This window comes from Aristolochia californica, unplaced genomic scaffold (assembly GCF_029961685.1).
Source record: "Aristolochia californica isolate CCGP_79_NKW_82.1479 unplaced genomic scaffold, dmAriCali1.0.hap1 SCAF_15, whole genome shotgun sequence".
Taxonomy (NCBI): domain Eukaryota; kingdom Viridiplantae; phylum Streptophyta; class Magnoliopsida; order Piperales; family Aristolochiaceae; genus Aristolochia; species Aristolochia californica.
In genome coordinates this window covers 21,996,712-22,053,463 of record NW_027181826.1, presented here as the reverse complement: position 1 = coordinate 22,053,463, position 56,752 = coordinate 21,996,712, and the positions used below count along the sequence as shown (strand labels likewise).

Genomic DNA, 56,752 nt, shown 5'->3' with positions numbered 1-56,752 from the left:
GTGTTGACCGATTGACACTCCTATAGATTCAAATGTGAAGAAATGTGTTGGAAGTGAGAATGATGTGGATGTGAAAAATTTTCAACGTGTGGTCAATAAGTTCATTTATGTTACTGTAACTAGGTATGGTATTTTCTTTATCACGAGTGTAGTAAAAGCCAATTTATGCATCAATCCCAACTCTCACTTTTGCAAGTCATAGAAAGGATCCTTCAGTTTCAAGGACTACTATGTAAATTCAATGAGCATATTAATATAGAAGGATATGTAGATGTAGATTAGGTTGGTTCACCAGATGATCAAAAATCAACTTCTAGTTTCTGTAGGAGGCACCTTATCACTTGTGAGAAGAAGCAACTGAGTGTTGTAGCAACATCAAGTGCTGATGAAGAATATCAAGCTATGATAAATGCAATGAGCGTGGTGTTATAGTTGAAGCCATTGCTAACTGAACTTGGTTTTTGTTACAATTGATATGCAACTACATTTTGACATTCTAAAAGCCATTTATAAGCATCCAATCTAATTTTCATGAAATAACAGAATATATTGAGGTCGACTATCACTTTGTTTGAGAGAACCTAGAGGTGGTCTCATTAGCATGCACCATATACTTTTCATGAATCAACTTGCAGACATACTCTCTAAAGAAGTTGCAACCGACAATCATCATAATGCATGTTTCAAGTTGGATTTTTTTTTTTTTTTTATGATATGCACTAGCATGAAGGGGGGGGGGGGGGGGGGGGGGGAGGGGGGTGGAGGGGGAGTGTTAAAGATTAAGAAGTATTGTACTTAAGTTAGAATTCTCTCCTCCTTCAGATATACATGTCACCCTAAGGGCGTATTGGTCTATGCTTGTAATTTTTTACTTTTGGCTATGAATAAAGAAGAGGAACAAAGCCTATCCTCACTCAGAGAGCCTCTCTTCCTTTAGGGTTGCTTTTACTCTTCTCAAGATCTTCCTTCTTCTTTCTTCTCTATCTCTCTACTTTGTCTCTTCCCTTCTTCTTCCTGCTTTACGTCTTCTTCTTCTCCAATTGGTTTTTTAAGAAACTTAGAGTGAAAAGGTCCTAGAATTTGACACATTGATTACCTGATAATTGGAGCATAGTCTCTCATTAGCAATTTCTGAAAAATGAGTTTTATCCTTTTAGTGTTAGAAGCTAGAGGGAACAAGAGGAAGGGAAAACACCTTGTAGATAAAAAATAAACACAAATAACGTCTTCTATCTTTTCTTGAAACAGGAGTATCCTTTTTCAAATGTAAATTTTTTTGGAGATAAATTTAAATGAGGGAGCATGGAAGATAGAATAGAAGAGAGGAGAAGAAACTTGAGGGAGAAAAGAGAGAACAAGGAGAGGCGCATTGGTATTGATTAAGAGAAGAATGAGAGAGACATATTGATCAGTTACATTATGCCATTTTATAATGGAATACAACTTGATTCTTACTAAAAATTTTTTTTTTTTCCAAAAGTCTCCAATTACACCCCAAGAATATTCACTAAATCTAATCACAAATAAGTTAATAAGGACAAGAAAACTAAGAGAATAAGAGAAAATCTTCCTCTTTTTATTCAACTTTTTCTTTAAGCTTGCTTCTCTTGTAAAACTTGTCTTGCATGAGATTCACCATAAACTCAATGAAGCTTGTGAAATATGTTTTTCATGAGACTCATCTTAAACTCATTGATATAGCTTCTTCAACAGGTGGAAAAAAGGAAAGAACAAGAACATAGCTTCTTTTCTTGTGTTGAAAAGGTTGAAAATCCGACATATTTTAATTATGAGAGGGACTGATGTGTTGAACCTCTAGTACTCAGCTTTCCCGAAAATAAGAGTTTAGTTGGCTCATGTAAGTCGAGAGTCGAGTTGGACCATGCTTGAGTTCTACCCGTTTCTATTAACAACCTTGGAGCAAGACTCGACCTTCAGCTAAAGCTAAGATAAAAAAAAAAAAAAAAAAAAAAAAACACACTAAATGAATCGAACATACATAGAGCCAAAGCCCAAACACTTCATAACTTTGGGTTGCTACCACCCCTACTTATCATCAATCCCCTTACATGGAATGAACCAACAAGTGATCAATAGGATGTAATCTTAGCTCAAAGGGGGATAATAAGGAGTGAATATGGTGTCCATTTAGAGGTTTGCCAAGGTATTAGTTTTATTTTTCTCATTCAAACAAGCTAAAAGAATAGCAATGAAAAGGATCAATAGATGATAGTGAAGAAAAAATAGAAAAAGGACGAGAGCTTTTAAGACCAGTCACATGGAGATGGGTCCGATGGCGCAGTTATGTCAAAACCAGCCCATAGTAGAGGCATCCAATCATTGCCCCGTTTTCTCTCTTGCAGGTATAATGTCTGAATCTCCTTGCCCTCCGAATTGAAAACTGACACAGCATTGGAATCTCCTTCCCCTCTCCTCTTTCTCTTTCTTATCTCAATGGTCTTTTCAATACTTCCAAAAACAGAAATTGATTTCATTTAAAGAAAGGGGAGGAAACATCAAAGTTGGGTGGTTTCATGATGCAATCTGTCTAAATTAACGAGTGACAAGAAATGATAGTTTAATGTTTAATTGAACTAATCATTTTGGATTTTTTTATGAACAAATGCAATTAGAGGATCAGAGTGGTGAAAAGCTCAACTTTATCTTTCACAGCGACTGCAACCTTGCATCTACCTACGATTTCATGAATTTTTTCCATCCAGATTTGCCCTGCCCATACTCTACCCAATTTATAATTAATTAAACATAATAAAAAATTCATTTAGAACTAAAATTTAAGTTTTTTACAAAATCATGAAAATGTTTTCTTGATTATTTTGTGATTTTCACTGTTATGAATGGCGGGAGCACGGAATCTCTCTCTGCTCCGTTTTCAAAAGTTAAAACCGAGAAGAAGAAGGATCAATTCCCTGGCATTGTTCTTTATTTTTGTCTCCTTTCCTTTTCGGATGTCGGAATACAGTAGCATTAATATATGTAAAACGATATTAAATTTGATTGTCTTCTTCAAACTGCAATTTCTGAGACGCCGTTAGACTTGCAGAAACTTGTCTGCTGCTTTTCTTACCCCTTGATTGCTGTTTACTTTGTGGTTTTACACCTTTCCTGCACCCAGTCGGACCTACCCTTCGTCTCGCTTTGCGTTTAAAAATCTGGTCCCGTAAAGCAGAAACACTTTTCTTACCATTTGTCGATCCCCTTGCTCCGTTTTCGAGCTAAAAAGTCTTTGTCTCATTTCTTTTCTTCTTTTTTTCAGATTGTTTCTTTGTGGGTTGATTCTCGAATTCTGTTTTGTTGCTTGGGTTTGGTTGTCATGGCGTCTGTTGGTCATCCAATTCTACTTCCGAGTGTTGGCTCTCGATTGTCTTCACTTTTTCTCTCTCCGGTTAGGCCTTCGCCTGTTTTTCGTTTTCAGAAAGTCAGCCCGATCGCGACACGGACCTCTAGCCTGGCCTTCTCTCCGCTGCCGGAAAGAGAAAATCGAACTGGTTTCTCTAACAAGGTTTTGAGACTTTACAGTTTTAGTTCTGTTTCGAGGAGGAACCGGAAGACAGAATTTCCAATCGTATCTGCTGCTGCCGCAGCTGATGCTGATGGTGGCGACATATCTGCAGCAAAAGGGTTAGAAATTACCCCTTTTTTTCTGTTTTGGCGTGGTTCTTTCGTTGTACGAGCCTTGTAGGCAGTTTGGGAGAAGATTTTTTTTTTCCAAATGTTTTACTAATTATTTTATTTGGTTGCAGGCTTTCCAAGCCTTCGAAGAGCTTTTCGGAGAAGTACTCAGCTCTTATTACTGGAGCATTTTTCTTTTTGTGGTAATATGCACTAGTGCAGCTCATATATTCGAAAATTAATGAAGTTTAGATTTATGAACTTATGCATGTTACACAGGCTTGTCTGAAAGATGTACCTTGGATGGTTCATTAGCACATATCACTTACTTATCTCTATGGTTCTTCGGCTATCTTTTCCTTCAACCTATACAGTTCTTCTACAATGTGATCTCTCTTTTCCTGCAGCTGGATGTGTACAGTTCTGTTTCTATATCTTTTGCAGGAAACTAGTTCCAGTTTGAAAACTGTTATTACAAAGTTGGATATGCCAAATTGCATTCTATTTTGCTGTTGTACTGCAATCAGTTTCCTGTGTTGGTGTTGGAACTTGACCTTTTATTCTTTTTGGTTTTTGGAATGGTATCAGGATTTCAAATTCATTGAACAGAGAAAGAGATAGCTTGTATCAGTTTCCCATGGCAAGCTAGTGTAGTGCCTGCATGATATAGCTGAAACATGAGAATCTTTTGTGGAAGTAGAACAACCCAGTCAGTGGATGGAAATGAATGGTTCATAAAAATTAATAACAGACCAAATTCAACTATAGCATTGGATTATTGATAATTGTCATGGTGTGACCTCAGGCATATCAACTGCAAGACTCCAGACTCATGATTCAGTGTGTACAAGTACTCCAATCACATCAAACATTCCTTTCCTATTAGGGAGACATTGTTTTTCTCGTTTAACTTCCTCTGCTTAAGTATGTATTATTCATTTTATTATAATACTAATCTCATCCACTTTGAAAAGAGAAAAATGTAAATGATGAAAAATATGAAGACTAAAATATTAAGAAAAATGTAGAAGAGGTAAAAAATATGAAGACTACAATATGAGTATTCTAATTTTTGTATGTTTGCATGTTTATTTTTGTGTTATTCTGGGTGTATATCTCAATTATATATGCACCCGTTCCCAGATGAGTAGGACGTGGAGTTTAGACTCAAAATGGAAATCATGCAATATGATGAAGCCGACCTTCCAATTTATAAACTTCTTTTAATATCTCTACTTAAACATTTGTCCCTATTTTTCATTTTTCGTATTCTCGTTATGGACATAACTAATGGTCTGCTTTTCTGCAGGTATTTCTTGAATGTTATTTTCAATATAATCAACAAGAAGGTTTATAATTATTTCCCATATCCATAGTAAGTCCTGTGATTGCTTGATTCCTTTCAGTAACTTCCTTAGTGGTGCTGTCTAGTTTGCTTCCTTTCAGTAACTATTTCCTATACATGTTTTTTATTTGAACAGTTTTGTTTCACTAGTACATCTACTTGTTGGAGTTGCCTACTGTCTAGTTAGTTGGGCTATTGGTCTACCAAAACGTGCTGTAAGTTGTCCCCTCAAAACTCTTTTGATTTGTGCCTTCTAAATAAGACTCAAAGAGTTATTTTGTCTTTAATTTGGTCTTATTGTGATTAGCCAATCAACAAGGATCTGTTGTTACTCCTCACTCCCGTGGCACTATGTCATGCACTTGGACATGTCATGTCAAATGTCTCATTTGCTGCCGTTGCAGTGTCTTTCACACACACAGTTAAAGGTATATGAGTCTCTGCTGGTGTCTTGTACCCAAGCTCTACTCTCTGAAACATTTGGCTACTACTATATCACATAAATATGTTCAATCTATCAGAAATCAATGAGACTCAGCAGGGAAGGAATATCTAGATCTATCTATATTATTTCGAATATTTGTTTAAACGTGTAACTTTTGTCAAGAAGGCCCTGATTTTATTCACTTTGAGGCCTGTTTATCACTTCTTATATTGTAAATATTCATGTTTATTAGGTGCAGAAGCTTCTCTTAATGAAAAGGTAAAATGAAGCCTTTCTGTTTACTAAGCTAAGTGTTTAAAGCACTGGTTTTTAATGAAATATTCTCAATATCTGTAGTATAAGCAATTCTAATCACTAGCTGTGCTAAACTTCGTATCCTGTAGTCTAATCGTTGTCCTGATCCCTGTATACAGCTCTGGAGCCTTTCTTCAATGCTGCTGCTTCTCAGTTTGTTTTGGGTCACCAAATTCCTTTATCTCTGTGGTTATCTTTAGCACCAGTTGTTATTGGTATGTTTTCTTTTTTCTTTTTTTCTTTTGAGAGTTTTTTATCTGCCATTGTAGTAGCTGTACTTCTCTTTTTTCCCCCAAATTATAGATTGTGAAATCCCCTCATATACATGGGGATGAGTGCCATGTACTCATGTTGCCATTTCTTACTATGGATTGTAGGTGTATCTATGGCTTCACTAACTGAACTTTCATTCAATTGGACTGGCTTCATCAGTGCCATGATCTCAAACATTGCTTTTACATACCGAAGCATTTATTCAAAGAAAGCCATGGTATAACTGGTGCAGCCATTCAAACTTGATTTACTCTTTATTAGTTCAGGTTAGTGTGCTTATTCTTCAATTTGTTTTTTTCATAAATGCTCTGACAGACTGACATGGATAGCACAAATGTCTATGCCTATATTTCAATAATTGCTCTTCTGGTCTGCATCCCACCTGCAGTAATAGTAAGTGTCCTTACCATCCCCAGTTATTGTTGATCCAACATTTTTCTTAGCTGAATTCGTTTCTTGGGAACATTGCCTGATGGTTATTTCAGATTGAGGGACCCAAGTTGATGCAGCATGGTTTTGCTGATGCAATTGCTAAAGTGGGTCTTCAAAAGTTTATTTCAGATCTGTTTTGGGTTGGAATGTTTTATCATCTCTACAATCAGGTGATGATTGGCAAAGCTTCAATTCTTATCCTATATGATGTTCATATCTCATCCTGTTTCTTTTAATTATTAGATCAGTAGCTGGGGATTATAAGTTGTGTTTTGTAGATTTATAAGTTGACCCGTCGATGCTGATTAAAATTATATTGTCACAGATTGCTACTAACACTCTAGAAAGAGTTGCACCCCTTACCCATGCAGTTGGAAATGTATTAAAGCGTGTGTTTGTCATTGGGTTCTCTATTGTCGTGTTCGGTAAGTATTTGTCTCCCTTTTTTGGTGTTTCTTTTCGGAAGAAACTTTGCCACATGTAGTTGTATAAATCACATTTTGTTTTAATTGAAATGTTTAAAATAATAGAGGTATCTTATATGACATGATTTTTATGTGGTTTGCATTTCTAATATGAGTTTATAAAATTGGAACAGGCAACAGGATCTCCACACAGACAGGTATTGGTACAGCTATTGCTATTGCTGGAGTTGCAATGTATTCCTTGATCAAGGCAAACATAGAGGAGCAAAAAAGGGTAAGACTATCTTAGAAGTGGGTTTATCATGTATGATTTATTTTCACTTTTAAAATTTACTAAAAACATATGAGTCAATTACATTAAGTTTTAATCTATCTCAATCATTCTCACTTTAGCAATAAAAAAAATGGAATAAAAACTGTCAAAATGAGTACCTAAGACCTGTTTTTTAAGATAAAACTCTTAACTCCTGTCCTTTTGTTTAGTTCTTTTTTTACACCATTTTCTTACTTTTTTTTACAATTTTTTTTCTCTTGCAGAAGGCTGCTGCAACTGCTGCCTCATAACTGACTCTAAATTCCATTTGAAGGTAATAACAAGATAAGAACCTGCAAATTTGTGTTCACTTCATCGTTGCTTTGTTTGGAATTCCAATCCCTGACCTGGTTCATCCAAGCAGTTCTCGATTGAAGTATAAAAGGGCTAAAAGAACAAGAGGAAATAGACAGATTAATTTCCCTGTAGTTGCATTGAGACCAAGCTTCCTGGGCATAATATTCAATTTTCTTTCTGTAACTGTTACAGTCAACTTTATTTTTTTCTTAATTATAAAAGCCGCACAAATCTGATGTAGGAGAATAAATCATGATGGCATGGATCTGTATTTCTCTTGATTATGGGCAATTAGCTAAAAACGTATACTTCTTTTCGTGATAGTAGGATCTGCTATCTCATCAACTTTTTCATCCCGACTCCAGTATATTCACTAAGGTATTCTATACAATCAAACTAAAATGTAGATCCTATGATTCCACGTTCCAGTTCTTGAAGCAAGTAAAATTTGCCATTAAAAGCACTTTTATTCATTGGAATTGCCCTTAATAATCAGGTAATGGTTGCATAAAATCAATCAATCAATTTCAGTTGCTCTATATGATCTCTGCACCTACAGAACCATCTCAAATTCTTTACTTTTCCCTTTACCATTGTTACTCTAAATTTGAGTTCCGTTGCTTCTCACCCCTGTTTCATATACATCTCAGTTATCTGATCTCTGCATATACGGTTCAAAATAGATCAACAAACATCCAGCGTTTTCACCACACCATCTTTTGCAGTCTCAATTAGACCCAACGTTACTGCACTTAACGATAATGGCCTCATGAATCTGCAAGAACTGGTCAATGATCACAATGAATTAAATGACATCCATGCTCAGTAAGCATTTCGGTAACATATATTTTTGCAAAATAGAATAATAACACTACCTCAAGCATTATTAGATAAAGAAAATAGTGGGCAACAATTCGATTTTGGACATCATTCGATATGAGTCCAATATTTTTTATCTGCATCCTACTAAGACACTCATGACTCATTTCCCGGGTAAGCATTTCAGAATCCTCGCTTCATTTTGATGAAAGAAGATACCAACTTGAAAGGTAAGGAAAATCTAAAGCTACAATAAGGTAAAAAGAAAAGGTAAAAAGAAAAGGAAAAAGAACTCTAAATTTCCCACCTAAACACATTCTAAAATTGAGTATAATTATGTAAAAATTTACAAGCATTGATGATGCTAGAGAAGACTCATATGGGAAGAGTTGCTTGCTTTGAGGGAACAATATGCAGCCCAGAGATTCGGTAACAAATAAAAATGGCCCCCATTAGTAAAACGACCAGATGGTACCCTGCAATTGAGATCAATCTGCTGTCAAATGGCCAACAGAGGCAGTTATTACAAGCAAACAAATTAAGCAATGATCCATCCTGAATTAATGAAAAAGTGTTCATTGCTGAATGCCCTAAATCCAGTAGTACACATTGTGAGTTCATTAATGCCCCCAAAGAATCTGCAAGGCCTAGCAAAGGTAAGCATGAATGCAAAAAGTTGAGAAATATTCAAGTTGTTAACGACAGGACAACTGATATAATACCCATGTAGCACAAGTCATTCAAGCACTTCAGGCTGCCAGTGTAGGAAAAACTGCTAGAAAGATCATTTTCTCTAGAAAATTGGACAAAAAAATAAACTCTGAAGAGAAAGTGAAAAACACATTCATTTCACTAAGTTTCTCTCTTTTAAGCCTATCAGAGAATGGGATAGCTCACCAAAAGGTTGTGATTTCACTTCTTGGGATGATATTGCTCCCAATCTCCACCTTAGTTCAGGATAAAAGAGCAAGTGAAAACACACTTTTCGTATGCTTAAAACTAATATAAAATTGCACATTCTATAGAAAAAGGATCTCCAAAAAGAACTTTCACTCTCTTTCACTAGGTTATGCACTTTCTTAACCTTAATCAATCTTCATATTTGCAATAAAAATCAAATCAAACTCAATTATCCAAGTAAATCGGTGGATGATATACAAACAAAAAAGCAGTATCATGTAACATAGCATGGGAGAAAGAAAGAGAAAGTGACCCAGCAACTGTGTTTCAGAGATTCCATCTCGTGAGAAATCGAATGACATCCAAAAGTCATCCTATTATTTTATTTTAATTTCAGATAATTTGTTAGAACCACTGCTATACCAGGCTGGACTGGCTGATTGAATTCGGTTCAACCAGACCCAATCCTTCCATCGGGTAAGAACACTACATGACCCAAAAATGGGCCAAAACTCGGTTGATTAGGTTTGTCAATTCAAATGGTGAAGCAGTGGCTGACATGATTGATTTAGGCACTTCCAAAGGTGCACAGGGGAATTCTCTTCCCCATGACAAAGTAACAGTGGAGGGAACGACCCCTACACTGATGGTGCAATAAAAAGGGGAGGACCAGGGCAGGGGCCTCTCCCCCACCTACAGAAAGAAGGGAGATGGCTAGGGTTTTGTTTCCCTCCCTAATGCAAATTTCCAATTGTGTTTTTTTCATTGTTTTTAGAATAATTATACTATTTGATAACATCAAAGCCAATTCAATCGGTGGCCTTACCGGGTAGGTGACCAAATCGGGTTCAACAACTAGGGCTAGAACATCCTTCACTTCCAAATAAGAGAGAGATGACTACAGGATAATTTCATTTTTAAATTCCAACCTTGTCTTTAGGCTAAACTTGGGTCAATATGTTTCATATCTTCTCTAACCTGGATGTTATGCAGACAATCTGCACTTCAATTAATGAAGCACTCATGCACATTAGACCGTCTTGCAGGCTGTTGTCACAGCAGATCTGTCTTCTTCTTTATTTTATACATGCAGATCAATACAGCTGGAGTCCATAATTGATTTGATTTGTGACCAATAAGATTAAGAATACCTCTAAGGATAAGCAGTGCTGTACTGAAGCTGGAAAAGCATTTCTCTGCGTTTTTCACCTCCCATTCGCAGGTTGAACTGGCCAGCTAAGGACTGCAACCGTTTATCACTGTCACCATCACTTTCTCGGGCACATCGCCTCCTAACCTTCTTTAGGGTTTCTTTAGAGGGAGTCAATCCAGCTTGTACCTGTCCAAAAAACACAAGGGCCAAAATTGAATAACATAGTCCTCATAGAAATGGTGGTCAAAAGAGCTCCTATACCATGTTATCAATCACTGATAGAGCAGCCTTTGCATCCTTGTCGGCAAGGTGTGCTTCAACAAGTAGTGAATATGACATTGCATTTGGTTTTACACCCAAGCTCATCATATGCTCGAAAACCCTTGAAGCTTCAAAAGTCTGTCAAGGCAATTCAACCATATAAGTAGAAAAGCACAAAAGGAAAATCTTATAATTTGCTTCAAGAATTAGCCACATTCACCTTTTTGAGCTTCCCAAATGCCTTCATAAGGGCATTGTATGAATGAAGATTAGGGGTCAGCCCAAAAGAGTTGCTTATAGCCTCAAAAGTTTGGTAGGCACGGTCAAGATCCCATATGTTTGTGCAACCTAATATTACACAATTAAGAGCAGCAACAGATTTATAAGGCGGATCTGCGCGACTCAAATTCTCCAACTGGTAATAAACCTGAGTAAGGTTTTCAGAAAAATGCTAATAATTAATGGGAAGAAAGAAATCGTTCAGCAAGCCTCAAGAAAATACATGCAAGCACAATCATCCTTATATAGAAAATAACATAGTACTACATAAAGGCCCTATATCATGAACCTAGAGGAAACTGATAATGAGAGTTCTTCTTGCTCTGATATTGGTACAAGATTTTTCTATTCATTTTTTTTTTTTTTTTTGCTGTGATTATATTTTTCATTTTTGTTCTTGTTGTGATTATATGGGTGAGGGACTGGAGATCAAGGGATATAGGAGGAATAAATATGCATCTCAGTATTTCAGCTTTGAAGAGACCAATTAACTGATATGTTTTCATGTCAAACCTTATTGAGAGAGAAACACACTCTCTCTATAAATCTGTGCATACTGTTCAATGATTCTGATATTAACCAAACTTGTACACTGATTTTCTCTTTGAGTAAATTAATACAGAGTGACGGTCCACTGACAAGGATCAAAGTTGTTTCAAAAGAAAATTGAAGTGTTACTCAAAAAAAAAATAACAATAATAATAACAAAGTGAGTTACTCACTGCTAGGCTACAAATGTCAACTGTGATAAAATTTAAAAAATTCAAGCTTGTAAAATCCATCTAAAACTGTACATTGTTAGACACTTGTTTCCACTTTAAGAGGGTTGCAAACTCTTTATCTAACACTCTATAATCCTACATCAGCCCCCAATCTCCATTTAACCAACAATATTCAGTGCCTTTGCTAGGTTGGCTTTCTTCAATTTTTCATTCTGTAAAGTTGCTAGGTACCCAGCATTTAACATGGTAGTTGGAGGTGAAAGAGCCTTTGATTTGATGCCCGCATGAGAAAATCACTAGTGGTCTTGAGTTCAAGTGTCGCTAAAGTTTGCTATACAGTACGTGTTTTTAAGTAATCAACATTCAACCAAAAAGATGTGCTTTGTTGCTCTTAAATTCTTATAATACTTGTTATTTATATATTATTTATCACTATTTTTCCCCTGTTAAAATGTTTGAGCATGTTAAATTTAATTCTCAATTTATGCAGCTATAAAATCTCAATTTAAATATTACCCATATAATGCATTTTAGCAACTTCGATAAGTGCACTCATTATTTCATTGACATTTCAAAATTATAACATAACTTATTTTATCCCTTTTTGAAGATTATTCACCTATCTTGTAGACTTGAAGACCAGGAACTTAGAGATGGTACAGAAGAATGAATGAGCAACCATGAAGCAGATCACAACATGGCCTGGAAAATGCCATGAAAGATTATTTTTTTTTCTCATATTTTAAGAAACAATTAAAAATATTTAATGTTTAACCTACCTAAGTTATATTAACATCATGTTTCAAAAACAAATATTAACGTCATTTCATTTACATTTACACTTTTTTGAATGGTGATAAACAAAAACTTTTGTAACCTGAGCCTCTGGCTCAGTAGTTACGAGAGGGGGTTTTACGTGTGAGGTCTTGAGTTCAACAGGGTTAAAGAGAGTGTGTATAATCAACATTCAAAAAAAAAAAAAAAAAAGTTTTGTATTAATATCCTCTTTTGTTCCTAAAGAGTTTTCATCAATAAGCTTCAGTTACCAAGGAATCAGAAATAGCACATCTCAAGAAACAAGATAACTGGGAAAGGCTAAGAAATAGGAAAATTATAAAACAGCCAATAGAACAAAGCGTGCTTCAAAGAGTTCAGGATGCAAGCACAGAAAGTAAGTCTGGGTGAATATCTCCTACTAGATAGTGGAAACTATGTTATCATGACCATGATTTTCTGACTTGCCAGGTCGACCCATGACTTGGCTGGACTGACTCAAATTCAGGAGGGGGCGGGTTGGTTCGGTGGTCGAGCTTGACCCTTCTATTCATCCGGCTAATGGACTCACAGGTCCTGAGCTAGGCGAACTGACCCAGGATTTCAGGTGCCCAAGTCAGTTCCCCAAGTCCAGGTTGGAAAACCTTGATCTCGACAAAACAACCAATCACAGTGATCAGGGAAAAGAATGCATCCCAAAATCTAATACAAAACATCCACATGCAATAAGCATCTAATTTCAAAAATTATATTCAAACTGGTCAGAAATTTGAAAGCTAACTAAGCAGGTCAAGTACCAGGTCTACTCAGCCCATTACACAATGCAGGCAATACTCACGAACTAGTCTAATACCAACAGACTAACTATCTGACATCTGCCTAGGGGGACAAATGCATATAAAAAACAATAGCTAAAAAGGCATACCGAATCCAATGTTGTGAAGCCGTCCTTGGTGCAAGCAACAACTAAAGGGTACAGAGAAGTGAAGGGAGAAAACAACTGCTCATCCTTTTCAGCCATATTCCCATATGCAGTATCAAAGTCATGCAGAGTACTGAAAGCCTTTTGCAAGTTCCCCAATGATGCATAGGAGCATATCTTTCCCAAATATGATTCAGGGTTTGGCACCCTCTTTTGACGCAATGAACGCTGAAGAATTGCCCACGAAGCATCAACAAGTTTGTTGTCGTAGGTCCTAGCAGCAGTCCCAAATGCTGACACAACCAAACCCTCATCTACCGAGAGAAGAACAGGTGGTCTAGCATTCTCACCACGAGCTATCCACCTAGCAAGAAACTCCAAGGCATAGAAAGCTAATTTGCTATGATCAGCTAGGAGTGCCACATCAGCAATGTAGTTGCACAAATTCCAGCTTGGGCACAAGGCTTTGTTTTGATCCATTGCCTGCAGGGGGAGAGAACGGTGCAAAAGGCTTAGACTATGGTCACTTTTAAGAACATAACTTGGCATGAGCCAACTACTTTGAAGATTTATTACCTTGCATCTCTCTATGATTGAGGCCAAGGTATCCAACCTCCCGGCATTTACACAAGTTCGAACACAGTCTAAGAAGACCCTCATGGAGACCATATAACCTGATTTCAGGGTGAGATCTAAGTATTTCAGGGCAGAATCTATGTCATTTGTTTTAAAAAGCAAGCCGATAACCAAGTCATACGATTCATCATCTGGCAAGGAATCCTTTCCTGTCTGCAGCATCCTGATGTCAATCAATGAAAGATTCACCACAAAGGGAAAATGGCATATCCTTGCATAAAGTATCTTGATAAATTAGAAGGAGAGGAACTGACTTCTGAACTCAAAAGGTTTATAACAGATTCAAGTTTTCAAATTAAAATTAAGGAAACTGATCCAAAGACAACAAAAAATTAAACTAACAACTATCCGAGAATGAAAAGAAAACCCATCAGTTACTTTAGGAGTCATCAGAAAGATGCCAGTCATTATTTACTTTTGTATTTTACATGAAATACGGTTATTCAAGTATGAAATGACTAACAAAAACAAGAAAAAGGAATACTTTAGGAATCTTCAGAACGATGCCAGCCATTATTTACTTCTGCCTTTTACACGAAATACGGTGATTCAAGTATAAAATGACTAAAAAAAACAAGAAAAAGGAACTCCTGACAGTGGCGTTGCGTGAAGAGACCAAATTTAAGTCCATTCTATTTTAGTTTAGCAAATCAATGTCACAGTTGGGAGAGGAAATAATCCGGGTATACCTTGTACAATGAACACTAACGCAATATCATCTTCTTACCTGTCTAGTAATTTCTGAGCAGCTCCACTCTCGTCAGCTAGATACATGGCCTTCAGAACCAAATTATATGACGCGGTATTTGGAGAAATCTCGTAGTCCTCCATCTGGGCAACCAAATCCAGCAACTCGCCCGCTGTGGCGCCCATCATCAAAGTCGCCCTCAGGTAATGATTGTACAAATTAACGTCCGGCTTGTTAGGCTTTCCGTTCTTGTCCAAGGATTTGATCCAGAACTCGAACAACTGCTTCAAGTCAGCCCATCTCTGCGATGTCATCCAATCAGCAAAGACATTCATGAGGCTTGCGACGTCAAGGGTCTGGGACAGAGCCTGTATTCTAGGAGAAGGTGCAGCTGGCTGCGGGATACCCAAGGGCACGAGCGACTGAGAGAGCAAGGAGGTGAGATCAGGGTTAGTGGCATAAGGATTCCTCCAGTTTTCTTGATAGAGAGGGCTTCCTGAAGAAGGGTTGGGAGGGAGGGGAGTTGGGGGCGGGTCTTGGATTTGAGGCTCTTGTGAGAGGAAAGGAAATGTGGAGACATGGCGGAGCGAGTTGAGGCTTGTCTGAGCGAGAGTCTTGAAAAAGGGATGCTGCGTCTTGAAGAAAATCAACAACATTCTCGTCGACATTGATGCGACACTCGAGCTACTGGTCTCACTTAGCTAGTCCAGGGCTTCGCTACTGGTTTCATTTCGTGGCAAAGCTTTTGCAGGGAGACGAGAAACGAAAGGCAAAATGGAATGGGGATGAATCGGTCCCGCTATTATGTATCGCATATCAAACGATACGTATCGGATTTTCATGTTCTGATACACATCGTTCAAACTTCACTTCCGGTTTTAAAAAATCTAAGACATAATCTTGTTCTATTCTTGTTAAATACTAACACCTGCTTTCCTAGATGCACGAAATTGCAATGCTTTGTAACAACATCTATCGGCTTCATGTATAGAACCAATACTAAGTTCGTTTCTATTAAAAACTCTGTTACATTATTTTTTGAAAATTCATAGATTATTTATAAAATAATTTTATACTATGATTTATTTGACCAAATGTGATAAAACGACTATATGTTAATTTTGGAACAAAATGCCCCTAGGTTCGGTTTGACATTATTCTAATTTGACTCTGACATCAAGTGGGGTAACAAAATGTGATTTAACTGAATTTTAAAATAGTTTGGTTAGACATTATTTTGAAATTAGAAGGTAAATAAGTGCACGTTGTTATCAGCTGCCCTGATCAAATCATTTCTGATTTTCCTTGCCAAGCGCATAGCGTAGCCCCGTCGTCCCCCTTGCGAAAAAGGGTCTTTGTGGTACTTTGTATCGAGCAGCTCTAGACAATTTGAACTTTTGATGAGAAGAAAAAGGGCGCGAAGAGATGCAAAGCCTGCTAGATTCACCTCCCACGCCCTCCTCTTCTTCTTCTGTAACTGAAAAACGTACCCCTCAAAGCGCTGCCTCCAGATTGCCGCCTCTCTCTGCGAATCGGTTATGGCGGCCTGCTGCGCAGCGGAACTTAAGAAATCAATGGTCGAGATTGGTTTCGTTGAAAGACCAATGGTTTTCGATATCATCCAGTGGGAGGTCGCACGCGACGTCGCTCGTTAACACTCATCTTTCTGAGAGGTAAAGAAATATCCATGGTTCTTTGTACTGGTTCACTTTGGGGAAATTTCCATTGTAATTAGTTTATTTGCTCAATGATTTTGTCTCGGTTTCTCAATCAGATATATTCCTGACATGGATTTGGGCGCTTTGAGCAAAATGACGGATATTCGCTTGAAAGCTTGCGAGAAGTTGTATCGGCAGCGGGTAAAGACCCGATACTGTCATTCTTTTTTCAGCGAGAATATGAAATGTTGTTTCCGTATTACAGTGTTAGAAGAAATGCCGGCTTTTTTTTTGTTTGAATGGAATCATTATTGTTTGTTGGAATTGTATCATCCCCAATTACCTATATGGTAAACGATGCAACTCTATTGTAATTCAATTCACGACGACTCACCATCTTTAGCACTTGAAAAGGAAGAACGTACAGAGGGAAGATCAATTTTGTTTTATTAGAGTATATCAGATGAACATGTCGTATGAGAATTTACATGCTCTATTGCTTTATCTGCATTACGCTTTGGTTACGAGAATTTCTAAAACCTATATGGAAATTTTAAAATTGATCTGGAATAGAAACAGAGCAGAATGGTAGATTTGAATTGGATGATGTGTGATTTAGCAATGCCAGCCACGTAGCCTTTGTTTTTTTTGTAAAAAAATGCCGACTTTGTACCAAGTCAAGGCCTTCAATATGGCAATCTTTAAATGCAGAAAATCAAGCACTTTGATATGATAGACTTCATGTATTCCTTATCTGTGATTATGTATTCTGTGGAAATTTTACTGATCTGACTTCTGTTGCCATCTCTGACCACATTGCCGCCTTTTAGATATGTGATACCTCTTGTTCCATTGCTTAGATATATTTTTTTTTTAATCTTTTTGTCTTCTTGTTAATTGTGCTTATTTCTTCTTCTCATATGTTATTGCAGTAACAGACATTTATATTGTCAGTCATCAAAGTGGGTGTTAATTTGTATATATCTGGAAAACTGTTATCCTAACCATCATATATGTTCTATATAGTGGCTGCAGGCTCGTTTTATGTGTTTGTGAGAAAGCTACCATTTCTGTCAATTTAAGATGATTATGCATTAGATATTTAAGGAGACCAGTATCCACTTAGATTTATGTGGTGCTTAAACTTCTATGATTATGTCTGATACATCTTTTATTCGTGGACCAGGACCTTCACCGGAGGAAACTTTTATCTTCTTACAGGAATATGGTAAGTTTTATTAATAATTGAAAACTGCCATGTTGTTGGATTATTTCTTATTCGGATAATGTCTTTTAGTCATGCTTTTCTGACTCGGTGAGTCGACTGGCAAACTCAGGCTAGTTGACTTGCCTTTGGAGGAGGAAATTCGGGTCAGAAGGAGGGGAGAATCATCCCTTCTATTTTGGGTGATTCCCCTTGACTTGCTCCTAGTCCTGCCTTTGCACTCAAATGACCTCACCTGACTTGCCCAAGTCAACAAGGAATTTTGGAAGTTCAAGTCAGGCAGCCATGGTTTTCATATCCATGATGTTGCATTGAAAATATCCTCACTTAAATGAAGATTAATGAAGAGGCCTCTATGCATCAATCCATGATTATTCTCTCAAACTAGTAAATCTTAAACTATCTAGAATGTATTTGAGGGTGATGCTGAGATGTATTTTCGTAAAACTAGGAAATTGGTTAGTTTACACAAACTTATCACCTTGTTATCTTGATATTTCGTTTTTTTTTCTGTAGGGAAAAGCATACCGAATGAACATAGTTGCAATATGTGGCATCACTATATGTCAGTAATGACTAAACATGTTAGCACACTTTTGTGATGAAAATATTGCAGGTGTATCTAAAAATGCTTTTTGGTAGAATAATAATCATTAGAATTAATATTTTGTTCATGTATCATCAGTAGTTGGATTAACTAATCTACTCATGGTAAATATTGAAAACATAGATTTATTATAGAATCAAACTCTGCTTCCTTTATCATTCCTTGTCATGTTCTGTCTTGTACATCAAAGGTGCAAGCACTAAGGACTTAGGTAGCTAACTTGACTCCCAAGCACACTTTTTTGGCTTCTATCTTTTTGGTTTGAAACTGCCAGTGAAGAACCCAAAAGTTTGTTTGTTATCCTCTTTTGTCTATATGGTATGTAGCCTGCAAGAGCTGATAGTTGTATGGCCAGATAAATAAGTTATATTATTGTATTTCCATGTGTTACAACATCAAATCTTTCAAATTTTTTGTTGAGCTTTTGGATCTATATATAAACGATATGCTGGCTTGTAAGTTATATTGATACCATTTACATGTATAAGTCCAAAATCTGGGATGGATGCATTCATTTGGAGATAAAATTGTCTGCAATTTAATGCTTATGCCGATTTTAAATGATGTTGCAAGGATTTAATGACAGGTTGCTGTGATTTCTCATATGACAAATGTATGTGGGTCTATGAGATGTTTTTCTAAAGGACCATCTGGTAGCCCACTTGTACAATTTTGTTGTCAGCCTGAGGACGAGAGTGATCCTGGAGATGGAGGAGGAATTCTGATATTCTCTTTTATGTCAATTCCAGCCTTTGGTATGCATTTGCATGCTCATAGACTTTATGATATTCCTATTTAGAAAAAATGTTCCATACTACACTTGTTTTCACTTAATGTTTCCCAAAGTTAGTGAACTCCCTTTACATTTTTTTTGTAAGATTTGATATTTAACTCTCTTTAAAATTAATGTAAATTGTAATAAAACTATAAACTGTAAGGCTATAAGAACGCAAAACACAAAAAAAGGTGAAATCAAGGGAAAAAACTACCTGTAAGTATATGAAGAAGAAGAGATGAGGGAAAGGCAGTGGAGATATTGAATGACAGCACTGCAGGGAACATAAGAACAAGTAATTAAATCTTTCAACCTCTCCTCTTTTTATGAAACCTTAATTGCTTAATGAGAAGTTAAAAATACCCTTAATCATAAAACAAAAAGTATGAGTTGAAGAATTAAACTGCTTCTCACACTAAAAACAACTCAAAACTTTGATAATTAAAATTTTCAGCAAAGTTAATGGTAGTGAGTTGGTTTTTAACCCTTTCCAGAATGTGGTTTGAACATGAATCTGAAAACTAGAAATAGGTAGACGTTGCTTTCCATTTTAATCTCATATGGATGGATATATGTCTGTGCCCACATCCAGCATAGTTGCAAATTCTTCATGTTTGCTTCAGCTCATCGATTGAACTGATGCTGATTGGTGTTATATTTAGTAGTTCATTGTTTCTGTTAAGCATTTTTGATGGTGCTTCAAGCTGATTGCTTCTGACAGGCATTTCTTCTGAGGGACAATTGGTCCTTCAGCAGCAATGACTACTATTGGTCAAATGGCTTTCGACCTTCTATATCTTATTTTGTGGAAATCAGAACTAGCTCTTCTGAGTACCTGTTTAATTTTTGAGTACTATGACCCTATGTGCAGACATTTAGTAGGCACGACTCATTACAAGATTGTTTGACAGGGACCACTAGAAGCTGGCATAATCTTAAGGTTTCCACTTGGTAATGATCTCTTGTAGTAGCATTGTTTCATGTGACTTAATATAACTGGTGGCAGGTTGGATATGGGGGGCAGACTTGAAGTTCTTTGTGTAGATGATGTTTTGTTTACAATTGTCAGAGCTGTAGTATGCAATGTGAAGGTAATTCTGTAGGCTTATATGTTGGAGGCACACATAGATGCCAAGTTCCCTGATACAGCAAAACAGCAATTGCTGCTTGGAGTATGTGCCTAAAAAATAACACCCCCTTTTTTGTTAATCAGGGTTTTAAGTGATTTTTACATAAAAGACAAAAATACCCCTCAAAACATAAACTTACATATCTTTTAAAATACTCCTCTAACATGAATGAAAATTGAACCATATACATATGAAAACATTGCCTACCTAAAAGATATCATTTAAGATAAAAATGTAATATATAAAATGATCAAATTACCGCTGAGTTGATATTTTAACACTCCTTAAGCTAGAGAGTAGATATCAAATAACCCCAGCTTATCATAGAAGGATACTTGTTCACGTCTTCCAATGGCTTGGTAAACACATCCCCTAACTGGTCTGAAGACTTCACATATGGAGTAACCACCTTTCCATGCATAACTGTATCTCTAATAAAATGACAATTGACCTATATGTTTAGTTCTCTTGTGGAATACAAGGTTGCTTGCAATAAAGATGGCCACCTGATTATCACACTTCATGACCATAAGACCTGGTAACTGGAAACCAAATTCAAGAAGAATAGGTTTAATCCATATAAGTTCACTAACCGTATGAGCCATTGCTTGATATTCAACCTCTACACTAGATCTAGCCACAACTGTTTGTTTTTTTACTTTTCTACTTTACTAGGTTACTTCCAACAAAACAATAAGAGCCTGATGTAGACCATCTATCCATCTTTCCCCAACATAATCAACATCAGAATATCTAATCTTATCAATTTGCCCGCATTGAGTATACTAGAGATCTTTTCCTGGTGCACCCTTCAAATACTTTAAAATCTGTTGAGCAACTTCTAAATGTGCTTTCTGCAGATTTTCCATGAATTGGCTCACAATTTTCACAATAAATGAAATATCTGGCTTGGTAACTGTAGCATAAATTAATTTGCCTACCAAGCATTGGTATTGGGTTTTGTCCTTGAGAGCAGGACCCTGTGTGTTATGAAGATTATGGTTGACTTCTATGGGAGTATCTACCAGTTTAGTACCCAACAAACTCTCCTCCTGTGGCATATCTAATATATATTCCCTTTGGGAGAGAACAACACCTTGTTTACTGCAGGCAACTTCAATGCTAAGAAAGTACTTGAGGATGCCCAAGTCTTTCGTCTAAAATTATGTGGCCAAGTATTGTTTAACTTCTGTATCGCCTTCTAGATCATCACCAGACAATACAATATCATCTACATAGACCACTAAAATAACTACACCAATGTTCTTCTTAAGTATGAACATAGACTGGTCACAATGACTCTGGTGGAACCCAAACTGGACTACTATAGTACTAAAATTTTCAAACAACACCTTGGGACTCAATTTAAGTCCATAAATGGCCCTATGTAGCTTACATACCTTCCCTCTCCCCCTTAGCAACATACCTAGGAGGTTGCTCCATATAAACTTCTTCATGTAAATCTCCATACAAGAAGGCATTTTTCACATCAAGCTGAAAAAGAGGCCAACCTTTATTATTTGCTACAAAAATTAAGATACGTACCGAAGTAAGTCGGGCTACAAGAGAAAATGTCTCAAACATATCAACACCGAAGGTCAGTCAGGCCTTATGTCGTTCAATAGATCCATTCAAAACGGAGGAGGGCATGAGATTAATTAAGAAACAAAAAGTTAACACAACATACCCCCAAAACGACTTAGGAATGTTCTTGTGTAGTAATAGTGTCCGAGTAACCTCAAGAAGATGTTTGTTTTTACATTCGGCCACCCCATTTTGTTCAGGACTGTAAGGAAAAGACATTTGATGAGTCCATGGGAGGCACAAAAAGTCGAAAACTTATGATTAAGATATTTCGACTTATCATCAGTACGGAGCACATGAATACAAACACCAAATTGATTTTTTATTTCACTAAAAAAATTCAGAAATACGTCAAAAACTTCGGGTTTCTCTCGTAGGAGACACACCAAAGTTACCTGATTAAAATCATCAATAAATGACACAAAATACTTAAAACTAAATGGACTAGGAATCTGACATGGACCCATACATTAGAATGAATTAACGCAAACAATTTGGTGCTACGACCAGAACTAACTGGGAAACTAGACCGATGATACTTTCTCAACTGACACGACTTGCAGTTAAATGAGATATTTGCTGGCAATGAAGGAAAAGACTGACACAATTTAACCGGTGACGGATGTCCCAAGCGTAGATACCATAAGTAAGATGAATCTATAGTAGGATAAAAAGTAATGGAATATTTTAAAGATTTAGTAATGTGACTCGCAAACAAGAGATTAACGGGAAACTTGAGAACAAATAAAACCGAGTCTAAGGATATCTATGGGGTAGTGTGAACAGTACCCTCCCCCTAAATGGGAGAGGTGGACCCATCAGCCAAAGTAGCTCTACAATATGAAGAAGACAAATTAATGGACTGAAACAAGGAAGACATACTTGACATGTGGGTAGAAGCTCTTGAATCAATTATCTAGGAGAGTGAGTGGGACACATTCAATGTAGCTATACCTGTACTCACCATTGTGGCACTCGTTGAGGATAAAGTATGAGTCTCAACAGTCAAAGAAGTAGCAGATGATGCAATCAATTGGCCTAGTCCCTGTACTAACTGTTGAATTTCTTCATAAGAGCCAATGTGAGAAGAGCCGTCTTGTTCTTTGACTATAGAGTTGGCCCAGGTAGGTTTACCAAAATTTTCCCAACAAATTTTCAAAAATATGGTTTGACCCACCACAATGAACACATTTTCGATCCCCCTTATCATTTCGATCACGGCCACGGGTAGAGAAGGAGCAATCTCTACCTCTATTATTACCACCATGAAACTGACCATCAGATATGCCAGTAGAGGGTTGGAGGTTAAGAGCAACTGCATCTGAGAGATTTTCACCTGAGTCATTTTTGCTCACTACAGTACCTTCAACCTGAAGAACCCTATTTAGTGCTTCATCTAGGGTGGTCACCTCCTCATTGGCCAACAATTGAGCTCAAATGACATCATACTCAGAGCCCAAACTATCTAAAAACCTAGCCACTTGAATCTGATTTTCTTTCTTATGAATGTCTTCAATATTCGTAACAAATGGATGAGATGTGCTGATTTCCTGTAGTACCCCTCTCATCTCAGTGAAGTAATTTGTTAGCGTTTTATTGTCACACTTTATGTTAAAAGTATCTCACATACAATTCATAGATTCTCGACAACTTTCTTGAGACAGAATAGATGCTAAAGTAGTCCACATTGCTTTAGCAGTACTACAACTCAAAATTTGGTCACTAAATCGTGACTCCATACCGTTGACCAACCAGGTCATCACTAAATTGTCTTCAGCCACCCAATCCTCAGTAATAGTTATAGGGGGATCATCTGTTATGTATTTGACCATCCTTCTGGCCCTCAAATACGTCAAAACTGATTGTGACCAGTTGACATAATTTGATCTATTCCATCGGATCGTAGTTATCTGAATAGGCTTAGAGAATTTTACATCAGACCCTTCATTGGTCCTCCGGACAACAACTTGCGTGCTGGATTCAACCATTAAACACACCAAACTACCACAATTCAGTGAAACAATGTGTCAATTAGTCAAATGGAAACCTTTTCCCCAAAATTCTATGCCTTCGTGGTCAAATGGGCCCCACAGTTGAACCAATTAGGGCAATCCAGCAGTAATCCCAATCAATAACAATCAATCTCAGCAATCAATACCAGGAATTGAAGAATAAACAATTCAATTACATGAAATTTGGGTGACGCATGCAAAATTGATGATGACGCAAGCAAAGTAGAAGGAGACGCAGGCAGTATTGAAGAAATTTCTCAGATTGGGATCATTAAATGACTCAATACTCCAATAATTTTTCAATTAAGTGTAGTAACCATGAGCCAAGAGCTATGGCAGGCAGAAAAAGGGAAAAAAATGAACCTTTTACCCTACCGGTCTAGAAATCTGGGAAGATCCTCCCAGAGGGTTGTTGAATATTGAGAGAACCACAAAAATGATAGAAATCTGCCCAAGAAGTGCTTAACCTTGCTTTGATACCATGGAAAATCTGATATTTTGGAGAAAAGGAAGAAAAATAAGAGAAGAAGAGCTTGGAGTGCATGCCTCAAATAGGACACCCCTTTTTCTTTTAATCAGGGTTTTAAGTTATTTTCATATAAAAGACTAAAATACCCAAAACATAAACTTACATATTTCCTAAAATACACCTCTAAAATGAATGAATGAAAGTTGAACCATAGACATATGAAGACATTGTCTACCTAACATACATCATTTAAGATAAAAATATGGTATATGAAATGACCAAAATATCCCTGAGTTGATATTATAACACAATGGAGTGGTGCTCTTTCTCTGATGGATTGTTTCTCTGGAAAGAGGTAGGATTGGAAATATTTTGGTCATTGCAGATAGCCCAGTAGTGTCATTATTGCTTTTATTAGCTTTCGAGCAGAAGGCCTGGGCATAAGTGTTTTGACTTTTGGGTTGGCTGAGCTCGTGATGGGGTTATGGGCAGCTGGTGAAAGAGGTGGTCTTGATGACCCACAGACATACTTGAGATTTGGTATGGGTTGTCTGTTGTCTTCCTGCTACCAACTGCCCTCTTGATTTCAAGTGGATTGTAGCACATTGTACAACTGAAGCCATTTTTTAGCTTAACTAAAAATAATTTCTACATTTAGTCCTCTGTTAAGCTTAACAGACACCCTAGTAATTATCTAAAGTCTAAATTATCAAGTAATGGTTGTCAAACTTTTGAAAGAAGGAAATAATGCTGTGATCCTAAAACAAGTTGGCCCGCTATGACAAAAGGAACCCTGAAGACTCTTTAATAGTTCAAAAGATACAGCTTACACCTAAATCATTATACTTTTTTCAATTATCATTTAAATATCTAACCAGTGCCCGATGAAAGCAATATGCTTCCTCCCTTTCTCATTTACCTTGACTTATATATCTATATCTATGTCTATCCATCTTCCGATCTATTGATGTAGATAGTCTTTTATGAGGAGCCTTTGGTTTTTGTGCAAACATTATTTTTTGTTTTTATTTTTATTATTTTATTTTATTTTAGTTTTTATATTGTCCGTTGTGGAAACTTTCCCTCTTGCAAATTCATCTCAGTTAATTATTCATAGGTCACAAGTAACTCACTTTACAGTGAGGAATGTTTTTGAGGACATTTAATATGGGGTGCTTTGTGATGTTTGTGTTTACCTCTTGATATCACTTATTTATGATTATGTTGATTGTGAGTACTGATAATCTCAGAGAACTTGGCCCAGGAGCTTGTCAAAATGTTCAGTATGGAGCTCTGTATGAAGGTCAGTCCATCTTCATGGAATGTGGGTTCTTTTGACGTGCTATTCGTTGTATATATGTTTTCACACAGGTACTCGTGATACCCCAGAGACCCGAAACCTGAACAAGACCTGGAAACCCTCTAACCTGACCATTGTGTCAAAGACTCGATCTACTCATCATTCACTTTTTCATCTTTTAATTAAATAGGCATTGGTGTTTCTTGTTGGAAATGCATATCTTTGTTCTTAATTTATTAGCTTGCTTGGACAGAGGTTGATTGTGGTCGAGCTGCTGTCTCTTAGTTGCAATGAAGCTGCAAAAGCACAAAATCAAGAATTTGCTTGGTCAGACGAGCTTTACCAAGGGGAATTTGATGAGTTGAATACAAGTAACCTGTACTCTGAAGAAAACTGTGAACCCCGCTTTCCAAAGATGAACAGTTGCGAGTCAAATAGTTGTTTAACCATCAAGCTCAACCATCTTCCAGACCGTGAGACTATGAAGGTAAGTGGTCAATTACCTGCCGTTGTTCAATTTGAAGTCACGATTAGCTACTTTCAATTCATTTATTGTTTTACTGCCCAATGTTGCAGGTGTATCTGACAGCCTGGTTAGTGGAGCCTAACATCAATATGAGCAGGCAAGAACACCAAAAAACGTCGTGTTCAGAGTATTTTTAACTATCATGTTACACATTTTATATTAAAATAGTTGTTGAAAAATAAAAATTCATTGTTTTCTACTATTTCTCATCAGGGTTCAACAAATCTTTGCCGTGATCAGTGAAGAAATGCGTGTCAATCTTTCATGAAAGCAGTCCTAGGTATGGAGAAGAAACATGTGCTACTGGAGTCTATGTTTTAATGCAATTTAAATGTTTTTTTTTTTAAAAGAATTTGTTATTCTTTACTAATGTGCTTAACCATTAACGATGCACTTTAAGAACAGGTTTGTTGCTCGATGCAAAAGAATTTTTGATATTGGAGCTAGTAAGTTATACTTGCTTGAAACTTAATTAATAATTAATTACTTTATCTATTTATATTGCTAGTAATTAATTATCAGCAATAGTAATTTTCAACTTACTTTTAAAATATTATATGTATTTATTATACTAATTATTTTTATAACAATATTAAATTAGTGATTTAAGAGTGACAAATAAAATATTGTTAAATTAAACAATTGATCAAGTATTTATGTTTAATTATTCTTTTATTGACATTAATTAAACTTTTTTTTTTTATTTTGGAAATATATTAGGAATTAAATATATCTTATGTCATAGTGGTCCCCGCCTATTCGAAAATGAGAACATTTTTTATAAGTTCAAACTTGGGTCCATATACATTATTCATGTAACTTTGGTAAAATTATTCATTCATTCATTATAGTAATTACGTAATATTAATTACTTATTGACATATAAGGGTTTAGTAATAGTGAATGGATTTAGGGTTTATGTAATTAGTAACTGAGTTATAAGAAATAAATAAGATTTTACATTCAAACATAATTGGTTTAAGAAAATAATTTATTAATGATTAATGATTACTAGCTAAGTATCAATGGTTAATAATAATAAAAATATTTAAGATGCATAATCAGAAATAATTGTAATCGTATTATTATAATTATAATAATAACGATAAAATCAATTAACTGCCTCCAGAATCTTTCAAATAAAAACTTCAATTCAGACCAAAGATAAGCTTTCTGATTTGGTTATGGCTAAGCTTCACTCACCGTAACCGTAAACTATAAAAAACTGTTGATTCACCGAGATTAGGCACGTTTTGGAAGATGGAGAGAGGAACGAAACGGAAAGCAGAAGCAGAATCTAGTTTGCCGCCAATGTCCTTTCCTGTGCCAGTGGGCTTCAGATTCAACCCCACTGACGTCGAACTGGTTACCCATTTCTTGTCGATGATGCTTCGATCCGAGAATGTGTCTGATTCTCCCATCCACCGTGCTAGCGTTTACGCCTTCCATCCCCAGAAGCTCACAGGTACCCTGTTTTTTTTCTTTTTTTTCTTTTCCTTTTAGCTCTCTACTCTCGCCTTCTTCAAAGCCTTCAAGTTTATGTTCAGCGATCATCCATCTCTGTATAATGAAGTTCGATGCGTCTATGTTTTTTCTTCTTCCTCCCATCTCTATCTATGTTTTCCGTGCGTCTTATCCTAACTCGTGCTATAATTTTACAGAAACATACGCTCCTGCTAGGGAGAAGGTTTGGTATTTTTTCACTCCGAGGGAGGCCAAGCATCCTAACGGAAGACGGCCGAATCGAAAGGCGGACAATGGTTACTGGAAGGCCAGTGGCTCCTTCGAAAAGATCACTCACCAGGGCCGAGTAGTCGGCAACAAGAGGACGCTCGTCTTCCATCAGCTGCAGGGAGACTCTAAACCCAAGAATGCCAAGAAGACCGATTGGATAATGCACGAATACGTCTCCGACGAACAACATTTTCATGACGGACCCAGCAAGGTAGCTTTGGATTTTAACTTTAGGTCGCCCTGATTTTGTTTTCTCGTTTAATTCTGGCTTACCTTGGTTTAGGTTTAAGAATTAAGATACGCATGCATCATCTTTTCTCCTTCAATTCTGGGTTACCTATTTGGCTTCTATGTATAATTCTCTTTTTAAGTACTGATCATCCTTTTATTTATTGGCAACAGACGCACTTCAATTCCTGGGCCTTATGCAGAATTCGTTCCCATTGTGGGAAAGGGAAACATAGTGCAACTGATTTGGACACAGCGCATGGCATTGGAACATCGCAACAGCTTGATGGTCCGGCTTTGATCACTTCTTCGGAGCCAAGACAGACTTCCTCCCATGATGACATCGTGAGCAGCGCTACGACTGCATCATATGTATCTAAAGACTCGCCAACGGATACGGCAAATTGCTCAGGAAAGATGCAAGAATCATCTGTTGTTATCGAGAATTATGAGCCCTCCGATGATCACTTTGCTGATCAGCTTTGGGATTACGACTTCATGGTGCCCGCACCAGCTGATCTATCTTCAGAATGGAACCATATGCCACTGTTATGATTTGGTTCATTCCAGAATTTGGTTATTGTTTTCTTGCGTGAATTATGTGATCTCTCAAGTGGTGCTTCAAGTGTTACTGTTAAATGGAACTTTATTGCCAATAATCCTTTTGGAGGTTACGTTGACCTATCAGATTTTTTAATGGCGGTTCCTGGGTCTTTTATACCAGTAAGTAGAATATGCCTCTAGATATCTGAGTAGTTCTTTTCCTACATGTGTATTTGTTTTGGCTTCAAAATGAAATTGGGCCAATATAATTGATAATGAAACCATCTACTAGGTAGGATTTTATAGGCTGTTTACTATCAGCTTTCTTTTAGTGTCTCTCTCTCTCTCTCTCTCTCTCTCTCTCTAATGGGGAAAAATGTTGGTGAAAGGTCCGCTTCATCATTGGAGGAGACGGACCAAAACGCGAACGGTTGGAAAAGATGAGGGAGAAAGACTCTTTACATGATAGAGTTGAAATGTTTGGGCCTGTTCCACATGCTCATGTGCGGTATGTATGAATTACTAGACATATTTTTTCAGAACAAGTATTTTTCATGGGAATCCATCGCCTTTTGTTTCCCATATGATTACTTTACATTGAAATTGGAATTTTATTATCACAATTTCATGGCCTCTTTTCTGATGGCACGTTTATGGTGCCCTGTTTCTTTTCTAAAGTTTGAAATTTTTAACTATCATAATATAATCTTCTTATACAATCTGGTGCAACTGTCTACATCCCCTTTACTATGTTATGATATCATTCAGACCATTCAAAAGAAAAAAGGAACAAATAACATTCTGTCAGTAGTAACTAGTAGAATTTTAGAAATCTACTTGGTGAATGCTATAGTAGTAAATCTGCTTTTAATTTAATTTCTTTTTTATGTGTGAAAACATCTTCTGGCCATTTTTTTGCTCTTTCTTTTCTATGAGATGTATTTCCATTCATGTGGCCTGTAGTTCATCGTCTTAGGCATTGGTTCAATGCTTGCGTGAGGTGTTTATAAATGGGAGATCTTAGGTTCAAAGCTCATTGTGCAGTGACCGTCATGCATGCTTCCATTTATCTACTTAGTTGTCTATGGTTCTCCAGTCTGTGAGGGTATTGGATCATGTTCTCTCCATTATCAGTTTTGATTTTTGTTCTTGTCAATCCATATTTTAAAAGCTTTTTTTCTTTTGCAATGTTTTCTGGTCTTTTGCTCTCTTTCTTGGTCTATAATGGTCGAGGCATGTAGCCAAAACTCGGTGGACATAAATTCTTTTTTTTTTTTTTTTTTGTCTTTTGAGGGCCATGAACCAACACATAGATGGTTGCACTTTTAGGTTCAATTGACTTATCATCGGTTGTTTGTTATTATATGCAAACAGTTCATTTACACTTTCTGGTAACAAGGGTCTTCTTCTTGACTGACATGTTTTATAAAGAAAAAGAAAATACGAAGCAAGCTACTAATCTGTGCTAAAAAGGTGATAAAAAAAGGGAGAAAATTAAAATCAATCAAGAATTAGGGGCGAGCAAAGCCATCCACATGAAGTCGTGCATGTTAGTAGCCTTCATAGGAAGGAAGTGGCCGAGCAGAGTGCAATGTGGGCCACAGTAGTGACCTTCACTCACTACATGATGTTTTGATAGTTTTAAGAGAGTGATTCCTATTAAGAAAGTCAATCACTTGGGAAAGGTGAACTATTTTTTTCTTGAAGTGATAGTCATGTGTCAGCCAGCTTCTTTTCATTATCATAATCTTGTTTGAACTTGAACGTGAGATAAGTTGCCTAAAGAACATCAATTAACTCTCAACTGTTAATTAAAACATTCAGATTGTTATCCATGGACATCGTAATGCAATTTTGCCAATTTATAGTTCTTATTTCTTTGGGTCTTGCATTGTGAAAAGTGGTCGAACTGCCCTGCAGGTTCACCAAAATGTATCATGAAATTCATCTGTTGAACTCGTTTTTTGGACCAATTCCTTTCAATTTGGAAAATGAAGATAAGTGATTCCAAGGATATTTTGAATTGGTTAGACGTCCACTATACAGACTCCACTATACAGACTCCACTTGGATTCTGTTTGTAATAATGCAATTTTTCACCTATGATAGACCTATTAAGGGAAAAGTGCTCTATTGATGTCAAATAAAAGCTGCATTGAAAGTGAAGTGAAGATCCTGATTTCTTAGGGAAATTGGTCTATATGAGTTTTCTTGTGGGTGTGTGCCGGATGTGCTTCTTTGAATTCACTAGAGCAAGCAATATAAGCAATATATTTTTTGAGCATATAGCTTTCTAAAGTTAATGAAGCTTTTAGTTTCTTACATTCTTTGAAAAACATTTGTTATGTGCTTCTTTGAATTCACTAGAGCAAGTAATATCAGCAATATATTTTTTTGAGTACGTAGCTTTCTAAAGGTAATGAAGCTTTTAGATTCTTACATTGTTTGGAAACATTTTTTTTTTTCATCATCCAACCAACATGTGGGCTTCACCCTTCTGTATTGGATGGCCAGGGGTTCGTACCACCCTTTTCTCTTGCATGTTAAATCATGCCTGATTTTTTTTGGAAAAAGGAGAGTTGATCATTCAGTATCTTTCCATCGTTTTGATAAATAGTGATTGTGAAAGATGAGTATGTAATTTCATTTTAAAATGTGTGATATGTGCATCATTCAGATACTAATTGTGCCTAGTTAACTTTGCAGTATGTTTTATTTCTGATGGAGAAATTAATTGGTTTTCTGTCATTTAACCAATGTGGCATCATCATGGACTTGGCATGGTAATTGCGATGTAGTCAGCCATGTCCGATGTGGATATTTTGAAATATGTCGTATAAAATTGTTCTTGTGCTCTCTCTTTATGTTTGCCATCTAGTGATGAGGAGTTAGTAATGATGGTCATGATGTTTATATTCGGAAGATTTTTTTTTTAATTTTTTTACTCCAATTCGTTAGTTCAGTTGGTGCTGCTTTCATTGAGTGTGGTAGTGGCATCTAGATCTTATTGCAAACATAATGCTATTTGAAAAATATGTATAAATATATATTTTGAACGCAAATAAGAATATGAAGCATTAGACCAAGGGGTTAACTGGTTACCTTAAACAGAGATGGGTGAGGCAATGTGTTTTTGAAAATGTCATTAAAAAAAAAAAAAAAAAGTTGTATGACTCATCAATCTCTGGAGATTGCTATTCTCATTTTTTTCTCGGCAAAGGTCTGAAGTTTAAACTTAAATTGGATACATAGTATTATTAAAAATCTGGCACTGAATTCTTAAATTATCAACTCACAGACACTGTGGAAGTTTCGAGTACTGCCTCTGCTAATTGAAGTTATTCATTCTACGGCCAAACTAGGATAACCCGTTCCTGTTTGTTCAACTCTAGCAGTTTGCGGAGAACATTTTACTCATTGCTAGTGGAATCTAAATATTGAAGGAAAAAAATTGTTTTTTCTTTATAGTTGTTTTTCAAAGGTACAGACTCATGATCATCACTGTCAATGGCCAAGCCTGATTTTTGTTGAAGTTATATTTATATGTTTTATGATGGGGAGATAATTTATTGCATAAAAGAGGGACAACATAAAATAATCAAGCTGCAAACAAAAGTAGCTGGCTTTGAGAGGCACTAATGATGCTCTTTAACCTTACATTGTTTCAGGTGTATTTTCTTTGGAAAAAGTTGCAGTGTTGTCAGATTGGGCCTTTGGCTTAATGGCTACATCGGGGTGTGGGGGGTGTTTTGTGTGAGGTTTTGTATTAAGTCTCACTGGAGGAAAGGGTGTAGCATATGAGTGTGATCAACGTTCAAAAAAAAAAAAAAAAAGTTGTTGGGTTGTTATTGTAAGGGGTATTGGTAGCAACAAATTTGCCCCTGGTAACACATTGTTTATTGTTGTCACTGACTCGATGACAAGTTAAAAGGAACCTTTGTTGCAGAAAGAGGCAACGTTCTTACTTGTTTCTTCTATTGTTAGTAAAAGCATCATTGTCTATTTTCCCTAGTGGAAGTGTTCTTTGCTTTGCAGGATGGTCATTCAGGATAATTAGTGGGGGGGGGGGGGGGGGGGGGACTTATTTTTAAACTCTTTGGTTCTTTACATGTTGTCTTTCGTCTCTCCTACTCCATGTCTGGGTCATACACATCAAACTTGAATCCATGTACTTATAGTAGATTCTGTCAAGCTTCTGTTCAAACTTGTTGTTTCTAGATTCTTATTTGGATCTGTCAAGCTTCTGTTCAAACTTGTTGTTTCTAAATTCTTATTTGGATTATGACAAGCTTCTGTTCAAACTTGTTGTTTTTATATTCTTGTTCGCTGCTAGTCATAAATTGTATCACTTGAATGCATGACAATGGACAAAAGGGACTAAAATTTAAGAGCATTTTGAAGAGTTTATTTTTGTTTTTAAAGGAAAATGAGGATATTGTCGTAAGGAAATTAAAATCCCTGACATTACTTGATTCAGAGTGCTGTTCTGTAAATAGGAGAGAAAGGAGTAATGGTCATAAGGTATAGTGGTCGGAAGGTTGTGATGAGATAGTTTAAGATAGGAGGAATCTTTGTTGTTCTCAGGGATAAGTGATAAGTTGGTTAGCTAATATGGAGTAGTTCTGATAAGCATGTTACCATGACTTGGCTGGTTGGTGGTTTTTGTTTTTGTTGTGTATACACATTCAATTAAATATAGGTATTGGTTTAATTATCATTGGGATATGGGGTCAGCATTCATTGAGAAAAAAAATCCTAAGGTGTTCAACAACAAAACTGATTCTTCATTGTTTTCTCTATATGACAATGCAATAGTGAATGCTCCCCTTTTTTTTTTGTGTGTTGCTCGTCTTCTTCTCTTCTTCTTTTGTTTTACTGTTTCTGGTGCAGAAAGGAGTGCCCAAACTTGTTCAGGGGTGTGATTCCATGTGTGACCCATCGTATACAGCTTTTCTGGGTGGCTGTCCTGTTTCTCAGAATCAACTCCCAACTCAAAAAACTTATTGGCGCAAGCTTTGCTACTGTTGTAAAGTCAAAATTAGTGGAATTCTTCTTTGTTAATGGGAATGAAGGCGATTTTTATTCATATTAAGCTCTTTACTTCGAGTATGGATTCATTCTTGCGATTTAGTATTATGATGTCAGAACATGCATTTTTAAACCTTTTTAATCACTGTGGTTCAGTGCTTAAAATGGAAAACCAGTTTTCAAAACCATTAAAGCTTGAGTTTAAAAAAACCATTAAATCAGCCTCCTTGTCCAAAAAGGCCAAAACTGCTATTGACTTCTCTCTATGCGTCTCTTTTTTAATTCTTCTCGCCTCTTCTATGTCTCTCTATTCTTTCTTTTTCTCTTGTTCTTAATTTCTTCCACACTTCTTTTCTTTTTCTTGTTCTAATTTTCATATGTCTCGTCTTTTTTTCTCACCAAATGCAGAACTCCTGTGCTGTACTCTCTAGCGTCTAATGTTTCTTTTCTTTTATCTTCTCTCCGTTCTCTTCCTCAAGGTATTTCTTCCAATTCTTCTGTCTTTCTTGAGGAAGATGAAAAGACCAATCCTCTCTATCTCTCTCTTGTGATGGCTCGATGGCTATAATTATGCTAGCCCAAAGCAGTTCTAATCTTTTTGAGAGTGTGTCGGAGAGAGGTGTTGAGATCTTCCTTACCATCGTTTGTGGGGGAAACCGTAATTACTTCTTTTTCTTTTGGATGAAGAAGATGCGACCAATCTTTCTACCATTTCACTGGACTACATTGGAAATTACCATCATCCCATCTTTTTCTTTATTCTTTTCTTCCTTTGAATTCTCTGAGTTTCGTTTTCTTAATTCTCTTGACCAAGGATTTTTCTGCTCCCTCATTCCTTTTAGCTTTTGTCCATTGAGGTCTCCCCTTTCCCTATTTTTTTATGTAATATATTTTCTTATTGTCTCTCTCCATTCGCTTTTTCTCGATTTTCTTCCCTTTCTTCGTTTACTTCTTCTTTTTTTGTCTAGTTCTTGTTTTTTTTTTTCCCGGTGCGAGATGGAGCTTGAGCGCTATGTTTCTTTCTTCCCTCCCTTGTTCTCTTCCTCGGTACAATGATGAAAAGGGAGAAGCATTGTAAGGAGACGAAAGGGAGGTCATCTTGTCCAAGTGATTGGCAATGGCTTATGAGCTTTAATCGACCCATAAATAATTAATAAAAAGGTCAGTAAAAGTTATAAAATTTAAAATTTTAAAAATATTTTATTAATAAAAATTATATCGGCACTTTCTATTATACATACTAACAAAAAAAAAAATACTTTACACTGTATTTTTTATTGCGAACACTAACACAAAAAGTACACTTTTGCACCACCCCTACCAATTCTACTCTATTAGTTTTTTTTTTTTGAGAAAGCAATATGATCTAGGGTCAGCATCAATCAAAAGTTCCGAGTGGGAATTGGCCTGTTTTTAACAACAATCGTCGGGGTGCATAGACAAAATGGAGCTGCTCCGAATTCTTCGACAAAGAACTACAATCTTCATGCATCAGGTATATGATAGTCAAGGTTTTTGTAATGCTCTATGTCCTAATTTGTTATTGTCAAGGTCTAGTTATCGTCTTTTTAAATGTGATATATTTTTTTTAATTTTTCTTAACAAATTTTGTGATGCACTGGTTTTAGGAGATTCTGAGAGAGGAAATGGTTGGCAGTCTTCAGGGTTGCCACTTGGTGATGACATTGCACAGTTGCAACTGAGGCAGGAGTTTGTTAAGAGTCAAACAAAAAATGAGCAACAGAGTTTCAATGGCTACGTGCGTAGTTCTCAGTGTCTTCCGTCAAGGCCCAATCAGACAGAGTTTCAGGGGGAAGAAACAATACCTGAATGGCTTAATTTAACTTCAAGAAGCTTATCTATTCTTGAACTACAACAAGGGAATGCACATGAACAGCGCTTGGCTTCTACAAGAAATTCTGAAAGATTTGACATTGTTGAAGCTTCTGTTAAATTTGACTTCCTTTGTAGTAGACCGCAGCTCATGTGGGGCCAACAGTTTGGTATGCCACAACATCCGTCACGACAACTGTCAGGAATGAATGATATGCAGTTATGGCAACGACAACTTATGTACAAGCAATTTCAAGAGCTTTAGAGGCAACAACAACTTCAACAACTAGAGCAGGAAGCGAGACAAAAAAATGTCGTGACTCAGTTGTCTGCAATCACTAGACATTCGACTGGGGATCAGTTACCTGGTTTTACGAATGGTGCAGTAAATATACACAATTCATCTAATTATACATGGCCAATTGAGATAATCGGAGGTGACCCTAAGTTGTCAAATGCCTCTCAAGTGTTTGGTGCTAGCATGAACTGGGTCCATCGGGGTGGTCCTTCTCCTACAGTGCAAGGGTTTCCCAATGGGCTTATGTTTTCACAGGACCGGAGTCAGGCTTTATGTTCAACGGGCTTCGTTCCGCAGCAACAAGTTGACCAATCTCTTTATGGAGCTCCTGTAGCAAGTGCAAGAAGTGGTTCTTTGAATCATTTTCCTTATATTCAAGGGATTTCTCAAGATGGGTCAGATCTGTTGAACAGAAAAGGGGGGAGCCAAGTAGAGAAATAGATGATGCATGCTGCTGCTTTTAATTCTTTTGAGAGTGATCAATCTAATGTATTTGCATATCAGGTTCGCTTACAGGATGGTAGTTTAGCATCAAAACAAGGTTTTCAGGGAAAAAAATTGTTTGGCCAAGTTCCTGTGGATACCTTTGGCAATGGTGTTATTTTAGGCAATTTTCATCAAGTTAATTCTCTTGCAAGGAACTCTTCAACACAAGAATTTCATGGAAGGCAAGATCATATTGGTTGGGCTGGAACCATGGAGCAAAAATTTTCCACACAGGTTGTTCCCTCTCTGGGAGCTGTTAGTCTAGATCCTACAGAGGAGAAGATCTTGTTTAGTTCAGATGGCATCTGGGGTGCTTTTGGTCGGAATAATGGTGGTAGTACAAGTGGAGTTCTGCACGGAAGCCAGTTGGAGGGTAATGATTACTTAAATGTTTTTCCATCTATTCAGAGTAGTAGTTGGAGTGCTCTTATGCAGTCAACTGTAGCAGAAGCTTCCAGCAGTGACACAGGTAAACAGGATGAGTGGAGTGGTTAAGAAAACAGATCTTTCACCGGGGAATCATACATCGACAGTGGACAACAATTTGCAAAACTCCTCTTCTTTCATTTGAGGATTCCACTGCTAGTCCTGATGGCTTTCAACTGACAAGTACCAAATTTGCATTTGAACCAAGTGAAAGGGTAAGATCTGAGACCTCACTTGAGTCCCTTCAGAGATCACCCCAACAGGGACGATGGTTAGATCCGAGTGCCTCATAAAAGCCACCTGAGGGTAGTCTTCAGGGTCAAACTGCCATGCATGTGGGAACTGTTACAGAAGGTGCTTGGTGAGGTCAAATATTTGAACAATCAACTAATGCGGCACCCAGTTCAGATATGGAACTGACTTTGCAGAACATGCGGGGCCCTTGGGCCCAACAGCGGAGTATGACTTCGTATAGCACCGGTGGGTCTAAGCCAAATGGTTGGAATATTAATGAGACACTTTCACTGAATGGAGATTCACAGAGCAATGACCACCAATAGAGGCCTATACACACGGAGAGGGCTCATGATGATGGTATGTGGAGAGCTAATGATAGTAATGTTGGTGGCTTGCCATTCTCTAATGCAACTGGTCGGTTTGAACAAAAACAGGTTGCAGGCAGTCCGCATGGCCGTGGAGAAGATTCATTTGTGAATAACCTTAATGTTGTAACTGGTTCAGGTGTTTCAAAGGCCAGTCAGGGTATTAGTCAACAATTCCTAAATAATCAACAACTCGATTTTGAAAAACGCATTGTTGATTCTTCTTTGAATTATAGAAGAAATGAAAATTTAGGAAAATATCAACCTCGGACAAAGGCCCAACAAGTTCAGGAATTATCCTCAGGTAATTCTGATAGAGTGTCAGGTGAATGTGATAAGAAACAAGACAATTGTCTTCAGAAGGTGATCTCAAGTGATAGCTTTATCTTTGGTCATCCTGGCCAAAATACTGTCACAGGGTTGGTCTGAAAGAGAATGCCTGGTTAAATGCAAGTGATTCCCGTCCTTCAGCTAGTGGGAACCAAAAATCTTCCGGTCAGGTTGGTCGAAAAGCTCCTGTATACCGTAAGTTTCAGTACCATCCAATGGGAAATGTGGCAATTGAATCTGATGAAAGCACAAGACAATTTTCAAATTCGCAGGGCTTGCTGCAGCAAGCTAGTCAAGGAACGATAGGTCAGGAGCAAGGTTATCTTGGGCAATCAAAATTCTCTGGCCAGGTTGTTCTAAACAGTGGTGCTGACATGGAGAAGGTGAATGAGACAGTTAATCTTTTAGTTTTTTTTTTCTCCTTAATTTTCCTTTTCTTCTTCCTTCTCAGTACATGTATGTTGTATCTGCAGAGGAACTCAAAAGCAGGGGAGCCGGTTTCCAGAGATGTTCATTCTGGCTTTGAGTCTAGAACATCTACTTCCTTTGATAGTTCAGCTGGTTTGTACGCTTGACCGTCCAGACAAGGTGCCAGTGTCTCACCTTCTTTTATTTTGTGGGCAAATGTGATACCTTTTTATTAATTACATTGCATGGCTTCACTTTCCTAGAAAATAATAGAACAGAATCTGGCATTCAATTGATTTCATAGAGAGTGTTTATTATTCGGTACTGTATCAAAAGTTGAACTTCGCAGCCAAAACATGCTTGAGCTTCTTCATAAGGTGGTCAAGTCAAGGGAGAACAATGCAGCACATTTTGGCTCATCTGACGTTAATGCCTCAGACAGACCTGAATCAGTTGGTTCTGATGCGTCTGCATCTCATATTCTTGGTAAACAATCAGCTATCTCTCAAGGTTTTGGTTTACGGCTGGGGCTCCCATCTCAACGACAGCCAACGGCAAGTAGCCAAAGAGTTAATGAACTGAATTGAGGCCAGATTGATCCGGATTCTGGGGACAAGGCGCGGACACCTTCTGGCACTACTCAGGCTTTGTTATGGAAATGACACAACAGGAACATTGGGAACACAGTAACCATATCAGACCCAATATTCCAGCACAAACAGGCAATGAAGCCGCAGGTTCAACCATGCAGGGTGGATCCACTTCATCTCCCATTGCTTTTCCGTGTCATCAGCCACAGCGACAAGTTTCTAGTGGTGCCAAGCAAGTAGGGATGGATCAATCGTCAAACCTTCCATTTGGGAATCAGTCTGATTTCAATTCACAAAGTAAACTCGTTTCCAGATTTGGAGGTACCCGTAACTCTCATGATGGAGCTTCAGCTGGTCAGTCTGCTCAGGAATCTCTTCGTGGTCCTCTTAATCTTGCTTCTAGGCCTTACCTGATTGATGTTACTCGGTCCCATCATTTGAATGCTAATACTACTTTTATAAGAAGTTCAGGCCAACAAGAATCCACTGTCACACAGCAAGGTGGTGGTTTCTCAAAGATGTTACATAAGGTATGGACCAGTGTTCTATCTCAGCAACGTCTAGGCCCACAGCAAAAGGCTCCTCCCAATCTTTTCCAATCTATGCGTCCATTAGAAAACAGTTTGGAAGGAACACCATGGGCTACAGCAAAGAAAGATGATTGGAGTGTCAAGAAAGGTGGAGATGCGTCATCACAATTTGGTGCATGTTCTGTCAACTCACAGTTGTCGCCTTGTGGGGAAGAGCAACAAGCAGGTAAAGTTAGCACCTCCCATTCTGAGAGAGCTGACCTAACCCAACAAACAGCTGGTGGACAGCAACAGTCAGAACTTACCGGTTCTCTCTCATCAGTTGTCCATTCGCATCAGCAGGAACCATCCCAAACAGTCCCCCCTCCCGTTACCTTCACTTCCAATATTGATATAGAAGCTTTTTGCTGTTCTCTACACCCCTCAAGTCTTCCACATCAAAATTACTGTTTACTGCACCAAATGCAAGTGATGAGGGAAGCAGAGGCTGATCCAAATAGGAAAGGTGTCAAAAGACTTAAAAAGTGACCGATTCTGGTCTTGATACTCAACAATCTATTGGTAAAACAGGTCAGCGTTTTATCTATGGATATGGGACAAGTGGTAGAGATGCTATGAACAATGATAGCTCGTCTGATTCTAAAATGCTCTGCTTTGCATCGGAGGTAAAGGAAGATAAAAGTGCTAATACTTCTTCTCAGCCTCCGGATGGAGGCATTTCAATGCAAGACTATACTGGTCATCTCAGTGTAGCAGCTTTTCGAGGAACTGGAATCCAGGCTCCTGTTAATCCACAGATGGCTCCTTCCTGGTTTAAACAATATGGAACCTATGAAAATGGGCAGATCCTCGGTATGTATGATGGGCTGGACAGTTGAAGGAGGAATGCTAAAATGGCTGCTCAACAAATTTTTTTTGGAGAGGCTCCGGAGAGCTTGCCTCTGACCTCATATTCTGTAGTAGCTGATCAAGCAAATGCTGGATGGACTGCAGTATCAGCAAGTGAGCATTTGCCTTCTTCCTTAGCTCCTCCAGTTGTTGACCATAGCTTGGCTATTGTGAGACCAAAAAAGCGCAAAAACTCCATATCAGAACTTCTGACATGGCACTAAGAAGTAACAAACCGATTCCAGAGGCTTCAAACCATCAGGTGGTAATAAAGAATTGGCTTAATTGCATAAAAACTTGTTGTAGAATCATTATTGCTATACCCGTTCTCTGGAATCATTGGGTTTCTGGTTTTTTAGCATCTGATAGATAATTGGGTTAATCACAGTCAAGGGAGTTATTTGTTAGACTTCTCCTTCCTGTGGGGTGGTGTTGTTGGAAGCTAGATGCTTGCTTTCCTATAAAGCAAGTTACTGTTGGGTTTCCAAGGATCTTTTGTGAGCAAGTGATTGACTGTTCTACTGTGGAATTGGTTTGTAAATTATATAACTCTTTGTTTTTGCAGTGAAGCAGAATTGGATTGGGCACAAGCTACGAATCGACGGGCTGAGAAGGTTGAAAGGATATTGATTTAATAGTGCAAGTACTGTTTTGTATGTTATGGACTCTGTAAGAGCTTCACTTCTTGTTTCCTATTGCTGTGGGAAGATGAAGCAGAAATGTTTGAAGAGGGACTATACATACCTCGTCCTAGGAGGAGGCTCATTTTGAACCCACAGCTGGTGCAGCAACTACTTCGCGCCTTACCAGCAGCAATGTTATCTGCAGATGCAACATCAGAATATGAGACACTGACATTCTTTGCTGCTAGACTAGCCGTAGGAGATGCATGCTGTATTGTATATTCCTGAGGAAGTGATTCTTGTTTAAATTCTAACCATGAGGGCACGTCAGTACTGCTCCTACCTGATTGCAATAGAGGCATTATCATACACATTGATTTCCAGCTTTAACTTGAGTTTTTGGAAATGATGCAGGACATCTGAAAAGCAGAAGGAATCAGGAAGTCTAGGTGAAAGTTTTTTTGCAAATGTTGCTGAAGACTTCATCGGCAGAGCAAGGAAACTGGAAAGCGATTTGTTGAGGTGTGTGCTGAAAATCCTTCTTTTACTTTTGTTTGTCTGTAAGCATCTCCTAGTCTACACCTTTGATACTTTTACCATCTATTATCTAGCCTGAGACTGGGTGTACTTCAGGTTATTTCCTTCTATTCTGCTGGCCAGTGATTGGCTGCTTTGGTAACAAAGATTTTCTTCTTGACTATCATGTTTTATAAAGCAAAATAAAGTATAAAGAAAATTACTAATCTGTGCTAAAAGTGGTGATCTAAAAAGGGAGAAAATTAAAATCAATCGGGAATTAAGGGCGAGCAGAGCCATCCACAGGAGGTCTTGCATGTTAGCACCCTTCATAGGAAGGAAGTGGCCGTGCAGAGTGCAATGTGGGGCACAGTAGTGATCTTCAATCACTACATGAAGTTTTGATAGTTTTAAAAGAGTGATTCCTATTAAGAAAGTCAATCACTTGGGACAGGTGAATTATTTTTTTCTTGAAGTTGTAGTCATGTGTCAGCTAGCTTCTTTTCATTATCATAATCTTTTATGAGCCTCAATGAACTCTCAACTGCTAACTAAGACATTCAGATTGTTTTCCATGACCATCGTAATCAACTAAATGTAATTTGCCAAGTTATAAATTCTTATTTCTTTGGGTCTGACATTGTGAAAAGTGGTCGAACTGCCCTGTTGGTTTACCAAAATGTATTATGAAATTCATCTGCTAAACTCATTTCTTGGACTCAATTACTTTTAGTTTGGAAAATGAAGATAAGTGATTCCAAGGATATTTTGAACTGGTCAGACTTCCACTAGACAGACTCCATTTGGATTATGTTGGTAGCAATTTTTCACCTATGATAGACCTATGAAGGGAAAAGTGCTCTATTGATGTCAAATAAAAGTTACACTGAAAGTGAAGATCTTAATTTCTTAGGGAAATTGGTCTGTGTGAGTTTCCTTGTGGGTGCTTGTCGGATGTGCTTCTTTGAATTCACTAGAGCAAGCAATATAAGCAATAAATTTTTTGAATTCACTAGGGTCGTGCTAGTGTTCAATGTGAGGTTTTGGTATTAAGTCTCACTGGAGGAAAGGGTGTAGCATACGTGTGTGGTCAACATTCAAAAACAAAAAAAATTATGCCACCCCAAAGCAGTTCTAATCTTTTAGAGAGTGTGTTGAGATCTTCCTTACCATCGTTGGTGGGGGAAACCATAATTACTTCTTTTATTTCTAATATTTTTTTTTCTAGACAAAGAAGATGCGACCAATCTTTCTTCCATTTCACTAGACTACATTGAAAAGTACCGTCATCCCTATCTTTTTCTTTATTCTTTTCTTCCTGTGAATTCTCTGAGTTTCGTTTTCTTAATTCTCCTGACCAAGGATTTTTCTGCTCCCTCATTCCTTTTAGCTTTTGTCCATGGAGGTCTCCCCATTCTTTGTTTTTTTTTTTTTTTATAATATATTTTCTTATTGTCTCTCTCCTTTCGCTTTCTTTCAATTTTCTTCCCTTTCTTTGTTTACATCTTCTTTTTTCAGTCTAGTTCTTGTTTTTTTCTTCTCCAGTGCAAGATGGAGCTTGAGCGCTTTGTTTCTTTCTTCCCTCCCTTATTCTCTTCCTTGGTATAATGATGAAAAAAGGAGATGAAAGGGGAGGTCATCTTGTCCAAGTGATTGGCAATGGCCTAAGAGTTTTAATCGACCCGTAAATAATTAATAAAAAAGTCAAGTAAAAGTTCTAAAATTTTAATTTATCAAAATATTTTATTAATGAAAATTATATCGGCACTTTCTATTATACATACTAACACAAAAAAAAGTATTTTGCATTGTATTTTTTATTGCAAACACTAACACAGAAAAGTACACGTGCGCGCCGCCCCTACCAATTCTATTCTACTAATTTTCTTGTATGAAAATATTAGTTGGAAACTTAACCTAACAAAAGTTAAATTGTACTCTTTTTCACCTTTTAACTTTAGATGAATACAATAAAAGGGAGGGATCCCAAGTTCCCAACCCTCCTTAGAGTACTCCAACACCAATGAAATGAAATTAAAGCGAGGGAAGGAAAATTTCTTTTGCCTTTGTAAAAAAAAAATGGATAAGAGTTGAGTTGAGCTCCAAGTTAAGCTTGATAATCGGTACAAGTCGTCAGGCTCAATCATGATCGAAACCAGCTCGCAAAAGTGGATCCCATTCTCATCTCGGCGCTCTCGGTCTTCCATCTCCCTCTCGCTCTCGCTCATTATTAATTCCGTTCATTATCGAGCATTTTTGTTTAATTATTCTATTTTTACTATTAATTAAGCTAATAATTTTATTTTTTGTGGAAATATATTATTAATTTATACTACGTACAATCTATTTGAAGTTATTAATAGAATATTATATTATATTTATTTATAATATTCTCTCTTTTTTTACAAAATGAAATTAACTATTTAAAAGTTGTAATTAAAATATTGTTAAAGTAAGCAATTGATCAAGTGTTTTTTTTTATTATTCAATTTTTATCAGTAAATAAACTATTGATGATTAATTTTGTGGTGATATTATATTAATTAATTAATTATATTTATTAAATTTATTACTGTATTAAATTATTGATTTAAGAGTGGTAATTAAAATATTGTTAAAGTAAGTAATTGATCATGTATTTTTGTTTAATTATTCTAATTTTTATCATTAATTAAACTAACGATTTTTAATTTTGAGGAAATAATTTATTAATTTATACTACATAAAAATTATCTTATGCTTTTACTAAAATATTATATGTATTTATTATACTAATTATTCTGTTTTTTGAAATTAATTAAACTAATTTTTTTTGGAGATACTATATTAATTAATTAATTATATTTATTAATTTTATTACTGTATAAAATTATTGATTTAAGAGTGGTAATTAAAATATTGTGAAAGCAAGTTATTGATCATATATTTTTTTTAATTATTCTAATTTTTATCATTAATTCAACTAACGATTTTTAATTTTTTGGAAATAATTCATTAATTTATACTACATAAAAATTATCTTATGATTTTACGAAAATATTATATGTATTTATTATACTAATAATTTTTATAACAATATTAAATTTGTGATTTAAGAGTGGCAATTAAAATATTGTAAAAGTAAACAATTTGTTCAAGTATTTATGTTTAATTATTCTGTTTTTTGACATTAATTAAACTAATTTTTATTTTGGAAATATATTTTGAATTAAGTCTATGTAAAATATATCTTATATAAAATATTACACTATATTTATTTTTTATTTATCTATTTTTATAATTAATTATTGCACCAGTTAATTGTCATACATAATTATTGTATTAATTTAGACTACACAAAATCTATCTTAATTTATTAATAGAATATTTTATTTAATTAATTAGTATATTAATATATCTTAATACTACATTAAATTACTAGTTAGGGTAGTAACCATGCTTGTTTTGGTTAAATATTTGTTTAGGTATATTATAAAAAAGTAACTCGTTCTCTTGCTACACTACAATTTTGATTTTGGGCATTAACACAGGCTACCATTCTAACACTAAGAAGTGACTCACTCTCACTTTCACATGCACTAGGTACATGCATTAAACCCCCCCCTAAGAGTAATGCACCCTGTACTTGTTAAAATACTACCTTACCAATTCTTTTATTAATAATTAAATTTAAATTATTATAAAGAAATAAACATAACCACATAAAAGACATCCCCCGCCCTCGAAGTAGGGGTGGGGTGATCATCAGGTTGGGAACGAGATGGAACTTGAAAGATTAGGCCGTTCATTTTTATAAGATAGTGGTCCCCGCCTATTCGAAAATGAGAACCTTTTTTATAAGTTAAAACTTGGGTCCTTATACATTATTCATGTAACTTTGGTTTAGTAATAGTGAATGGATTTAGGGTTTATGTAATTACTTATTGACATATAAGGGTTTAGTAATAGTGAATTACTTCCTCCCATGATGACATCGTGAGCAGCGCTACGACTGCATCGTATTTATCTAAAGACTCGCCAACGGATACGGCAAATTGCTCAGGAAAGATGCAAGAATCATCTGTTGTTATCGAGTATTATGAGCCATCTGATGATCACTTTGCTGATCAGCTTTGGGATTACCATGACATTGGAACATCGCAACAGTTTGATGGTCAGATCAGTTATTCGGTGCCTTCCTCCCATGATAACCTCCTGAGCAGCACCACGAGTGTGTCATATTTCTCTACACACTCGCCAACGGATACAGCTAGATGCTCAGGAAAGATGCAAGAATCATCTGTTGTTATCGAGAATTATGAGCCCTCTGATGATCACTTTGCTGATCAGCTTTGGGATTGTGACTTCATGGTGCCCGCACCAGCTGATCTACCTTCAGATGGGAACCATATGCCACTGTTATGATTTGGTTCATTCCTGAATTTGGTTATTGTTTTCTTGCGTGAATTATGTGATCTCTAAAGTGGTGCTTCAAGTGTTACTGTTAAATGGAACTTTATTGCCAATAATCCTTTTGGAGGTTACGTTGACCTATCAGATTTTTTAACGGCGGTTCCTGGGTCTTTTATACAAGTAAGTAGAATATGCCTCTAGATATCTGAGTAGTTCTTTTCCTACATGTGTATTTTTTATGGCTTCAAAGTGAAATTGGGCGAATATAATTGATAAAGAAACCATCTACTAGGTAGGATTTTATAGGCTGTTTACTATCAGCTTTCTTTTAGTGTCTCTCTCTCTCTCTCTCTAATGGGGAAAAATGTTGGTGAAAGGTCCGCTTCATCATTGGAGGAGACGGACCAAAACGCGAATGGTTGGAAGAGATGAGGGAGAGAAACACTCTTTACATGATAGAGTTGAAATGTTGGGGCCTGTTCCACATGCTCATGTGCGGTATGTATGAATTACTAGACATATTTTCCAGAACAAGTATTTTTCATGAGAATCCATCGCCTTTTGTTTCCCATATGATTACTTTACATTGAAATTGGAATTTTATTATCACAATTTCATGGCCTCTTTTTTGATGGCACGTTTATGGTGCCCTGTTTCTTTTCTGAAGTTTGAAATTTTTAACTATGATAATATAATCTTCTTATACAATCTGGTGCAACTGTCTACATCCCCTTTACTATGTTATGATATCATTCAGACCATTCAAAAGAAAAAAAGGAACAAATAACATTCTGTCAGTAGTAACTAGTAGAATTTTAGAAATCTACTTGGTGAATGCTATAGTAGTAAATCTGCTTTTAATTTAATTTCTTTTTTATGTGTGAAAACATCTTCTGGCCATTTTTTTGCTCTTTCTTTTCTATGAGATGTATTTCCATTCATGTGGCCTGTAGTTCATCGTCTTAGGCATTGGTTCAATGCTTGCGTGAGGTGTTTATAAATGGGAGATCTTAGGTTCAAAGCTCTTTGTGCAGTGACCGTCATGCATGCTTTCATTTATCTACTTAGTTGTCTATGGTTCTCCAGTCTGTGAGGGTATTGGATCATGTTCTCTCCATTATCAGTTTTGGTTTTTTGTTCTTGTCAATCCATATTTTAAAAGCTTTTTTTCTTTTGCAATGTTGTCTGGTCTTTTGCTCTCTTTCTTGGTCTATAATGGTCGAGGCATGTAGCCAAAACTCGGTGGACATAAATTCTTTTTTTTTTTGTCTTTTGAGGGCCACGAACCAACGCTTAGATGGTTGCACTTTTAGCTTCAATTGACTTATCATTGGTTGTTTGTTATTATATGAAAAGAGTTCATTTACACTTTTTGGTAACAAGGGTCTTCTTCTTGACTGACATGTTTTATAAAGAAAAAAAAAATGAAGCAAACTACTAATCTGTGCTAAAAAGGTGATAAAAAAAGGGAGAAAATTCAAATCAATCAAGAATTAAGGGCGAGCAAAGCCATCCACATGAAGTCGTGCATGTTAGCAGCCTTCATAGGAAGGAAGTGGCCGAGCAGAGTGCAATGTGGGCCACAGTAGTGACCTTCATTCACTACATGATGTTTTGATAGTTTTAAGAGAGTGATTCCTATTAAGAAAGTCAATCACTTGGGAAAGGTGAACTATTTTTTTCTTGAAGTGATAGTCATGTGTCAGCCAACTTCTTTTCATTATCATAATCTTGTTTGAACTTGAACGTGAGATAAGTTGCCTAAAGAACATCAATTAACTCTCAACTGCTAACTAAAACATTCAGATTGTTATCCATGGACATCGTAATGCAATTTTTCCAATTTATAATTCTTATTTCTTTGGGTCTTGCATTGTGAAAAGTGGTCGAACTGCCCTGCAGGTTCACCAAAATGTATCATGAAATTAATTTGTTGAACTCGTTTCTTGGACCAATTCCTTTCAATTTGGAAAATGAAGATAAGTGATTCCAAGGATATTTTGAATTGGTTAGACGTCCACTATACAGACTCCACTTGGATTCTGTTTGTAATAATGCAATTTTTCACCTATGATAGACCTATTAAGGGAAAAGTGCTCTATTGATGTCAAATAAAAGCTACAGTGAAAGTGAAGTGAAGATCTTGATTTCTTAGGGAAATTGGTCTATATGAGTTTTCTTGTGGGTGTGTACCGGCTGTGCTTCTTTGAATTCACTAGAGCAAGCAATATATTTTTTGAGCATATAGCTTTCTAAAGTTAATGAAGCTTTTAGTTTCTTACATTCTTTGAAAAACATTTGTTATGTGCTTCTTTGAATTCACTAGAGCAAGTAATATCAGCAATATATTTTTTGAGTACGTAGCTTTCTAAAGGTAATGAAGCTTTTAGATTCTTACATTGTTTGGAAACATTTTTTTTTTTCATCATCCAACCAACATGTGGGCTTCATCCTTCTGTATTGGATGGCTAGGGGTTCATTGTATCCTTTGCACCACCCTTTTCTCTTGCATGTTAAATCATGCCTGATTTTTTTTGGAAAAAGGAGAGTTGATCATTCAGTATCTTTCCATCGTTTTGATAAATAGTGATTGTGAAAGATGAGTATGTAATTTCGTTTTAAAATGTATGATATGTGCATCATTCAGATACTAATTGTGCCCAGTTAACTTTGCAGTATGTTTTATTTCTGATGGAGAAATTAATTGGTTTTCTGTCATTTAACCAATGTGGCATCATCACGGACTTGGCATGGTAATTTCGATGTAGTCAGCCATGTCCGATGTGGATATTTTGAAATATGTCGTATAAAATTGTTCTTGTGCTCTCTCTTTATGTTTGCCATCTAGTGATGAGGAGTTAGTAATGATGGTCATGATGTTTACATATTTGCAATCCCCAAAAAGGGTTATTCGGAAGATTTTTTTTTTAATTTTTTTACTCCAATTCGTTAGTTCAGTTGGTGCTGCTTTCATTGAGTGTGGTAGTGGCATCTAGATCTTATTGCAAACATAATGCTATTTGAAACATATGTATAAATATATATTTTGAACGCAAATAAGAATATGAAGCATTCGACCAAGGGGTTAACTGGTTACCTTAAACAGAGATGGGTGAGGGAATGTGTTTTTGAAAATGTCATTAAAAAAAAAAAAAGTTGTATGACTCATCAATCTCTGGAGATTGCTATTCTCATTTTTTTCTCGGCAAAGGTCTGAAGTTTAAACTTAAATTGGATACATAGTATTATTAAAAATCTGGCACTGAATTCTTAAATTATCAACTCACAGACACTGTGGAAGTTTCGAGTACTGCCACTGCTAATTGAGGCTATTCATTCTACGGCCAAACTAGGATAACCCTTTCCTGTTTGTTCAACTCCAGCAGTTTGCGGAGAACATTTTACTCATTGCTGGTGGAATCTAAATATTGAAGAAAAAAAATTGTTTTTTCTTTTTAGTTGCTTTTCAAAGGTACAGACTCGTGATCATCACTGTCAATGGACAAGCCTGATTTTTGTTGAAGTTATATTTATATGTTTTATGATGGCGAGATAATTTATTGCATAAAAGAGGGACGACATAAAATAATCAAGCTGCAAACAAAAGTAGCTGGCTTTGAGAGGCACTAATGATGCTCTTTAACCTTACATTGTTTCAGGTGTATTTTCTTTGGAAAAAGTTGCAGTGTTGTTAGATTGGGCCTTTGGCTTAATGGCTACATCGGGGTGTGAGGGGTGTTTTGTGTGAGGTTTTGTATTAAGTCTCACTGGAGGAAAGGGTGTAGCATATGAGTGTGATCAACGTTCAAAAAAACAAAACAAAAAAGTTGTTGGGTTGTTACTGTAAGGGGTATTGGTAGCAACAAATTTGCCCCTGGTAACACATTGTTTATTGTTGTCACTGACTCGATGACAAGTTAAAAGTAAGCTTTGTTGCAGAAAGAGGCAACGTTCTTACTTGTTTCTTCTATTGTTAGTAAAAGCATCACTGTCTATTTTCCCTAGTGGAAGTGTTCTTTGCTTTGCAGGATGGTCATTCAGGATAATTAGGGGGGACTTATTTTTAAACTTTTTGGGTCTTTGCATGCTGTCTTCCATCTCTCCTACTCCATGTCTGGGTCATACACATCAAACTTGAATCCATGTACTTATAGTGGATTCTGTCAAGCTTCTGTTCAAACTTGTTGTTTCTAGATGCTTATTTGGATCTGTCAAGCTTCTGTTCAAACTTATTGTTTCTAAATTCTTATTTGGATTATGACAAGCTTCTATTCAAACTTGTTGTTTTTTTATTCTTGTTCCCTGCTAGTCATAAATTGTATCACTTGAATGCTTGACAATGGACAAAAGGGACTAAAATTTAAGAGCATTTTGAAGAGTTTATTTTTGTTTTTAAAGGAAAATGAGGATATTGTCGTAAGGAAATTAAAATCCCTGACATTACTTGATTCAGAGTGCTGTTCTGTAAATAGGAGAGAAAGGAGTAATGGTCATAAGGTATAGTGATCGGAAGGTTGTGATGAGATAGTTTAAGATAGGAGGAATCTTTGTTGTTCTCAGGGATAAGTGATAAGTTGGTTAGGTAATATGGAGTAGTTCTGATAAGCATGTTACCATGACTTGGCTGGTTGGTGGTTTTTGTTTTTGTTGTGTATACACATTCAATTAAATACAGGTATTGGTTCAATTATCATTGGGATATGGGGTCAGCATTCATTGAGAAAAAAAATCCTAAGGTGTTCAACAGCAAAACTGATTCTTCATTGTTTTCTCTTTATGACAATGCGATAGTTAATGTTCCCCTTTTTTTTTTTTGTGTGTTGCTTGTCTTCTTGTCTTCTTCTTTTGTTTTACTGTTTCATGTGCAGAAAGGAGTGCCCAAACTTGTTAAGGGGTGTGATTCCATGTGTGGCCCATCGTATACAGCTTTTCTGGGTGGCTGTCCTGTTTCTCAGAATCAACTCCCAACTCAAAAAACTTATTGGCGCAAGCTTTGTTACTGTTGTAAAGTCAAAATTAGTGGAATTCTTCTTTGTTAATGGGAATGAAGGCAATTTTTATTCATATTAAGCTCTTTACTTCGAGTATGGATTCATTCTTGCGATTTAGTATTATGATGCCAGAACATGCATTTTTAAACCTTTTTAATCACTTTGGTTCAGTGCTTAAAATGGAAAATCAGTTTTCAAAACCATTAAAGCTTGAGTTTAAAAAAACCATTAAATCAGCCTCCTTGTCCAAAAAGGCCAGAACTGCTATTGACTTCTCTCTATGCGTCTCTTTTTTAATTCTTCTCGCCTCTTCTATGTCTCTCTATTCTTTCTTTTTCTCTTGATCTTAATTTCTTCCATTCTTCTTTTCTTTTTCTTGTTCTAATTTTCATATGTCTCGTTTTTTTTCTCACCAAATGCAGAACTCCTGTGCTGTACTCTCTAGCTTCTAATGTTTCTTTTCTTTTATCTTCTCTCCGTTCTCTTCCTCAAGGTATTTCTTCCAATTCTTCTGTCTTTCTTGAGGAAGATGAAAAGACCAATCCTCTCTATCTCTCTCTTGTGATGGCTCGATGGCTAAAATTATGCTAGCCCAAAGCAGTTCTAATCTTTTTGAGAGTGTGTCGGAGAGAGGTGTTGAGATCTTCCTTACCATCGTTGGTGGGGGAAACCGTTATTACTTCTTTTTCTTTTGGATGAAGAAGATGCGACCAATCTTTCTACCATTTCACTGGACTACATAGGAAATTACCGTCATCCCATCTTTTTCTTTATTCTTTTCTTCCTTTGAATTCTCTGAGTTTCGTTCTCTTAATTCTCTTGACCAAGGATTTTTCTGCTCCCTCATTCCTTTTAGCTTTTGTCCATTGAGGTCTCCCCTTTCCCTATTTTTTTATATAATATATTTTCTTATTGTTTCTCTCCATTCGCTTTTTCTCGATTTTCTTCCCTTTCTTCGTTTACTTCTTCTTTTTTCTGTCTAGTTCTTGTTTTTTTTTTCCCGGTGCGAGATGGAGCTTGAGCGCTTTGTTTCTTTCTTTCTTCCCTCCCTTGTTCTCTTCCTCGGTACAATGATGAAAAGGGAGAAGCATTGTAAGGAGAGGAAAAGGGAGGTCATCTTGTCCAAGTGATTGGCAATGGCTTATGAGCTTTAATTGACCCATAAATAATTAATAAAAAGGTAGAGTAAAAGTTATAAAATTTAAAATTTTCAGAATATTTTATTAATAAAAATTCTATCGGCACTTTCTATTATACATACTAACAAAAAAAAAAATATTTTAACTGTATTTTTTATTGCGAACACTAACACAAAAAGTACACTTTCGCACCACCCCTACCAATTCTACTCTATTAATTTTTTTTTTAGCAAGACAATAAGATCTAGGGTCAGCATCAGTCAAAAGTTCCGAGTGGGAATTGACCTGTTTTTAACAACAATCCTCGGGTGCATAGACAAAATGGAGTTGCTCTGAATTCTTCGACAAAGAACTACAATCTTCATGCATCAGGTATATGATAGTCAAAGGTTTTTGTAATGCTCTTTGTTCTTATTTGTTATTGTCAAGGTCTAGTTAACGTCTTTTTAAATATGATATATTTTTTTTAATTTTTCTTAACAAATTGTGTGATGCACTAGTTTTAGGAGATTCTGAGAGAGGAAATGGTTGGCAGTCTTCAGGGTTGCCACTTGGTGATGACATTGCACAGTTGCAACTGTGGCAGGAGTTTGTCAAACAAAAAATGACCAACAGAGTTTCAATGGCTACGTGCGTAGTTCTCAGTGTCTTCTGTGAAGGCTCAATCAGACAGAGTTTCAGGGGGAAGAAACAATACCTGAATGGCTTAATTTCACTTCAAGAAGCTTATCTATTCTTGAACTACAACAAGGGAATGCACATTAACAACGCTTGGCTTCTACAAGAAATTCTGAAAGATTTGACATTATTGAAGCTTCTGTTAAATTTGACTTCCTTTGTAGTAGACCGCAGCTCATGAGGGGCCAACAGTCTGGTATGCCACAACATCCATCACAACAACAGTCAGGAATGAATGATATGCAGTTATGGCAACAACAACTTATGTACAAGCAATTTCAAGAGCTTTAGAGGCAACAACAACTTCAACAACTAGAGCAGGAAGCGAGACAACAAAATGTCGTGACTCAGTTATCTGCAATCACTAGACATTCGACTGGGGATCAGTTACCTGGTTTTACGAATGGTGCAGTGAATATACACAATTCATCTAATTATACATGGCCAACTGAGATAATCGGAGGTGACCCTAAGTTGTCAAATGCCTCTCAAATGTTTGGTGCTAGCATGAATTGGGTCCATTGGGGTGGTCCATCTCCTACAGTGCAAGGGTTTCCCAATGGGCTTATGTTTCCACAGGACCGGAGTCAAGCTTTACGTTCAATGGGCTTCGTTCCGCAGCAACAAGTTGACCAATCTCTTTATGGAGCTGCTGTAGCAAGTGCAAGAAGTGGTTCTTTGAATCATTTTATTCAAGGGATTTCTCAAAATGGGTCAGATCTGTTGAACAGAAAAAGGGGGAGCCAAGTAGAGAAATAGATGATGCACGCTGCTGCTTTTAATTCTTTTGAGAGTGATCAATCTAATGTATTTGCATATTAGGTTCGCTTACAGGATGGTAGTTTAGCATCAAAACAAGGTTTTCAGGGAAAAAAATTGTTTGGCCAAGTTCCTGTGGATACCTTTGGCAATGGTGTTATTTCAGGCAATTTTCATCAAGTTAATTCTCTTGCAAGGAACTCTTCAACACAAGAATTTCATGGAAGGCGGGATCATATTGGTTGGGCTGGAACCATGGTGCAGAAATTTTCCACACAGGTTGTTCCCTCTCTGGGAGCTGTTAGTCTAGATCCTACAGAGGAGAAGATCTTGTTTAGTTCAGATGGCATCTGGGGTGCTTTTGGTCGGAATAATGGTGGTAGTACAAGTGGAGTTCTGCACGGAAGCCAGTTGGAGGGTAATGATTACTTGAATGTTTTTCCATCTATTCCGAGTAGTAGTTGGAGTGCTCTTATGCAGTCAACTGTAGCAGAAGCTTCCAGCAGTGACACAGGTAAACAGGATGAGCGGAGTGGTTTGAGTTTTAAGAAAACAGATCTTTCACCGGGGAATCATACATCGACAGTGGACAACAATTTGCAAAACTCCTCTTCATTGACATCAAAACCTCTTCTTTCGTTTGAGGATTCCACTATTAATCCTGATGGTTTTCAACTGTCAAGTACTGAATTTGCATTTGAGCCAAGTGAAAGGGTAAGAACTGAGACCTCACATGAGTCCCTTCAGAGATCACCTCAACAAGGACGATGGTTATATCCGAGTGCCTCAAAAAAGCCACCTGAGGGCAGTCTTCAGGGTCAAACTGCCATGCATTTGGGAAGTGTTACCGAAGGTGCTTGGTCAGTTCAAATATTTGAACAATCAAGTAATGCGGCACCCAGTTCAGATGTAGTACTGACTTTGTTGAACATGCGAGGCCTTAAGACCCAACAGCAGAGTATTACTTCGTATAGCACCGGTGGGTCTAAGCCAAATGGTTGGAATATTAATGAGACACTTTCACTGAATGGAGATTCACAAAGCAATGACCACCAATAGAGGCCTATACACACGGAGAGGGCTCATGATGATGGTATGTGGAGAGCTAATGATAGTAATGTTGGTGGCATGCCATTCTCTGATACAACTGGTCGGTTTGAACAAAAACTGGTTGCAGGCAGTCCGCATGGCCGTGGAGAAGATTCATTTGTGAATAACCTTAATGTTGTAACTGGTTCAGGTGTTTCAAAGACCAGTCAGGGTATTAGTCAACAATTCCTAAATAATCAACAACTTGATTTTGAAAAACGCATTGTTGATTCTTCTTTGAATTATAGAGGAAATGAAAATTTAGGAAAATATCAACCTCAGACAAAGGCCCAACAAGTTCAGGAATTATCCTCAGGTAATTCTGATAGAGTGTCAGGTGAATGTGATAAGAAACAGGACAATTGTCTTCAGAAGGTGATCTCAAGTGATAGCTTTATCTCTAGTCATCCTGGCCGAAATACTGTCATAGGGGTTGGTCTGAAAGAGAATGCCTGGTTAAATGCAAGTGATTCCCGTCCTTCAGCTAGTGGGAACCAAAAATCTTCTAGTCAGGTTGGTCGAAAAGCTCCTGTATACCGTAAGTTTCAGTACCATCCCATGGGAAATGGGGCAATTGAATCTGATGAAAGCACAAGACAATTTTCAAATTCGCAGGGCTTGCTGCAGCAAGGTAGTCAAGGAACGATAGGTCGGGAGCAAGGTTATCTTGGGCAATCAAAATTCTCTGGCCAGGTTGTTCTAAACAGTGGTGCTGACATGGAGAAGGTGAATGAGACAGTTAATCTTTTAGTTTTTTTTTTTCTCCTTAATTTTTCTTTTCTTCTTCCTTCTCAGTACATGTATGTTGTATCTGCAGAGGAACTCAAAAGCAGTGGAGCCGGTTTCCAGAGATGTTCATTCTGGCTTTGAGTCTAGAACATCTACTTCCTTTGATAGTTCAGCTGGTTTGTATGCCCCAAACAGGACCGTCCAGACAAAGTGCCAGTGTCTCACCTCTTTTATTTTGTGGGCAAATGTGATACCTTTTTATTAATTACATTGCATGGCTTCACTTTCCTTGAAAATAATAGAACAGAATCTGGCATTCAGTTGATTTCATAGAGAGTGTTTATTATTCGGTACTGTATCAAAAGTTGAACTTTGCAGCCAAAACATGCTTGAGCTTCTTCATAAGGTGGACCAGTTGAGGAAGAACAATGCAGCACATTTTGGCTCATCTGACGTTGCCTCAGATAGACCTGAAACAGTTGGTTCTGATGCGTGTGCCTCTCATATTCTTGGTAATCAATCAGCTATCTCTCAAGGTTTTGGTTTACGGCTGGGCCCCCCATCTCAACGACAGCCAACGGCAAGCAGCCATAGAGTTAATGAACTGAATTGAAGCCAGATTGATCTGGATTCTGGGGACGAGGCGCGGACACCTTCTGGCACTACTCAGACTTTGTGTAACATTATTGAAATGACACAATAGGAGCATTGGGAACACAGTAACCATATCAGACCCAATATTCCAGCACAAACAGGCAATGAAGCCGCACGTTCAACCATGCAGGGTGGATCCACTTCATCTCCCATGGCTTTTCCGTGTCATCAGCCACAGCAACAAGTTTCTAGTGGTGCCAAGCAAGTAGGGATGGATCAATCGTCAAACCTTCCATTTGGGAATCAGTCTGATTTCAATTCACAAAGTAAACTCGTTTCCAGATTTGGAGGTACCCGTAACTCTCATGATGGAGTTTCAGCTGGTCAGTCTGCTCAGGAATCTCTTTGTGGTCCTCTTAATCTTGCTTCTAGGCCTTACCTGATTGATGTTGCTCGGTCCCATCATTTGAATGCTAATACTACTTTTATAAGAAGTTCAGGCCAACAAGAATCCACTGTCACACAGCAAGCTGGTGGTTTCTCGAAGATGTTACATAATGTATGGACCAGTGTTCCATCTCAGCAATGTCTAGGCCCACAGCAAAAAGGCTCCTCCCAATCTTTTCCAGTCTATGCATCCATTAGCAAACAGTTTGGAAGGAACACCATGGGCTACAGCAAAGAAAGATGATTGGACTGTCAAGAAAGGTGGAAATGCGTCCTCACAATTTGGTGCATGTTCTGTCAACTCACAGTTGTCGCCTTGTGGGGAAGAGCAACAAGCAGGTAAAGTTAGCACCTCTCAATCTGAGAGAGCTGACCTAACCCCACAACAGCTGGTGGACAGCAACTGTCAGAACTTACCGGTTCTCTCTCTTCAGTTGTCCATTCGCATCAGCAGGAACCATCCCAAACAGTACCCCCTCCCGTTACCTCTACTTCCAATATTGATATGGAAGCTTTTGGCCGTTCTCTACACCCCTCAAGTCTTCCACATCAGAATTACTCTTTACTGCACCAAATGCAAGTGATGAGGGATGCAGAGGCTGATCCAAATAGGAAAGGTGTCAAAAGACTTAAAGTGACCGATTCTGGTCTGATACTCAACAATCTATTGGTAAAACAGGTCAGCGTTTTATCTATGGATATGGGACAAGTGGTAGAGATGCTATGGACAATGATAGCTCATCTGATTCTAAAATGCTCTGCTTTGCATCGGAGGTAAAGGAAGATTAAAGTGGTAATACTTCTTCTCAGCCTCTGGTTGGAGGCATTTCAATGCAAGACTATACTGGTCATCTCGGTGTAGCAGCTTTTGGCGGAACTGGAATCCAGGCTCCTGTTAATCCACAGATGTTTAAGCAATATGGAACCTATAAAAATGGCCAGATCCTTGGTATGTATGATGGGTTGGACAGTTG

The 56,752-nt window shown here is 37.0% G+C and overlaps 5 protein-coding genes across 12 annotated transcripts; 4 read left to right on the top strand and 1 right to left on the bottom strand.

Annotated features, from left to right (window-relative positions):
* The first annotated feature begins 3,007 nt into the window (after positions 1-3,007).
* On the top strand, positions 3,008-7,707 carry LOC137951550 (triose phosphate/phosphate translocator, chloroplastic-like). Its single transcript, XM_068798283.1, has 12 exons — positions 3,008-3,642; positions 3,765-3,836; positions 4,943-5,008; positions 5,115-5,193; positions 5,286-5,406; positions 5,837-5,932; positions 6,095-6,207; positions 6,306-6,383; positions 6,476-6,592; positions 6,748-6,847; positions 7,021-7,121; positions 7,385-7,707. The coding sequence occupies exons 1-12, from the start codon at positions 3,335-3,337 to the stop codon at positions 7,409-7,411; spliced, it is 1,278 nt and encodes a 425-aa protein (XP_068654384.1). The 5' UTR covers positions 3,008-3,334; the 3' UTR covers positions 7,412-7,707.
* Positions 7,708-7,949: 242 nt separating this feature from the next.
* On the bottom strand, positions 7,950-15,369 carry LOC137952249 (pentatricopeptide repeat-containing protein At1g26460, mitochondrial-like). Of its 3 annotated transcripts, none has more exons than XM_068799358.1 (7): positions 14,651-15,369; positions 13,864-14,086; positions 13,291-13,770; positions 10,811-11,017; positions 10,591-10,728; positions 10,328-10,515; positions 7,950-8,241 (listed from the first exon to the last, which is right to left on the bottom strand). In XM_068799358.1, exons 1-6 carry the CDS (start codon positions 15,277-15,279, stop codon positions 10,330-10,332), a joined length of 1,863 nt encoding a protein of 620 aa, XP_068655459.1. In that variant the 5' UTR covers positions 15,280-15,369; the 3' UTR covers positions 7,950-8,241; positions 10,328-10,329. The 3 variants fall into 3 exon arrangements, with proteins under 3 accessions (XP_068655459.1, XP_068655457.1, XP_068655458.1); XM_068799356.1 differs by lacking the exon at positions 7,950-8,241 and adding an exon at positions 8,548-8,752; XM_068799357.1 differs by lacking the exon at positions 7,950-8,241 and adding an exon at positions 8,759-8,914.
* Positions 15,370-15,960: 591 nt separating this feature from the next.
* Positions 15,961-26,315, top strand: LOC137951787 (uncharacterized). The gene is made up of 8 exons (XM_068798697.1): positions 15,961-16,284; positions 16,386-16,470; positions 17,456-17,497; positions 18,688-18,856; positions 25,322-25,374; positions 25,625-25,858; positions 25,948-25,994; positions 26,111-26,315. The coding sequence occupies exons 1-8, from the start codon at positions 16,037-16,039 to the stop codon at positions 26,163-26,165; spliced, it is 933 nt and encodes a 310-aa protein (XP_068654798.1). The 5' UTR covers positions 15,961-16,036; the 3' UTR covers positions 26,166-26,315.
* An 850-nt stretch (positions 26,316-27,165) lies between these two features.
* LOC137952357 (NAC transcription factor 32-like) lies at positions 27,166-51,416 on the top strand. Of its 6 annotated transcripts, XM_068799501.1 has the most exons (11): positions 27,166-27,362; positions 27,559-27,842; positions 28,034-28,582; positions 28,792-28,910; positions 34,801-34,925; positions 35,059-37,788; positions 37,879-37,993; positions 40,387-40,770; positions 40,859-40,966; positions 45,730-45,850; positions 49,012-51,416. In XM_068799501.1, exons 1-3 carry the CDS (start codon positions 27,209-27,211, stop codon positions 28,412-28,414), a joined length of 819 nt encoding a protein of 272 aa, XP_068655602.1. In that variant the 5' UTR covers positions 27,166-27,208; the 3' UTR covers positions 28,415-28,582; positions 28,792-28,910; positions 34,801-34,925; positions 35,059-37,788; positions 37,879-37,993; positions 40,387-40,770; positions 40,859-40,966; positions 45,730-45,850; positions 49,012-51,416. The 6 variants fall into 6 exon arrangements, with proteins under 6 accessions (XP_068655602.1, XP_068655601.1, XP_068655599.1 ...); XM_068799500.1 differs by lacking the exons at positions 45,730-45,850; positions 49,012-51,416 and having other exon boundaries at positions 40,859-41,805; XM_068799498.1 differs by lacking the exons at positions 40,387-40,770; positions 40,859-40,966; positions 45,730-45,850; positions 49,012-51,416 and adding an exon at positions 38,163-39,812.
* A 2,550-nt stretch (positions 51,417-53,966) lies between these two features.
* Positions 53,967-56,022, top strand: LOC137951240 (uncharacterized). The gene is made up of 4 exons (XM_068797827.1): positions 53,967-54,734; positions 54,826-54,947; positions 55,116-55,317; positions 55,441-56,022. Exons 1-4 carry the CDS (start codon positions 54,015-54,017, stop codon positions 56,020-56,022), a joined length of 1,626 nt encoding a protein of 541 aa, XP_068653928.1. The 5' UTR covers positions 53,967-54,014.
* The last annotated feature ends 730 nt before the right edge of the window (positions 56,023-56,752 follow it).

Excerpts from the sequence above, each read along its gene's own strand:
- LOC137952357 (XM_068799498.1), top strand. The coding sequence starts at position 38,466 with ATGGAAATGACACAACAGGAACATTGGGAACACAGTAACCATATCAGA.
- LOC137951550 (XM_068798283.1), top strand. The coding sequence starts at position 3,335 with ATGGCGTCTGTTGGTCATCCAATTCTACTTCCGAGTGTTGGCTCTCGA. Across the intron at positions 5,009-5,114 it reads AATTATTTCCCATATCCATA|TTTTGTTTCACTAGTACATC; the intron begins GTAAGTCCTGTG and ends TTATTTGAACAG. Across the intron at positions 6,384-6,475 it reads GCATCCCACCTGCAGTAATA|ATTGAGGGACCCAAGTTGAT; the intron begins GTAAGTGTCCTT and ends TGGTTATTTCAG.
- LOC137951787 (XM_068798697.1), top strand. The coding sequence starts at position 16,037 with ATGCAAAGCCTGCTAGATTCACCTCCCACGCCCTCCTCTTCTTCTTCT. Across the intron at positions 18,857-25,321 it reads TATGTCAATTCCAGCCTTTG|AGAACTTGGCCCAGGAGCTT; the intron begins GTATGCATTTGC and ends TGATAATCTCAG. Across the intron at positions 25,859-25,947 it reads CAGACCGTGAGACTATGAAG|GTGTATCTGACAGCCTGGTT; the intron begins GTAAGTGGTCAA and ends CCAATGTTGCAG.
- LOC137951240 (XM_068797827.1), top strand. The coding sequence starts at position 54,015 with ATGTGGAGAGCTAATGATAGTAATGTTGGTGGCATGCCATTCTCTGAT. Across the intron at positions 54,948-55,115 it reads AACAGGACCGTCCAGACAAA|CCAAAACATGCTTGAGCTTC; the intron begins GTGCCAGTGTCT and ends TGAACTTTGCAG. Across the intron at positions 55,318-55,440 it reads CATCTCAACGACAGCCAACG|GAGCATTGGGAACACAGTAA; the intron begins GCAAGCAGCCAT and ends ATGACACAATAG.
- LOC137952249 (XM_068799358.1), bottom strand. The coding sequence starts at position 15,279 with ATGTCGACGAGAATGTTGTTGATTTTCTTCAAGACGCAGCATCCCTTT. Across the intron at positions 13,771-13,863 it reads CAATCATAGAGAGATGCAAG|GCAATGGATCAAAACAAAGC; the intron begins GTAATAAATCTT and ends CTCCCCCTGCAG. Across the intron at positions 10,729-10,810 it reads CATTTGGGAAGCTCAAAAAG|ACTTTTGAAGCTTCAAGGGT; the intron begins GTGAATGTGGCT and ends TTGCCTTGACAG.